Genomic DNA, 70,017 nt, shown 5'->3' with positions numbered 1-70,017 from the left:
AAGAGCAAAGGTTGGCACTAGGTTAATGCTGAGAATAGTATTGGGAAATTAAAAAACAGAGGGCAAGCTGAAGCACACCATTTTGTACACAAGTTGTCAGCTATTAGTGCTGTTATTTCCAGTCATAAATAAGACAACAAATTAAAAGATGGGGCTGCGTCGCCTGTAGTTGGTTGCCTCTAGCCAGAAAGCCAAATTTATCCTCATGTATTTCTGTTGGCATAAAATAAATAATGGAACAAAATAATAACCTTTTATGTTATGAACTGTTTTTTATAGTAGGGAAACAGATTGGGTTGGAAATGTAGGCGATTTCAAAGTTTCAATTGTTTCTCTCTGGCTGTGCTGTGTGGTGTAAATGAAGAAAAGGTTAAGTTTACCCATGGTAATTCCCTCTCACATTTACATTATCAATCAGCCTTTGTAGCTTTTTGTGCTTTTATCTATTGTGTTTCCATTGTAATCTTTACATATGAAGTTCTCAATTCTACAAACTCTTACACTGAAATTTATTCACAAATGGCTCTGACAGATGTGCTCTGGAAGCCTTAGATGCTGTGGTTTAAGATGCTGCCAGCTGGTCGCTTTCCCCACCCTTCAGACTGCAGTCTGTGGGGAAGAGCCAGCAATACCTGCACCTCAGTTCCCTCACCTGAACTCACATTTCTTTTTGGGTGGCTTGTGCTGATGCAGAGGCTGAGAATGGCGTCTTGGGGGCAGAGCATAACCCCTTTCTTAGAGGCTGCTTACCCCTGGCAGAGAGGCGATTAAGCACCCAGGTTAGCAACATCCCGAAGTCTCTCAGACACCCAAAGCTTGTTTATGAGATTCCCCTGTAGTTTTAAGTTTAACATGTTTAAACCCTTCTCTTTTAAATTGCCTATGTTTTCAATTTATTACTGTACTAAGTCAGTGTGGGACATTTCTGTGCTTGGCTTTACCATATGAGCTTTACTTAAACTCTTACCCCATGGTTTTGTCTGCTCTGAAAAGTGATCATGCCTAAAAGCTTATATTAAAAACCATAGAGCTTTCTTTTGTGTAATATGTATGCCACAGAAATTGTTCAGTAGGCAGTTTTAGTGTTGCTCCCATTGTGTGTGGAGCTGATTACACTGCCTCCAATTAAGATTACATCACTTACTGCTAGACCAGTTTTGTATTACTTATGGTCTTGCCAAAAGGAAACAGTTAACCTGAAGCTGTGTATTACTTGTTTTGTTTTTGTGTCTCGGCTGTCAAACTGAAAGTACACTATTTATATAGCTAACATTTAAATTTGATTAGGTGCTTGATTTACTGTTACTCAACTAAAATTAATTTCAAAATTAAGACTGTACAGTAACAGTAAAATGGATAAAGAGCTGGTGAGCTGCCAGCACTCAGAAGTAATGGCTGGAGGCCACTGTCAACAGATGAGAGCTTGTAGGGACTTTCCCCACAAGTGTGGTGCATCAGGTGTGGTGTGCTTTGCAGTTTTAGTCAATTGTGTGTGTGTAAACATAAAAGCAATAATGCAAACGTTGGATAGTTCAGTGATTACTGGATTGATGATGGAAATATGAATTTTAAAGCATGGCTGAGATCATGGTAACATGGGTCTGTTAAAATGCATTTTGTCTGCATGTGTCGAGGAAGGAATGCTGGATGTGTGTGCCGAATGGAAGATTTTTTTCTTACAAAGCTGTGACTGAAGGAAGACTTCACAGTTTGTGAGGAAGCTCCAAGCCAAAGGAATTCAAGTGCAGGAGTGGTGTCCAGAAGGGCTGCTTCTGCATAGTAGAGGTGGGGGGAGAGGTAGGAGTGTGGTTTAAATACCTTCAATAAGACCAGTGCTGGAATATTGCATTTAGTTTTATTTCTATGCAAAACATGTCCTGAAAATTTTGAAAGCATGATGAAGGTCGTGAAAGACAGATTTAGTTTTGTTAATATTACTACCTCTGGTAGGTGGGCTTGAGAGTGCGTTCAAGTTTGCTGTGATGTTTCTGACCATGCGTCTGCCTTACCTCACTCACTCTGGACCTCAGCAAGCTCTGTTAGCTCTCTCTCCCACCTGATTGCCACAGAGTCCCTCCTACATCCATAGTGTTGAGTGTCCTATGCTGTGTGAATTTGTCATTTATTCTCTTTACAGAGGGCATGAACAGCATTATTTCTGTTTTGTTGTATATCTATAGGCAGCATGGAAAGTTTTCTAGAATATGTTTTTTCAACAGATTTAAGAATGATTTTATGAAACCACCAAGAATTGCAGCAGCTAATAATTTGGTGAGTCTTTTGATTCTGCAGTCATGAAATGGTCAGAGCAAGGATGGATGTTGCTTTCTTTGCAATTTTCTGACATGCTATTTAATTTGTGTATGAATCTCTGCAATTTGGAGTGAAAAGGTTAATAAAGTATCCTTAGATTGTTGCTTACTTTTTTTTTGTTCTGAATGATAGGATAATTTAAAAGCCTGGACTTTTTGAGTATATTTCTAGGTATATAATGCTAGAGATTAACAGGCTAAATAGGAAAAGTGTGTTCTGGAAAAATTATTCTTATAGAGACAAAACCTATTGAAAAAAGCTTCAAGCTATTTTAATATGAAGTACACCAGTGGGGTTAAATATTATTAGTAACTTCTCTTAGAGAAACAGATCATAATAAATTAATACGAAAGTTCACAGTACACTTGCAAATATCCTTTATGGCTTCAGTAAAATACATCAGGAATGATTTACAAAGCAAAGCTTCTGGATGAATTTTTCCAGTTCTGCATGGGAAGAGTGCCTGTTTATCTTCATGCATGTTTATATAGACCCATGGAAATTATGATCTAAATGTGGGTACCATACTAAAACATAGCCATATATGCAGAGTAAAGAATTCAAAGCACTTGCATTCTGTCATTTATTGCACACAAGTAATGTATATTGTATAGGCTTGGTTCAATTCTGTATCCTGACCATAGAAGGACTCTATAGAATATGTGCTGCACCTTGAAGAGACCTTCAAGGGGAGGGAATGGTGTGTGTAGGAAGAAGCTCAGGGCAATGGCTCTCCGACCAAACTTGTCTGGTTTTGAGCCTTCAGACTTAAGCACTATCGTTGCTGGAAATAGTGAAGAATAGAAAGATGTTTCCCCTGTATTATATTGGTATATATTTTCATTTACTCCCCTTATTGAAGTAACTAAATAGATCAGTATGGAAACAACTGGGATGGCTGTAAAGCTGAGTGTATGGGATAAAGTATTTGGAAAGGTAAAAGCAAAAGCAACTTAGCTAAAGTCCTTTTCAGGGTTGATCCAGCTCTCCTTAAACTTCTTAAGCTTGGTTACAGAGCTGTACAGCTGTTGATACAGTAGTGGCCAGACCGAACAGTTCTAGCAGGAGGAGAACAGACCTGCAGTTTCTTGTGATGTTGATGTTGAATCTTGTGAAAACCAAACTGAACTCGTTTCACTGTGTGCTCTAAATTTATTTTTGTTGTTGTGGTGGTATGCAATCTACAAGGCTAGATTTCAGGCACTATATCCCCTTTCTCCTAGTAAAATATGTGCAAACCCCTAGTGCTTAGAGAGATGCACTCAGGAGATCAGAGTGAATGGAGTGGGTTGTCATCTGCTCATTTATCTCAGGCCAGGGTTCCTGAAGAAGAACTCTCATGCTGTTCATCAAGTGATCTCTTTTAGGAGTCTCATAACTATTCAATTCCTTTCATAACTGGTTTGAGGTATAGGAATCTCTCATCAGAGGTATCTGTTAGGCTGGAGAAGGCCAACCTTTCACGTGTCAGAATCCTAGATCTTAAAAAATGTCCCATCTCTTAAAGCAGCAACCCATCAAAAAGTGTTCAGTTTTGTATTTCACCAATATTTTTATAATAAATAGAATTCATATGTGCTACATGGCTCAAAACATCCAAAGGAATACTTTTTTCAATGTGTTAGTCTCAGGTGGTGTCATCCTTTCCTTTGGCATTCTTCTGGACAGTGAACCCAACAACAAAATTTCTTCCTTGTGACACATGCAGACTGCTCAGGAGTGGAGGGAATTGATAGAGACACAGTCTCCTCCAGTCCTGTTCTGTTAGTGGGAAAAGCCATAAAAAGAGCCCAAGCAGATACTTGCACAAATGGTTGAATCGAGTACCTTCAGACATTCCCACGATGTTCTGCTATTTCAGCTGATACTTTTCTGCTGGTTGATGGTTTGATTTTTTTTTTTTTTTGCTGCCATTCTTCCCAGCTGCACTCCACACTTTGCCTTAAAATGAGGCAAATAAACAGTGCATCATATTTTCTGATGGCTAGCAAAGCTTATTTTTTTCATTTGGTGCATATAAAGGTTTTAGCCTGATTTTGATCTGTTCCTTTAATTCAATTTTTGTTCAAGATTCAGATTTTCAATAGATAGCAATGATCTTATATTCCCCTCTTTGCCCAAACAGAACATAAAGCTCCTGTGGAGATTGTATCATGCATTCTATTACTTTATTCTTTATCTTAAAAATTGTTGCCTTTAGTGGGATCTCTGTGTAGGTTTCAGGAGAGCCAAGTCTTGATCAATTTAGATATAATCTGCAGAGAGTGTGTTTGGCCTATTGTTTTGAACTACTTTGGAAACTACTGAGCTGATGTTATTTAAGCCATATTAAACTCTTCACCCAATTATGGTCTAATCCTTCAAAACCAATAGAGTAGGACTTGGTGTTGAAAATGCTGCTGTTAACATCTCTGGGTCCATTCACTATACCTGATTCTTAAGCTCGTTGCCAAGTGCTGTAGAGCTGAACTTTACATTTTATATATTAACATTAAATTAACTGCTGATTTATCTACTGGTTTTGCCTCAGTTTTAAAGAAAAAGTTTAAACAAATGATGTGTTAAGACTAAGGAAATGCATGTCAGCTTTATCTTCTGATCTTTATGGGGAAGATTAACAGGTTGCTCTACCTTTAATCAGTTATTGAAAAAGAGAGGAAAACATAAATACCAAACCCACCAAATTAAAACTATTTACACTTAATGTTTCTTTTGCCTGGTGACTCGAACAGATTTATATTTTCTTCAGCTGAATTACTTTCCTTGTAAAATGACATAAAGCTATTTTTCTTCATTCGTAGGTCAGTCTATTACTTACTGAGCTGCAGTAGTTTCAGAGAAAAGGGAGAAAAAGCACATTCATTCTGAATGCTGGATGGAAGAATTACTTTTTAAGTCCTTTCAAACACCAGGTTTAGTAATGGAACTAATAATTCAGCTTTGCTGAAGTGTTACAATTAGGTCTACGTGGACTGAAGTGTTATTTGCTGCTGTCGTTTGTTGTGTGCCTTCAACTTTTGCAGGCTTCCTCAAGGTAAGAAGTGAAGCAATCATTAAGCTGTAAACATGGTGACCAGCTTTAGCTGTTACTATGACTTGAAGTCATGTGATGGTACATCATGTTATACCACAGTGAAATCTGTCACAGAAGGGCACATTTATCTGCTTGGCTTTGTGCCCGTGTGGCTTGTTTGTGGCTGTTTTCTTCTGGTTTTCAGTTAATAGACTGATCATCAAGCAGGGACAGACTCTTTACTGAGAGTTGGTTTTCTTCTGGAATGGTAGACAAATTAAATGAAAAAGAAGTCCAAATAAATGGGGTATCGATATTGGAATTAATGGAGGGAAAGATTAAGCTGAAACTTAGCCTAACATACTTTAAACACCATTTTTTAAAAACACTTTTTAATAACAGCATGAGGGCTTGAGAGGAAATTCCAGCAGTTTCAAACTGTCTTGTTTTGATATATCACTTTAAAAAAATATTTCACTTTCTAAATAATTTACTCAGAAATCTTGTATTTTTAATAGTCCAAGATAATACAAGTGACAAGAAAGGCACAAGAGAAATAAAAAGCATGATCAATATGAAATTATTTATGGCTCCCTTTTTTTGTGTGTGTGTAAATAACTTCAAAAGTTACAAGATTTATTCTCACTGAAGGTTTTTATCTCATTTTGCAATATTGAAAACTTTGTGAAACAGTCTTTCTGTCCTCTGGATGGTTGTGAACTGTGGTTTAGGATGGATATACTAATGAGAAGGATAATTATTCCCTAAATATTTCTTCTCACTTAAGGAAGAAATTAGAATTTCATTTCCATCAAAAATGAGCCTAAGCTTAAAAATCATCCAATGAGCAATTAACAAGTGTATATAAGTAAAGGACTTAGGCTTATAGCAAGCTATGACCCAGGAAGGGAGTCAGTTCCCAAAACTAAAGAGAGGGGAGAAGAGAGGTTATTTTCTCATTTAAAGAAAGGAAAGAAGTCACTCTTCCCATGCTGTAACACCTAGCAGAGCAAAATTAAGTTTGAGGTTTTGGAATAAGACCTCAGGAAAACCATATGGCACTCTACTGAATTCAAGAATGGCAACTTCAAAACATATTAGAAGTGAAGTGCTTAGGTTGACTTAGCTGATTTTGAAATTTAAGGTCTATGACCTCTGGCTTTATACCTGTTATTTAAATTATTCCCTACTTCATCAAAGGAAATGAGTGCTGAAGGGGTGTGTGGTGGGGATCAAAGGGGGAGTAAAACTGCCTGGATTTAACTGAACTGTTCGCTGCTGATGCTTCAGTTACTGGGATGGAGCAAATAATTGTTTCTCGTTTTTGCTCTTGACTCGAATGAACTTTTACCTCTCAAGGCAGAGAGCATGTGCTTCATTTCTTTCTTGTGCAGTCTTGGTGGTGCTGATGTCTTCCATACTTCCCCTCATACCACAGAGGTGGCTGTACAGCATGTGCAGTCGCTCCCATGAAAACTCTCCATCATTGCAGCTGTGCCTCTGGGCATTGGGGTGGTCTGGATGTCCATTCTATTTCCACTCTTTTTAGCTCAGGTTTCTACCATAGTGTCCTTACCCACCAGAAAAAAAACCAAACCCAAACCACCACACCTTCAGACAGATTCTGTTATTTTGATAATGTTATTCTGAAATGCTGCATATGGTATCATTTATTGTGTAATTTTTGCTTTAGCAGAGATTACTCTTTCCTTTGGAAAGTACTACTTTTGAACTGTCTGGCAAGGCAGAATTGAACCACATGTATGAATTTTTCCTACATGAACTTTTTTAAGAATATTTTCTTGACACATCAGTGCCATCATAGATTCATAAAAATGGAAAAAAAAGTTAATCTTTGAATATTTGGAATTTTAAATTTGTTCAGATGAAGATCTGTCTTCATATTAAAATGAATATATGTTTCACAGATGGTATGGCTCTTCTCATCTTTGAAGTGAGTAGGGGATTTTGTTCTGAAGACAAATAACATCCTAATAATGAAAAGTAAATGTAAGGTGCATGGAATTGCTACAAATAGGAATATTCTTCTGGAAAATGTCATATGTTTTTATAACAAATATAACACAAATTGCTTAATTGATATCTTCTGTGTAAGTAATGTTTTTATGAGTGGGTTTTGGCCTAGTACATTATATTTTTCCCGTAGAGACTGTGACAAACTGTACTCTGTTGGGAATAGAAGGAACCTTTTGACATTTTTAACAACCTATTTTTGCTTAAGAAAGCAGAAGTCTTTAAAGAAAAACATATCCATGTTTTGCAACCCTTGAATTTTTCACTTTTTTTCCTGGCTGTGAGTATATTTAATGATAATCTTTTCAACTCTTCAGGTGTTTAAAAAACTTTTTCATTTAGCAAAAGTATGTAGACTTTTCGATAAAGGAGCAAATACAAATATTTGGGCCTAAATGATCTCACCAAATTTCAGGTACTCCAAGGAGGTTTGGGAGCACAAGAAAGCCAGATTGCCAGAGGTGATTTGGATTCCTTATCATTGCATCTCTACCTTCATCCCTTTTAAAGGGAGCAGACATGGCCTCCTGTCTCACTTGTGTGTCTCACATTCGTCTAATTTTGTGGAACCAATCTGGGCTGTTGATGAAATTTATTTTTCATAATATAATTTTGAAACGTTCAGGAGAATATGCTGAAAATTCATGTGAACTGTAACCCATGTATTACTTTTGTTAAATAAATGCAGAGCTAATTTAGTGGGTCTTGTAAGTACTGTATAGCTAGCAAACAACAGAGCAGCTCCTCTCCCTAGAGTGCAAAGGGCACTTGGTGGAAGTAACAATGTGTGTTTTGTTCCTACTGCTTACATGAAGCTATGAAACAGCTTGATATATGTCAGTAGTATGTAGTTCCTATATGGTTTTAGTGTTGGGATATGGTAGTGCTTGTTCTCCTTGTGTAGAAAGTTAATATTATTTTAATGCCTGTTTGAACTGGAGCTATGGATCCCGTTTTTTTGGCTAATTTTCCCACGTTTAACTGAATTTAAATCACCTCTGCTGCTTTCAGTGTTCAATTAAGTAAAGAAATGCTAAATTCCTTTTATTAAATGACAAATAAGTAAATTGCCAAGTAAAGCAGAGGTAGATTCTGCAAGAAGCACCATGGGCAGGGTACACTTTCATTTGAAATAATAGTCAAATCCTTTGAGAGAGACTTTCTGGAGGAATGGTGAAGAGTACTGTAAGACTTGCCAATAGAACATGAATGTATTTTGTTTTCCAATTTTTTTGTTTGTGTAAGTTTTTTTATAAGTAGTAGTAGTAAAGGTTTTTACATTCTCTTGGCTAAAGTATGGTTAAAGAATTCAGCTGCATTATTCTTGCAGTTTTGTCTGCAGGCGACTTCTGCTGCTGTACAGACAGACCTTAGTTATTGTAGTTCAGCAGTGCACCGAAAAAAAGCCATTTAACCTCCTGAAAGGAGGCTGTACTGAGGTGTGGGCTTGGGGGCTGGTCCTTCTATCATGCCTGCAGTGAGAGGCCTGGAGGAAATGACCTCAAGCTGAGACAGAGGAGATTCAGATTAGATACTAGAAAACAAATTTTCACTGTTAGGGTGGTCAAGCATTGGAATAGGTTGCCCAGGAAGGTGGAGGTATTTAGGAGGCATCTGGATCTGGTGCTGGGCAATGTGGTTAAATGGTTTAGGGGTTATAGTGGTAGTGCTGGGTTAGATGGTTGGACTGGATGATCTTAAAGGTCTCTTTCAACCTTGATGATTCTGTGATTCTAAACCAACAGCAATGATTTCCAAAATACCTTCATGCAGACAGCTTCTCACTTTATAAGCACTGCTACCAGTTCTTTGAAATAACTTGATTTTCGCAAAGGATCTGATGTGCTTCTTGGATTTTACCAGAGATGAATAAAAGACTATTTTTTCTCTCTTGTAACTTGTAAGGGTTTAAATATCCATTATGTATTAAACTGTGAGCTTTGGAGTTAACTGGTAAAAGACTAGTTCCTTCACTGATATCAGTAAGCTTTCATAGAATCTTTGAGTCATGTTAAAAACTATTTGGGCTGTGAGTTCAAATTATCAACCTGCATTGCATCCAACAAGACAAACAAAAAAAGAATTATTTTTAAGGTAGATACCTATTTGCAATTAAGGATAAGGTACTTCTGCATATATACAGATGCTCAAAGCTTGATCCAGCAGTTTTAGATTCTGTAGTGGTTCTTTTCTATCCTGAAGTTTTACTTGGTTTTCTGTCAGCTGACCAGCTATATTTCAGCTACAGAACCAGTTATTTCATTGATTATTTCTTTAATGTGTTCTCTGTTAATATTTAGGCAACTTACTGTTGAAGAATACAAATACACTACCAAATATCACAGCTAAAAAAGTTTGTACACCTCCATATAGGTACATCTTCAAGTGATCACTGGTTCACATTTTAAGCCTTATCGCTGTTATTCATCATTTCTATTGCACCATTAGTGCACAAAGTGCAGTGTTTCTGCTGCATAGTCCCTATTCTTATTTTTTATTGGTATTTCTGAAGTCATTCACGGTATGTTTCTATTTCTTTAAAGTAATTGCTTCAATTTTTTGGGGGTTGATACAATAGTGGGTTGGGATTTAAACACTCCTGTAGCCATACCTTGAGTAGACATTCAGAACTGAATTTTATCTCACAAAATGCTATTGACAGTTGGAGGTGATAATAGACAATTTATTGTGTGTTTTAATTATTATCAGTCAGTGCTTAGGAATAAAATGTGAAAAATAAAATCTTGTGTTATTCTGAGGGTGTAAACATTCAAAGGTGAATTACTAGATGGGAAATGAAAGGGGGTGAAAAACCAGTGAAGGGTGGCACAAAAACAAGGATGTGTTTTAATCTTGTAGTATCTCCAAAGTAGAAATAAATGAAAAATCATTCGTTTGGGACTTGGTTTGTTTTCTTAAAGCCATCTTATATAAAAGCTTGAAAGTTGAGGACAGCTCACGTTGCCTTCAAATTATCTGAAATTACTCTCTAAGTATTTTTAGTAACCTGTAAAAGGAGCAGTGACAAGTTCCTTTACATGTTTTTTTTAAAATGGTTATGTAGTCATTAAAATTCCAGGGACTTGAAGGCTGCTCGGGGTGCACGCAGCATGGCATGCTGCCTCTCCTTTTGGTTTGGCAAAGAAATATAGGAGAAGCCAGATCCTCCACTGTGGAGTGACCAGAGACCTGATTGCAAATTTACTTTGCAGTAAAGTTAAGATGACCTATTATTCTAGCATGACCATTGCTATTTAAAAGGGAGAGAATTCATTTTGTAACTCATAAAGGTTTCAGGCTTTTCCTTTATGGAAATACAGTCAGAAAGTTACATTGAAAACCACTCCTACAGTGAGGCTCATAAATAATAAATATTACCTCTTATTAATCCATATTTTAGTTTAAGTCTGGCTCATGGCAAGTTGCTTCCTCAGGGAATGCAAGATTCTTTACAAGAGAAGGTGATGAGCCATAATCCCCAAGGAATTAAATTGTGAAAACAATCTCGGTTTCGTACGTGCTAATATAGATCTGTTATTCCCTTTCCACATTTATCACAACACATTCTAAATTGTGGCTGATCTTTTATGCAAATAGCTGTCTTATTAGACATCGCGGCTGTGTGTGCCAATGTCTCCATGGGTTTCCTGGGTGTTTGCTATCTAACCATCAAAGCAGTGGAAATGAATGATGATTACTGCATCCCTTTGAAGAACAAAGAGGAGTCGAGGTTCTAGATGTGGGAGTCAGTGACACCAAGCCATGTGAGCAAATGCAAGTGTCTCTGTGGCTCATATTAAGTCAGGAAATAATTTTTGCCTGTGTTTTCTTCTTCTGTTTTATTGGCACTGCTAAAACTGAAAACATCTTTCACAGCTGATGTTTTGTTACAAAACATTAGTAGACTATTGAAATTGCAAAAGGCAAGTCAAAACAGTCTCTAACAGTGGCATAAAAAAGCCAAGAACTAGTTTTGCAGTGTAAAAATGTATCTGTTATCTCCTCAATTAGCTGAAAGTTCAAGTGGTACTTTTATTTTCCACTCTAATTATTATGTGAATGTTATGTGAGAAATACAACTCAGTCTAGAGAATTCGTGAGAAGCGTAATACAGAGGAAAAAAACCCCAAAACCCACTAGATTACAGTTTACTGCTTATGTGTTTTACATAAAATAGGGAGTAGTCTGTGAATTAAACCAATGTATGGACACATTAGAACACTATAATTGAATGTTCAGGTCAGATAAAAAGTAGTGGCAGTCTTCTATACCTCGTTATTATTCCTGAAAAAGTTTTAAAAAGGTTGTTGACACTGGCGGATTTTAAGTTCCTTTTATACTATGTCCCACACATGAAATTGAGGAGCCTGGATTTGTCACTTAACATCACATTTCAATAATTGTTATAGAGGAGGTAAATACAAGATAATAAACTCTGTGGTTTTAAAATGCACAAATAACTGGTGGGATCATTCCTGCCGCTGTATTTTAAACATTGATTGAAGCTATGAAGGAAATAATGCTGAATGGTGTTTAAGCTTGGGATGCTAACAGTAGCCCATTCAGCAGTGCTGTGGCATGGTTTTTGGCTCATGGTTTGGCATCTTAGTGCCTTCAGGGCCTGCGCTTCCCAGACAGTGTGCTTTGGCAGAGACCGGGGAAGCTTGTCTTGCTGCAACACAGCTGGTTATGCCTAGCAGAAAAGTACAACTCTTGCAGATACTCCAAGGCCATATGTGCACAATCTGCAGACAGTTTGTGGCTACCCAGGATGATTCAGCCAAAGTTTGCCCTTGGCACTGTGCTCGCCAAGGCCAGTTGGGAAAAGGCAAGGGTTGGCTGCTGTGAGTGTTCTGTGCTTGAACAGTAAATCTGACACTTCTGGAAAATGTCAGTCCTCTCATGAGTGTGGGTTTTGATGTTGGTACTCTGTTGTAGAGGCAATCAGATGGTGGGGCTTATGTGACGTTCCACCCTTAAGGGGAAGGGAGTGTAAATTCCAAGCCAAGATTGGTAAATGCTCATGGTTGAAAGGAATGACAAAAGTCAGAGGGTCCACAGAAACTCACAAAGTTTTATTAGTAAATTACACACTTGGCGTGGAAAATGGTATGTTAGTCCCTGACCTACTATGTAAGCATGTGATGATGGGTTTTGGATAAAGTGGTAAGATAAAAAAGGAAAAAAGAAGGGAAGAGAAAGAGAGAAAGAAAGAAAGAGAAAAAGAGGTCACCAGTCCTGGTTCCAGTGTAGGTCTGGCTGATGGGATGTCCAGGGTCCTTCCCTATATTCCATGCCCCCTTGTTGGCCTCATTCCTGTGCTTGTGCTGGCTGTATTGTGTTGTGCTTATCTCCAGGAACTAAAACAAGGATTTTTGTCCCAGAAGAGTGCTGCCCTACCTCCACATGGACCCCTTCTCTAGTCACATCTTGTTTTTTCCCCCAGCATGTTATTACCAACAATCCTTGGTTATTACCTGCAATTCTTGTCTCTTATTACTTGCAATCCTTGGTTGGCTCCACAGCCATCCAGCTATTGGTGTTTGCGACATACACATTAGCCCCTTATCTTCTGGGATTCTACAGTGTATCATCACTGTGTTGAGTGACATCTTCAGCCCAGCCAGAATGGTTCAAACCCAGTGTTATATTCAACAAGGGCAAGTGCAGGGTCCTGCATCTGGGCAAGAATAACCACAGGCACCAGTACAGGAAGGATGCTGACCTCTTGGGAAGCAGCTCTGTGTAGTATGACCTGGGGGTCCAGGTAGGCAACAAGTTGTCCATGAGCCAGGAGTGCCCTTGTGGCCAAGAAGGCCAGTGATATCCTCAGGTGCAGTAGGAAGAGCACTGCCAGCAGATTGAGGGAGCTGATCTTGTCACTCTGCTCACTCTGCTCAGTCGTGGAGATGCCACATCTTGGAGCACTGTCTCCAGTGCTGGGCTCTTCAGTACAAGGGAAACATGGAGCTCCTGGAGCAGGTCCAGCAGAGAGCAAAAAGGATGGTTAGGTGACTGGAGCATTTCTCTTACAAGGAAAGGCTGAGGGAGCTGGGCCTCATCAGGCTGAAGAAGAGACATCTTGTCAATGTCTGTAAGTATGTGAAGAAAGGGTGTCAAGAGATTAGAGCCAGGCTGTTCTCAGTGGTGACAAGCAATAGGACAGCATAGAAGGGGCAGAAACTGATATACAGGAAGTTCTGCCTGAGCATGAGAATTTCTTTATTGTGCAGGTGATCTCACACTGGAACAGATTGCCCAGATAGGTCTTAGATTCTCCCTCACTGGAGATATTGAAGAACTATCTGGATGTAGTTCAGTGCAGTGTGCTCTAGGATGACCCTGCTTGGGCAGGGAGGTTAAACCAGTTAACCCACTGGCGTCCCTTCCATCTTTACCCATTCTGTGATTCCGTTTTGAGCAATAAGCACGGCTGTAAAAGCCAGTTATTTCTTGGCTAAGGAAAAAGAGGTGAAATGAGCATGTTTGTAGAATCTTACTGTATAATTTTAGTGGCAGCCCTGTGAGGGGATGAATATGAGACTATAAGGTTTTGCACATTAAAATGTATATTGGGAACTTTCTAGAACACTACTCAGATGACACTTGTTCAGTTACATGGATGGTGTGGGAGCATCAAAGTACCAAAAAGAGCATCTTTGGATGAAATGATAGTGCCGTTCCCTGTGCAATCCTAGTGTCACCTGCATGCGCTGTGCAACATGAGAAACCCATTCAAGAGTCAGGATGGTTTTTACCTAAATCAATTGAAGGTGATTTAAAGTATGAATAACTTGGATGAGAGGTGTAAAATGGACACAGCCCCAGCTCTCAATTTTTGTTCTTCACTTTCTTTTCATTCACAGATCTCTAGAGCCCGTGACAGGAAGGTAGGAGTGTGTGGAGTTGATGTGTTTTAGGTATCTGTTCCTCTCTTTTGCTCAAGGTGTCTGGAGGGCTGTGTCTGGGGTTGGGTTTCCCGAGCAATTACACCTGTGTGTAGGACATGCCTAGTCTTGCCTGCGACTCCTGTGTGCAATGCAAATGTGTTTGCCAATAATGGAAGCAGCTCACAATGCTCTGTTCACTCCCTGGTTTACTAAAGAAACAGATTATGTAGGAATGTAATTCAGTGGTACCAAATGCTGAATTGCAGTGCAGTCAGTTTAAATCCTTCCTTTTTTCTGTATCTTTATTCAAACTAATAGGCATTCTGTAATGTTAAAACCCCATGCAATGGGGAAAAGGGTGTGTTTAGAATGTATCTAATAGTTTTCAGAATAGTGATGATTAGCTCCAGTGTCTCATTCTACTCTGGAAAGGCTCATCTCTGTGTATAGTCATGTAAATGTTGCTTGTTACTGTTTTTTTCTGCTAAATAATTGATTTCCTTAGTAACTTATTAGGAATAATGTTGGTTTTGGTTTTTTTTTCCCCATATTGGCAGTGATTTTTGGATTGAAAACGATGGGTAGAAAAGATGCCTCTACATCAAGGACTCCTGTTGACCAGTACAGGAAACAAATAGGTAAGAGTTCAAAAGGAAAGTTTGTGTGCTTAAAAAAGAAAAAATCTCTTTTTTTTCAGGTAGACCAACTAGTGTAACAAAATGTGTTATTCCTCTTCAAAAACTTTGTTTTGCTTATGCTGGTAATGAATTCATTCAGCAAAACGTTTTATGAAGACATTGTTTTGAGTAACTTGATAAAGTCTGTGCTCTGTGTTTGGAAATACTAGTGAAGTACTGCAGTGAAGTGGCTTCACAATATTTCTGAACCATTGAACTTTCCTGATTTTCCTGTGTGTCTCTAAATTAAAATATGGGCATTTCTAACAAAATACTCTTCCTCACCTGTAACAATTTTTGATACACTGAATGATACTGACCTTTACGTTGTATAACTGTGTTTATTCTCACACTGATGGAATACTTTAAACATAACAATTTCTTTTCTTAGGTCTTTTTTTCGCTCTTGCCTGTTGCATATGTAGGTAATATTTATACACAGTATGCACATGCACACAGATACATAGCAGACTCAAAACCCTATTTCTTTGCTTAAATGGCAAAGATAAGTGGCTTATTGTTGAAAGCAATAAATAAGGATTTTGTCTCTATGAGTTCAATAATATTATAAAATAGACACAATATTTTAAAAGTACGTAAATAAAATGAATTACCTTAATCTATACTCAGTTATTTAAGTAAATGACATTGTTTTACAGTTGCTAAGCACCCACACCTGTGTTTAAATATGCAGAAAATAGTAAGTGTCTGGTAAAAAAAGGTTGTTTACGATGTACATTCTCATGGTGAAAAAGCTGGGGGTATATGAACAGTCTTGTTTTTATAATGTCTAAATTTGTTTGTGTTTTCAAGTTCTCCTAAAGGTGAAAGTAAGGGATTATTGTGTATTTTATTTGGTTTAGATAGCTGTGGAATGGTCTATGTTTTGTAATCCTGGACAGTTTGTGTGGCTGGCTTCACTCTCTGAGATGGTTAGAACCATGGCTGAAAGCTTTGAGTACCTTTATGGATAGGAGACAGATACAGTGGAAACATGTTTAAACGGATATCTCTCTGCTTTTTGTGCTATCTAAGTTTTGTGTAGAAAACCTTGCTAGTAAACTATTACCCAATAGAAGATGACACCAGAAATTTTTCACCCAAATGGGTTTGGTGAGAAGTGGGAGCCTTGCAGCTCGTCTTCAGGACAACTCTGATCCGTGTTAACTGAGTATTTGGATAGAGGATGTTTGCATCAAATTTCTGGCATTTTCCCCACATGTTTTTCTTTACAATCACTTCTTTGTCAGCCATCTCCTTTAGGATTACCTTTCTTCTTTTTTTTTAACTCTTCGGGGTGGCTGTGGTTGGAGTTGTTATTTGAAGTCCACTTCAGGGTGAAAGAGTCTGGTGATCAGTGAGATCCCTGGAGAGGACCAGGGGTTGTTAAGCTGCATCTTACACTCAAATAATTATCTCCTGCTCTTCCACACTTGGCCTATTTCTTACGTGTTACTACTGCACGGCACAGGGATTGCACATCTCACTCCAGTGAGATGCCAGGACTGATCAGCTGTGCCTTGAGCCGGGGAGAGGACACTGCTATAGCAAGGAATTAAGAGTGTTTGTATTGAGGCCCAGCACTCAGAGGGACTCTGTTATGTTGCTGACTCACCGGTTTTGGCGTGGTGTGTTGTCTGAACAATTTGGCACCTTCCCTGTTACACAATGCAGCATTATGCTCCATTGGGTACTACAGAATGCAGAGGGGGCTCATAACAAGCTCATTTTCTTTAGGTGTGACACATTGCTCTTAACTTGGCAAAAGCAAGCTTTAAAAATTAGCGTAGAGAAGAATCTCACACCGGCAGGCAAATAAACTATATAACCTAGGCAGTGTTTCTGTGATTGTAGTATTCCCTAGAGGACAGAGAACAAGAACTAAAACAGACTATGTGCTGCCTTTAGCTCTGATGATTGTTGTTTCAGGTCCCACTGTGGTCATTCACTGATACAGCTATAGAGTTTGCCAGTGGAAATTAGTTCTCTGAACTTAATGAATTTGAGAGGAGGAGTTTAAAATCTATGGATACACTTTTATACTTTAATGTTGCAGGTGTGTTTGAGTTTATATATAAGCATTTGGGGCTAACTTTAGGCCTGGTGGCTGGGCTTGGCGGAGCAATTCCTCTAGTCTCATGCCTTTAGGTGTATTATAGGACAAATAGGTGTATTATTGACAAATATTGTGCAATAATGCCCTAATTAATATGAAATATTTTTTTCCTGTTACTTCTTCATTTTTTTTCTTATATAATTTTACATAATTGGCAGTAATTCATCTGTTTATCATGGGATGGTTAAGGTTGGCAGGGACCAATGGAAATCATCTGGTCCAACTACCCTGCTAAAGCAAGGCCACTGAGAGCTGGCTGCCCAGAACAGTGTCCAGATGGCTTTTCAATATCTCCAAGGAGAGGAACTCTACAATCTCTCTTCCTTTGTTTGATTACCCTCAAAGTAAAATGTTTTTTTCTTATGTGCTTCTGTGTGTGCCCATTGCCTTGTCAGAAAGGGACTTGGGAGTGCTGGTGAACAGTGGCTCAATATGAGCCAACAGTGTGCACAGGTGGCCAATGGCATCTTGTCCAGTATCAAGAATAGTGTAGCCAGCAGGACTAGGGAAGCCATCATCCCCCTGTTCTTGGAATTGTTGAGGTCACACCTTGAGTACTGTGTTCAGTTTTGGGCCTCTCACTTTAAAATGGACATTGAGGTGCTGGAGTGAGTCCAGTGAAGGGCCATGAAGCTCATAAAAGGTCTAAAAAATATGTTGTTTGAGGAACTGCTGAGGGAATTGAATTTGTTTAGCCTTGAGAAGAGGCAGTTCAAGGGTGACCTCATTGCTCTCTACAATTACCTGAAAGGGAGTTGTAGAGAGGTGGGGGGAATGGTCTCTTCTGCCATGCCTACAGTGAGGGAACTAGAGGGAACCGTCATAAGCTGAGACAGGGGAGATTCAGACTAGATGAGTGGAAAAAGTTTTCCACTTCAGGCACTGGAATAGGTTGCCCAGGGAGGTGGTGAAGTTACCATCCCTGGAAGTGTTTAAGAGGCATCTGGATCTGGCACTGGAGGATATGGTTTACCTTTCAGGGGTTACAGCAGAGTGGCAGGTTAATGGTTGGACTTGATGATCTTAGAGGTCTCCTCCAACCTTTATGATTCTATGGTTCTAGTCCTGTGACAGGGCACCACTGCGAAGAACCTGTCTCTGTCCTCTTTGCACACTTCCTTCAGGTATTTATATACATTGATGAGATTTCCCTTGAGCCTCCTCTTTTCCTGGGTAAACAGTCCCAGATCTCTCAGCCTTTCTTCATAGGAGAGTTGCTCTAGATTTTTCATTTTAACTCCTCTTGATCCAATTCTTCTTGATCTGATTTCATTGTGATACTTAGTAGAAATTATGCATAAATAATTATTTTTTTTCTTACAATATATTAACCCTAGATGTGACAGCTTAGGTACTTTTGCAGGGATGCTATAGTGTGAGGCTGTTCAACAGATGGCCCCTCTGAATACAGAATGCCCTAATGCTCCAGGCTCATTCGTTTTGGAGATGGACATTTCATCACCTTTTTCCACATAGGTTATATCTAGAAACAGTGAACAAAGCAATGCTGCACAGGGCCTGGCTTAAAAAAAATTCATTTAGCAAATGCATATAAAGTTCTAAATACATTCTTGGAATGATTGCTGTCCTTCCTTTCCAGGCATTCAGTATCTATGAATTGTTGAAAATACTATGATAGATGTTGGCTAAACAGCTATCTCTTGCTGACTAATGGTGTGATATTATTTTTTAGCTCACAGTTTAATGTTTTCTAGCCTTGCTGGATAGAAGGTAACCAGATTGATACTTTTTCATACCTTTTTTTTTTGATGGAAAATGGCAGCCTTCAAGGAAAAACATGTCACAAAGTCATATCAACTTCAACACAATTTTCAGTTAGATGTTTAGTTGAGTAATTTGAAATAAAAGCAGATTTTTAATTTCATTTTGTTCCAAGCTTTCTGTTTTGTTCTGAGTTTCCATACGGCATGCCACATGTTTGCCCTGTGCCATGGTTCAAGTTCATGTTGATCACTTCAGTTCAGCCGTTTGCCTTTTTCTCTCCTCCATGAGAGCAGGATCACTTGTGTCTTGTTTGCCACTGTGCCGCTAGCGATTGCTGTTTGCTTCAGTAGCTTTTTCAGAGGATTCCCCCGGCATAGAGATTGATACTGCTCTTCTCTGTCAGCTGGCTTTCAGCCATCTCTCCTGCCACCAGCCAAAATTTGTCTGTAGTGCCACTTCAGCAAGTGCTCTGGTATCTGACAGTGGCACTGCCTTTTCAGTGGGGAGCAGAGACAGTCTCTCAGTTACCAGACCAAACTGGCACTGGATTTGTGAAGCCTGTCCCCAGGTGGGACAGGGAACACATGCAGCAATCTTTCCAAACTGGCTTAGGCTGTGTCTGGAGGAGGGAGGAAGGCACTGAGGGAATCTCTCCCCATTCAGATCTCCATGAGCAGCCAAGGCTCTGGAGGAGACATGAGGAAAAGTAATTTTAACACCTTTTTTTTTTGTCTCTCATTCACATACCCAAACATATACCTGTAGTGCAGCAGCAAGTGGGGCAGCTCTTCTTCAGTGTTTCCTTCTTCCTGCTGCTGTTTGTGCTGCTGTGCTTAATTTGCTGGAATTGGAGGAAAGGTGTGAGGCAGTATGCATCCTTCTGCATTTATGCAGCTTTGCTCCACAAATGCTGTGAAAATAGCAACAGGTTTTGCACCATATTTGCTTTGTTTACTGTTATGTGTGCTTTAAGTTCCCAGAACAATTCCACATGTATATTTTCCATCTTTCTTCATCTGGTGTGTCGCTTGCTCGGCATGGAAGCCGCAGGATTTGTGGGTAGTGTTCATGACTCGTGTGATTGTGGGATCCTAAGCAGGCATACTGAGAGGATTATAGCATAACTAAAACCTGGTCTACAAATCAAGAATAGACATACTTTTGGCTCCCGTTACTATTGTGTTGCTGTAGCATAATTTTTCATGAGGAGAGGTTGTTTGCCAATCATTCAACCTTCAATTTGTAGACTTAAAGGTCTGCCTATTGTTTGCTCTGTATCTCCTGACTTGTCAACTTGATCCTTTAGGGATTGGAGCTTATACAGGCATAGCCCAGGGGTTCTCTAGAGTAAACAAGGCTCCTCACATCCCCTGGGAAGGAGTAAAAGTTACGAATGAAAATAAATTTTCATTATGTTTTGGAAAGCACAAGGTGGTAGGCTGTGTGTGATGACTTGGTGATGGAGGTGGTTGCTCGTTGGCATCACACATGTGGAGCACTGGGGTGGTGAAGGGAACTGGGTGGGAGTCCTGAGACCCCATCCATAGCAGTGCAGGAGGAGAGAGAGAACTGCCCACCTGAACTAACAGATAAAATTCTGGATAAAATCCACCCTTTTTTAAAGCTCCTTGGTGTGGAGACTGGTGACTTGTCCAGAAGAAAGGCACCTCATCCTGGTGCCGAGGATTATGGTCCCACTGGAGCCATGATGAGATGGAGAAGAGCTTGGTAACTAGTGGCTGCAAGAACATCTCTGCAGTTCTCACCTTTGGCTACCAACTGGATCGTGGACCTATTGCCTCCCTGTCTCCAGAGGGAAGCCCTTCTTGTGGCAGATTGCCATCTCCACCTGCCCTACATCTAAAGGAATTGTCTTTACTCTCTACCACCTCACCTCTTCTCTGTTTTCTGTTATTGTTCACCTTCCCTGTGTTTTGACAGAGTCAGTGTGCTTCCACCTTCCTTATCCTGAGTGGTGCTATTACATACTCAAAACTGGCCACTAACAGCCTTCCTTTTCAGTTTAAAAAAATGGAAAGTGTTACATTCTTCTGAAATTGCATACTTTGAAGTGAAATGTAGTTGTTTTGTTTTGGATCAGGAGATGTTTGTAATCAGCATTAAAATTTTTGGTTTCTGAAACAACAGCAGCAACAGCAAAAGCAAAAAATGTTTGGACTGAATTTGTGCTGATAATTTCAAAATCACACCATTTGTCACAAGACAGGAATACTGTATCTTTTGTCTGTTATGAAAAGGCACAGGACCAGAGGGCAACGTTTCCATCATTGTGACTGCTCTCCATTCTCACAAGCAAAGGTGTAGCTGGACTGATGTAAATGGAATAAAAATTCTCACAATCCATTTTTTTTACTTAGTCATCTTTTTTTCCCCGCCCATATTTGGTGTCACTCACCTATGTACTGTGGGAAAGGAAGGGAAAAGTACAGAAATGCATACTGGCTACTCTTAAGTTGAGGCAAAAAGGGAAGAGACCTCTCCTGCTATTTATTTAGACTGTTAAAAAAAAAACCCACCAAGAAATAGGCAGTTCCAGTGTACAGTTTTTTTGCATATGGAACATTGCATTTACTCTCTAGACTTTTTCTAATAAAAATCTATTAGGTTCACAATAAAGAGAAGTAGGGGGAAAAGCCCTTGTTTTTCTATTATGTGTGACTGTTGGCAACTTCTGGAGTCTTTTCCTATGCTGAGTTTTGTACTTCACAGTGATATGCCACTGATACCATGTGTAGTCCCTTTTCTTGTTTTTAGGAGGAGGTTTTATGAAGAATGAATTTTGGTGTCATAAAAAGTGAACTAGATCCTTTGGTCAGTGATTGCTGTTTCAATTTCAGTTTTATGCCAGTGGAATCACTGCTTGGAAACTAAAGCAGGAGCAGCTGAGGAAAACACTGTTGTAAAGTGAAGCCTAGTCTGGATATACTAATTTAATCCACATTTCATGACGATTGGGATGTTTTTAAATATGTTCTGTGAAGACTGATGATGGATTTTAAGCACATACAGTTTGTGATCACATATTTTTTAAGTCCAAAGCAGTAAAGCTGTATTTTATTGCCTTGGCTTAGAACATTAAAGGCAATGGTAGATCTGGATATGTACTCACCATTGCATGGATATTATTTAGTTTTCATTTGCTGGGCAGACTTAGCTCCAGCCTGAGCAAGGAGGGGAGGGCTGGCTGCAGAGCCAGGGGGCTGTGGGAGTGTGTACACACACCTGGCAGAGAAGCTAAGGAGAAAGGTGATGTATTTAACCCTTGGCTCCCATCTCCTCTCCACAGCAAAAGCCAAGTTTCTTTGAGCTTGTTTGATTATACTGCTTTTACTGTGTGTTCATACTACACTTGTTTAGTACTTTTATACAGATGGAGGTTCATAGTCTGCTCTTATTTTAATCTCATCAACAATATCACCATTTCACTCAGAGGAGTCACTACAAATTTGTTATAGGTGTAAATGAGAGTGCAATTTGACATGTTTCCAGTTGCTAAACTGCATTTCAGCATGGTGTTATTTCAAGCACTTTCAATCCTGTAAGGTATCCAGTGTCTACAGTGCTCTTGCAATGGTACATATTTGTGCTTGTACTTACTCGCAGCTTCTGATCCATTCTTCAATGAATTAATTTCTGCAGTCAAAAAAAAAAATCAGCCTAGACAAACCTCTTATAATCCTTTCCAAAATACCTAAAATTTTCACTGTAGACACATAAGCATGTATATATTACATTCAGAGGCAGAGCAGTTTAACATTTTTAGAAATTCTTTCACCAGGCTTTGAAAATCTTAGCTCATGTGTGAAGGTTGGACTTCAAAGTGCTCACATCTCAATGTGAATATGTAAATCTAACTTTAGACACTCATTTCAAAAAATCTTAGACATAATTTTTCTATGTATGCAGCTTTTATATATATGCATTATCTATGTGTGGTGCCTGTGCTTACGTTTGTAGGTAACATTGCATCAATATAAATGCAAGGAGAGTTCGGCAGTGAACTACAAATTCCTCACATTTCATCAAAACAAAGCAGTGGAGTAGGCCTAAGAATGAAATGCCCAGCACAGATGCATCTCTCAAGATGTACTTAATAGATGTTTAAGGTGAACATTATTAATAGTTGTAGCTGCATTTTGTTAGTTACAATGCTATGAGATGTAGTGCTGGATTTATGGAGTGCAGTTAGGTTTTCTCGAGCCATTGTCCTGCTGTGAAAGGTGGCAATATGTTAAATCTCTGCTGCTCCTCCACTGTCTGGGCGAGGAGGAATGAAGGCAGCAAGGACTCTGGCAGGCATTGCAGGGGCAGTGGTCTGAGGAGAAAGACATAGACCCGCCTTGTCTCAATTCAAGGGGTTTAACTGAAGGGACTTCTGTATTTCTTGCTTCAGGATGTGACCATGTGTATTATGTAGTTTGTCAGGAATTGTACCTATTTATGGCCTTAAAAGAATGTGTTAGATGTCCATGTTAAGGCTTTTGTAATGAATTTGTTCACATTGGTGATTGCTATCATGCAGTCCATTAATTGCATGTCAAGGATTTCTGTAACTTATTTTGTATTAAAAATATTTGTTTACAGTGGAAGCTTTTGCTTGTATTATACCGTATTTTGGAAGAAAGCTAGGAACTGGATACATTGTGGTTTTCAAGGTCTTGAACTATTTATGGGAATATCTGCTAGGATCTACATACTACTTGTGAGCTTCAAGTGTTGGATGAGAAATGAAGTTACAGGGCAGAAGGAGAACGATCTTAGGAAGCTCAAACTGCTAGAATGAAAATACGAAAAGGCAGTTGCTTGATTTCAATTACAGTTACAGAAATCTCAAACATCATGTGAACAGCTTTTGCTTTTACTTGATGGTAAAGGCTGATTAAAATAAGCACTGTTGAAAGTATTTGCACATTCAAAGTTACTTTGAGATTTTTCATTCGTGTAGCAGTTGAATCAGTACAGAAAAGCACCGTGAACAAAGAGCTCTACAGTAAGTGGAATGTGGGAAAACAAATAATTTGTTCTGATTGAGTGCTCTGGTTTCAGTTAATAGATTTGCAGGTAGTGTAAGGAAAATCTGTCGCTTGATCTCTGGAATACTTTACTTGAAATCTGGTCCTTGTCATTATCCCAGCTACATAGATACCCTATTTACCATGGGACCAGCTGAGTGAATTTTACTCTGCTAAGCTATCGATACTGTTCTAGAATAACTCAGGTATTAATTATTATTTATTACATTAATATAATATTAATATTAAATATTTCATATAGTAAATACTAGTATTTTCAAGAATTTTGACTGCCTGTTATGTGGGAAAGGTGGAGAAAGCCTGCTTTTCCCTTGGTTTATTTTCTGTGAATATATTATCAGCATCACCATATCTGCATTAGTGCTTTAAGATTTGTAGCAATACTGATATCCTTGATTGCAATTTTTCATGAACAAAGTAGCAGTCAATTTATAATGCATGGGGGTTTTCTTAGAATTAGTTTTCCTGTGATGTTTTTACCAAATACCTATGGGCTTTCTTGCTCGTAAGAATTGGGGTTTGGATGATCTAGGGTATGATAGGTAAGAGGATGTGACACAGCTTGTCAGTAAATCACTTGCTCAGGTTCATCCTAGGTGATAGTCATGGGAAGATGGTAACTGCCTGGCAGATGTTGGGTGGCATTTATGATGCGATGTTTGTGCATTCAGTTCCTAGCGGAGAAGTGTTGAAAAACATCATTATTTGTTGGCAGTCAAAACAGAAAGGAGCTGGATAATGAACTAGCATATGGAGTGAAACAGTGTCTCAGCATTAGACATGGTCCCTTCAGCTCAAGGTTACAGCATACTGATGAGAATGTGGCCCAGATTCAGTGAAGCTTTTTTGAGCAAGGCTGAGCTCACAGGGTGTGAGCTTTGGGCCTCTAGAGCACAGTGCTTGTGTTGACCTGCCTCTTAACAGCACTAATTAACTCAGTCAGGATGTTGTGTATTTTGGCAGTGCATCTCTTGCTTGCACCTTACCAGTTCACATTGTAGGCAGAATGAGTTTGCAACTGTCAGCTGAGACCTGGCCTGAAGGACCTTCAGTCACTGTGAACTGAAGAGCTGGGAGAAGTTTTAAGTTAAAGTACAAGGCAAGTGGGCCTCCTAGGAGTTTTGCAGGCATTGAGTAGGGATGTGTAAGGATAATCTCTATAGCCTCTGTTCCAGCAGGTGAAAGGTCTGAGTCTGAGCTGATGATTCAGGTCTGCACTTGTAGGTTAAGCAGGCATGGTACTGCTTCTGGCACAGAGGCCAGCTGGCATCGAATAACCCTACTGTACTGTGAAACTATTTTATCCCTAAAACAGAGCAGCTGCTTGCAAACTTCTTATGGAAAATTGATCCAGGCCTGTGTTCACCCTTGAGCCACGTGTAGGAATTGTTTGGGAGACAGCTACTCTAGGCACAAACTGTGACAGGGACTGTTGTAACAATTGGAGTGAGTGTACCATTGAATTCTAGTTCCTATTGGCATTGTCTAATATATTGGTACACCTGCCACCAGATATCCAGAGAGTACAGTTTGACCTTACAAAGTGATCTTTAGCAACACTAACCTCTCTCTACTGTTCGTGTCGCCATGTCACAGTGTGTACTATACAATCCTCTGCAGTGCCATTTTGATCCAGCTTGAAGTAAAAGATATACTGGGTGGTTTATCAGCTGAATGAACTCCCTGATCTGCTTCATCATCAGGCTGCATGCACAAGCTGAGGTAATACACATCAAACAACAGAACAGCACAATGCAGGGTCTGGAGTGTGTGGCAAAGCTCACACCAAGTGCCTTAAGCCAGTATTGCTGTTGGACACATTGCAAAGCCAAGTCGCACCTCAACTGAGCCTAGGAAAAGTCATTATTCCATATAACATGCAGATTGAACAGATCAGGAATTTTAAAAAGTATTTGCTTCCTGTGTAGGTTTCCCTCAGCTTCTCAGAATCACTTTTGATTTAAATCAAGTGGCCTCTGTAGGTCAGATCAGGTGTGCAGGCTGAGTTATTTTATGCATAATAAATATGATAGTTTAAATCCATGTATTTTTAGAGGTAATTTACACTGTCTGCAGTGAGCAATGATGGTTGCTTTCCATACTTGTGGAAGGCACAACAAAACTTGAATGCACTTCTTTTTTTTGGCACAGCCTTTTCCATAATGTTCAGGTATAGTACAGTGTATTTTATTTACTGAACAGTGGAAAGAAATGGAGTGAAATGACTGGTGGGGTTATGTCTGAAGAAATACTTTTCCAGAAAAGATAGGCTGCAGTCTGCTGTGTCTTTTCTGGAATAGATGAGGGCTGTGCAAACTAGAATGAACTGCTCAGGGAGAAACATTGAATAAATTGCAAATCAAATAGAACTGAAGGTACAATCCTTAACATACTTCATAGTGTGAAGTGTCTCAGAAAATCAACCTGTTAAGTACAATACCAGATGGAAACGATTGGTAGAGTTACAAGAAAATCAGACTCATGTCTGTAACACAGGAGGCTTCGTGTATCTTGATAGGCAGCTTGGAAAACCACAGACCTTATAGCATATATATCCCATGGAAGAGCTTCTGTCCAAATGGCTTAATGGAAAAAGGAAATATGACCTGTTGTATTTGTGTAGAGGAAACCATCAAATTCTGATGAGTAATCGGCATGAAAAGGACAAAGAGGGAAGAGCTTTCATGTAATCTTCGTAGATACAGAATAAAACATTTTGACTATGACAAAAGCAGAAAAAATGTACCCCACAGGATTGTCTTCCCCATCTTATTTCTGTCACTGATGCAAAAAGAGAAATTAAAAAGCATAGTTCAGCATTAAGCTTTATTCAGCTAGCTTTCAGGTAATTTTTAGTCTGAAAAGAGACACTTCCTACAGTCAAGAGACCATGAGTAGGAAGTTTGGATTTTACAGTGGTGGGGGTTTGGGACAGGTATCACATTACTGAATTTAGCAGTTATTTCAGGTGCTTATCCTTGTAACTGGGAGCAAGATCCAACCTGTAACTGTGAAGATAAAATGAATAACATTTAGATAGTGGAAAAGCTGATTATGTTTCTTCACAATTTGTTTGCTGTCTGTCAAAATAGTATCAAAGAACTACATGTGTTGACCAGCTAGCTTCCTACGATGATGTCAATTCATCAACTGGAAATCTTAGAAAGCAGGTCCCCTTGTTTCCGATGATCACTCATGGTCATGAACAAAGTGTGCTTTATCCATGTATATATTTAAGGTTGAGATAAGAAATTTTAAAGCATTAAATAGGGCACTGGCGACAGTGAGTTTAAAGTACTGAGTATTGCTTTGCTCATCCATATTTAAGAAAGATGAATTGAAAATGAAAGAAATGTGGAAAGAACTACTAGGGTGACTAAGAGCCTTGTTTAGCACAGCTGAACATGAATTAGGACAAATACGGTTCCTCTCAGTTAATGTTTTGGGAGTAAACACTTGGAAAAGACAAGTGTCCATATATATTTAGTCTGTAAGTGTGCATAAATTGTCCATAAAGAAACATAACTGGAAATAGAAGGCAGTTTCTTACCAATGGGAGTTTGAGCTTCTTGAGTGATGTCCTACTGGTAGAGTTAAAGACAAAAAACCCCAACAAACAAACCCAAAGCTCTAACTTGTTTTCCAACTGATCGTTTTCTATGATCAGTTTTGAACAAAACAGAATGATATGGGTGCCTTCACTAACAGAGTACTGGATTTCAGTAGTTCACCAAGTCCTTCCTAGTCATATGTTCCATATGGACAAAGTTTCACTGTGAAGTGGAGCAGCTTTCTGAGATATTTATAGCTAGAAAATGAATTTGGAAGGATTACCATAACTTTCTAACTGAAGTTTTACTTGTGGAAAAATTAATACTGAGTATTTTTACCAAAATCAAGATTTCAGGAGAACTGACAACATAATCTTGAATTTCACAGGCTTTTTCCTTTTTGTTGGAGAGAATATGAAATTCATGCTGAATATCCATGCTGAAAGGAGAGAGAGATGAGGGAAAAGGGACACATTTTGATCATAACATTAAACTTTGTTTTTCACTGCCTGCGCTCTCAACACAGTGTAGTGAAACTATCAAAACATTTCCACAGCATCATCTTTTTCTGGTTGTTTTGGGGATTTTTTTTAATAAACTGTTGAGTGTACATTTGGTGTTGCTGCTCTTTTTGTTCATTGTGTTATAGAAGTGCAGTACTTAACAGTCTAGCAGTAGTACAGTGTGTGCAGTTTCTCAGAGGATCCTCAGTTGTACATATTTGACAGGACTTTCCTGTTACCCCTTGGCCCTAGCTGTTGCAACATGTGCCACTGGTAGGAACAGGATGTGACTCAGGCATTCTTGTCATCAAAAATCTCAATAGGAATCTAAAAAATGGTTTATACCAAATACTTCTAGCAATTAGCTCATCTCCAGGGAGGGACAGAAAAGAGAAACACGTAGTGTCTTTAGGTTGACAAGGAACCTGGGAACATATTTCATTCAGTAAGTAAATAGGAAGAGTTGGGAAACACAGCAGGTACCAAAGGTGGTGGAGTAAGGGTATGGTAGTATAGTCTTATCTCCACTGCACACATCACTGACTGAAGTGCTTTCTTTAGGTGCTTTCCTTCTCCACGCCATTGGGTTTTGCACCAAAAGAATTTAATGAAAATTTTCATTGTGTTAGTTTCACTCAAATGTGAGTTGTAGTAATACTGTTTTAATAATTTAGTGTCCTCTGTTCTGCATGTGCAGAATCTGTTTGCTAAATTCTTAGAACTTTGCATAATGAGATTCACTGGCTTTTTCTTGGATCTGGGAAAAGCATGTCTGTCGCAAGGACCGTGTTGTTACTGAAAGTGAAGTTGTGTCTCTTCTGAGGAATGGAACTGTTGAAAAACAGGCCATAGGGAGGGTGTGGGGTTTTTTTTTTCTGTTCTGTGTTTCTATATCTAGCTATCTATGAAATGAGACAGCAGAAAACTGTTTCACTACAAATATGAGACAAACCTCTAGGTTGTGAGGAACTTAAAAATTACTCCAGAAAAATGTATTGACTGTTTTTCACTGTGAATGTTACACATAATAAAAGTGTCCTTTCTAATATGTTTAAAGAGCAGAATCAATGAGATTGAGATATATCAATAGAGGACCATTCAGAAAGTTTACAAATCAACTCTCTCATCTGTGCTGAGCAATGCCTGTCCTGGCTGCTGGGAGCTCACCAGCATGGGACATGGGGGGTTCTCTCAGATGATGCTTTGCATTGGAACTCTCCTGCAGGAGATGAAATTAAACGAAGACCAAGTCACTGGTCACCTAATGGTGCATGGTTGAAGTTCCATGTCCTGTGTCACATGCTGGACTACAGTAGGGGACTCCAGACAAAAGGCCTTCATGAAGGGAAGGGAGGAGTGGTATATAGGAACTTCATAATCAGAGCAGTGTCCACATGAACAGTTTGTGAGGAACCAAGCATAACTAAAAGTAAGGTTTTTGTTTAATTCTGTTTAATTTTGTATGCTTTTAATTCCTGAAACTGGAATTGCGTTGTTCGTGGGTTTATAAATATTTAACATACATTTTTCATGAATAAGAAATTGACTTTAAGGGCCACTAGCAGATTTGGTTACTTTTTCAGGTACTTTTAAAAATTGTTTCTCATTATATTTGTAAATGTAATTTTAAAATCTTTGAAAAGAAATTAATGTAGGCCATCAGCAAATCATCTCTAATAGATAACATTTATGAGTGGTTTTCACTTCTATTATACCATTAAACTAGGATGTCAGAGTTTTTGATGATTACCAAAGTCTTGCAAGGAAAAGAGATTTCCCAAGGTCATACAGTAATTTATGGAAGATTCAGGAATAGAAAACAGCTCCATGCTTTATCTGATCTAATCTAATAGTTTTCTAGATGGTAGACTATTTTCCTCAGCATTCTCTTCAGCTTTTGTATGTATACTTAAAAGATCATCCTGTGGAATAAAGTTTTGGAAAAAATTATGTTGGGAGCACCCCTCCTTTCTTTGAATAAACTGCCCTAATACATGTCTTTCACTGTTTAAATTATTTATAATATAGTGATGTTCAAACTAAGACTATTACTGAAACCGACTGACTTTGTTCATTAAAACTTCAACAGAACACTGATGCTCATGCAAATGGTGAAATAAAATCAAAGGGTCTCAGATAAACTCATTACCATCACTGTGATGGCACTTAATTGGAAAAATACAGCATTTAAGTTACTTGACAAATGTATATGCCTAAAGACAAGGTGTGAAGTAAAGCATAGCTATTCTTCACTTTATATTTTAAATTGCAATATTTATGAAGGATACCAGACATTCACCTGTAAGGCAACAAGTCTAGTCCTGAAGTGAGGAGTAAGATGCCATTATTTTATGTGTTTTAATAACTACATGTACATACTTGTAGTTCCTTTTCTATGACCCTTCAAAAAGAGAAAAGGATGGAGTGGTATGCCTGGAAAATTAAAGATAAATTTAAAAGTTAGCCAGGCTCCTCTATCCTGCTATCTTAACACCGATCTCATCACTGACTGTAGCTGAGTTTGGCTTTTGAAGGTAAAATTATGTCTCCTAATATGCCTTCAAGACATTATTACACCTTTAGTTCTGAGGTCCATAAACCATTACTCTGGGTGCTCATAAATATGCATTTCTTTTACACTTTTAAGTAAGCTGCTATTGCTGTCATTCACTTTTAGTTAAGACCTGTCAGGTGGTGTTTCTGTTGAAGGAAAGAAGTTTAAATTATGGGTGAACTGAAGATATGTAGTTCTTAGCTGTGCTAAAATTATGAGTGAGTTGGAGAGATTATTCCTCACAAGTAATTTTAGGATCCCATGGGATAATGTTGATGTGTACAAGAGATGTTCCCTTCTCGGCTAATTCCATTAAAAGCCTCTGATTTCTGCATTGCTGGAGTGAGACTCCAAAAATCTGCTTTTCCATCTTACATAATCACTTTCACAGTATCCTGTAGCATCCACCTCTGCTAAGACTGTCAGTGCATTGACTTCTGGAGTGACAGTGATATATAGGTCTGACAAAGCATCCTTTTCAATATGCTTCATTGAAGTGAGAACTGCAAATGCTGTCAGTATTACTGGAAACCTTTTACTTAGGCAGAATTAATAAATTACTACTTGTATTTAGGGTTGGTCTTGTTAGATACAGCTGGTCCAGAATGATATGATTTACTAGTAAGGAATTACTGCGTCTTGGCAGACAGCATCCTATTTATTTTCAATTCTGAGAAAAGCATTATCCACTGGGTAAGACATGGGATCAGGAGTTGAGGCATTGAAGATCACAGTCGTGCCATTCTTCTGGTGCCTGACCTCATGCAGGTCTCCTCGCTCAGATATCTTTTTTCCTTCCCTTACCCTTTCCCTTTTAAACATGGCTGTGATCATTCATAGGAGTCCCTCTCAGCTCTTGCAGCTTCTCCTCTCCTAGGTGAACAAGAAGAAATCCATACTTGGACTAAGTCCATAAATTTAGTCTGTTTCCATACAAGTTCTAGCTCCAGTCAAGGCTTTGTTTGGTTCAGACCTGGGAAGCTTTTCTTCAGCAAGTTGTGACCTATGGTGAAGCAAAGAAGGTTTTTAATAATGGCAGCACAGACTCAGGCTAACATTAAAAGGGATTTCAGCTCAACAAGGCAGGTGTTAGAGAGAAGTGACCATGGCTTCTCCTGAGCTGTGCTGTCTCTGAGGCTCTGTCCCTGGTTCATCATGAAACTTTGTTGATGTTCTTTGTTTGCTGCAAGGCTTTGTTAGTTTTTCATAAAATCAGATATATAATTTAATTCTGGGCAATGCTTTAATACTGTTCAGATAGTGCTATACTATTGTGTTTGAGAACAGAAAACTGAAACTAAAAGAAACAGATGCAATGTGTTATCTGTGGTAGAAGTCCTGTACTCTGTTTCATATGGCATCATTTGTTCCCTAGGTTGCTCATGCCACCTCCAAGACCTCTTTGTTCCAGCTGGGAAAAGGAAGCTGTGGGTGATAGGTTGTGTCCTTCTCTTCCTGGACTAGTTGTCTCCATCCCTCCTTTAAGCAAAGTCCCACAGCAGAACAACTGGGGAGGTATGGTTGGGAAACTCTGTGTCTCCTGGGAGAATGCTTGTGGAGAAGCAGGGACATGGGAGAAGGGATGAGTCCAGATTCATGTGGTGCCACAGTCCCACTGTGACACCAGGCCCTAGTGACCTAAGAAGGTTGGACACATCAGGCAGCATGATGTCAGCTAAACAGAGGGAGAGAGATCCTCTTCTCTCCTGAAACACCACTGGCTCTTTATCCAAAAGGTTTCATATTATTGTTACAGTTCTTGTGTTACTTGTGCAGCAGCTGCTGTGGTGACCAAGTTACTGATGTTGTCTGGCAGTAGCATGATACATGTCAGAGTAATTAGATATAAATTTTAAATTGCTGGTATTGAAAACATTTTTCAGGCACTGGTTGGTTTAGCCCTGCTCAAGAGGTTAACCTTAATGCCAGACACATGGTCTGAAGTTTCTTGCTAGTTCAGAAGGGGTTTTCTGCTGCAAGGAAACAGGGAAGGTGGTGTTGCTTTTGTTTTGATCATGGTCCTAGAATCATTTACATATGTGTTGAGTTTTTTCCTAAAAACATACCCAGTAGGATATCTTTGACTTCTGTGATTTCAGTTGCTCATATTCTGTTTAAGGTCAAAAGAAAGGAATTAATGTAAGACAATGGGAGAAATTTCTGGCTATGTAGTTGCAGAGATAAGAATAGAGAAGATGTTTTGTGGAACATCTGTTACATGGATATGCTTTATTATGGCCAACTGAAAGGGATGACCTGGTCATCAGTCTCTATATTTTGCTTTATTGTCTTTAAGTGCTCTCAGTGGAGAAGTATTTTCCTACCTTCCTGCCCAAGCACAGGCCAGCTTTTATTGAAGCTAACCTCTGGTAATTATAAAGCCAACATCACAATAACAAGCAAACAGATGGGACATATAATATTCATAAATTATGGAATGCAGTTTCCTCATCCTTCACAGTAAGCTCTTCAGGACAGGGACAGTGTCTTGTAAGCACCTACAGTACTTACTATAAGGAGGTAAGCAACAGCAACATGGTTTGTCAAATCAATTTTCATCTCTGACAGAGTAGCAAACTTTCCATCGACGGAGCAGAGGAGGAAGTGCCATACACCTTAACCTTGTCAAGGCTTTTTGACTATGTGTTCTGTTAAACAAACTAGAGTTGCATGAATATGAAGCTACTGCAAGATAGGTACCAAGCTGGTATGAAAGCTGTTCTTGGTCGTTATTAATGAATCCACAGTGACCTATCCTGGACCCAATATTTTAAGTACCAGTGGGATGATGAATTTAGTTTGCAAATTATACCAGTATGAGAGCCAGTAAAGAGATAAGAGTTTAAAAATCAAACTGAAGTTGAGAAATCAGTGAAATGGCTTGGAAAGATAGAATATAACCCAACAGGAAAAGGGCAGGATTCTTAACCTTGGTATGAATAATCAACCTACAAACTGAATATGGGTAAGAAATGCTTAGCCAATAATCTTGGAGAAAGGGTCTGCAACAGTGAGTAGAGTCACAGGCAGACTGTGATTGAATGTGCAAGAAAATTATGTACATAAAAGATACCAATAAGGCCTCAGATGAAGTACTGTGTTCAAATTTGTTCAAAGATCAGAAAAAAGTCCAGAGGAGGCGAAATCAGAAAACAAAAACTGGAGGACTGAGACTGAGGGGCTCATTCAGTGTAGAGAGTAGAAGACTTGTGCAGTGGCAGTTATTGTACAAAGAAGAACAGAATAAATCAACTGTCCTCCATATCTGTGGTGGACATGACAAAAAATAATGTGCTAAGAGTTCAGTACAGAAGATTTGAGTTTATTGGACATAAGGAAAGCTTTTCTGATAAACCTTGTGAAGCACCAGGGGAAATCTAGTGAGGCTGTTCCATGTCCATTTTTAAGGACCTGTTTTTTTGTGTTTGTAGTTCCTGTCTGGAACATGGTTGCTGGGTGTGCCCCCCAGATCAGTATCTGTGACAACAAAGTGATCATCTGTCTTTCTCTTGCCTTTGCTACTCAGCTTCTATCTGCCGCTCCTGTTCAGCTTTTTCTGCTATTAAGTGAGTTGTGAGTACACCTTCAGACAGGATATGTTAAAAACAGTCTGAGGTCTCTAGGAACAGAGACCAGAAGACATTGCTCAGGACTTGCGCAGCTCTGGAACAATGGTGCGGTGTGCTCCCTTCATCTTCCTAGAAAGCTCTGATCTTAAGTCTGTTTCCACTTTTTGGGGGTATATTACATTTTCCCCTATTTGCAGCCAACTGTTAATAAAATCAATGTAAGCCGAATTGCAGCTGGGTGCAGCCTGTCTCAGAGAGGCAAAGACTCTTTGTGTGCTGTGTGTCCCCCTTACTGTACTTTATGCTGCCTTTTTCACACCTCTTATTATCAAAGAAATAGTATAAGTTCCTGTTGTCAAGAAATTATCTAATGAAATATGTGATAAAAATATGTCTTTTAATTGCATTAATAGTAGGTAATTCATAGTATCACAGAATGGTGTGGGTTGGAAGGGGTTATCTAGTTCCAACCCCCTTGCTATGGGCAGGGACACCTCTCACCAGAACAGGTTACTCAGAGCTTGATCCAACCTAGCCTTGAACACTCCCAGGTACAGGGCATGCACAATGGCTCTGGCCAACCTGTTCCATTGCCTCACCATCCTCACAGTAATTAATTTTTTTCTAATATCTGATCTAAACCTATTCTCTTTCAGTTTTAAGCCATTCCTCCTTGTCCTGTAACCACATGCTCTTGTAAATAGTCTCTCCCTTTTTTGCAGTAGTGGGTTTTGTTTGCTTTTCTCATTTTCAGAATTTATACTAAAATATAGTTGTTTATAAGAAAGTGTAACTGTTTGTAGTTGTTCCATACCAAAGTAAGAAAAGCATCCTCAAAACTACATGTGCACATCAATATATGTATATGTTATGTAAGTGGGGAAGAAAGAAGCAAAACACCCACCCAGTGATCTGTTTCAAACTAATTGTGTTAATTTATTTTTGATAAAAGTATTTAATGTTTTCATAGTTGTCTGCTTGAGTAGGAAATGTTAAGGAGGTTGTTGGAGAGGTTAATTGAAGAGCTACCATCGTGTGTGGAAGCTACTCCTTTTACTGGAGCTATACTTTTTAATGGCTGTAGGCATGCACCTGTTGCAAAAACTCTCAGAGAAGGAGGGCTTTTGCCCAGGAACTAATGATATTCATTGGTAGGGCTTTAAACTAGATATGATGAGGGAGGCTTGTCCCTGGCAGACCGTAGGAAAGTATAGATAAGTTAGAGGGACAGGGTACTTGTGAGGGCCCTCAGCAGTCTATTCTGAGATACACCAGCCACACTGGAGCACAACTGCAGTCTTGCAGAGATCACCCAGCGAGTGCTGAAATAATAAAAGCCAACAGAGACACTTCAGAGAACTACGCTAGTATCAAAAGAAGTATTAAGAGGGAATACCTCAATCAAACAGCTGAAGATGCAACCATTTGACAGGATTATAGGACACCTCATTGCACCCCTATGGGATATTATCATCATCGAACCTATTAGGTGCCTGGACAGCAATGCACACAGTATGGGGAACAAACATGAAGAACTAGACATCCATGTGTATTCACAGGCCCTTGATCTCATTGTGATTACAGAGACTTGTTTGGATAGCTTGCATGACTGGAGTGTTGTCATGAAGGGCTACACACTGTTTAAAAGAGGCACACCAAGAAGATGTGGTGGTGGAGTTGCCCTCTATGTGGCACAGCACTTAGAATGTATTGAGCTCTGCTTTGGTGTGGGTGATGAGAGAGTTGAGAACTTATGGGTTAGGATAAAAGGGCTAAACATTAAGGGTGATTTTGTTGTGGGTGTGTACTACAGGCCACCAGATCGAGAGGAGGAAGTTGATGAGGCCTTCTACAGGCAGCTAGAAGTAGTCTCCAAGTCACAGGCCCTGGTTCTTGTGGGGGACTACTACCCTGACATCTTCTGGAAAAGCCGTGCAGCAAAGCACAAACAGTCCAGGAGGTTCCTGGAAAGCATTGAGGATCATTTCTTGTCACAGGTAGTGGAGGTTCCCACAAGAAATGGTGTGTTGCTTGACCTTATACTAACTAACAAGGAAGGCTTTGTTGATGACATGAAGGCTGGGGACAGCCTTGTCTGTAGCAATCATGAGATTATAGAATTCAGTTTCAAACAAAGAGGTAACAGGACAGCAACTAAAACTACAACTATGCATGTCAGGAAAGCTAACTTTAACCTGTTCAGGGTTGGACAAATCCAATGGGAGCAGACCCTGCAGGGAAGAAGGGTCCAAGAGAGGTGATTGTTATTCAAGGCTCACTTCCTCCAGGACCAATAACGATGCATCCCAGTGAGAAAGAATTTGTACAAGGGCACATGAAACCTCTGTGGGTGAACCAAGAACTCCTGCCATTGCTGAAACATAGCAAGAAATGCACAGGAGGTGGAAGCAGACTCAGGCCACTTGGAGCGAATATAGAGAGGTGGCCAGAGCAGGTAGATATGAGACAAGGGAGGCCAAGGCCAACCTAGAATTGAGTCTGGCCAAGGATATTAAGGATAACAAAAAAGACTTTTTAAAATACATAAATACCAAAAGGAAAACAAAGGAGAACATGGGCCCACTAGTTAATGGAGAGGGGACACATAACAGAGAATGCAGAGAAGGCAGAGTTATTGAATGCTTTCTTCACATAGATAAGATCAGCCTGCAGGGATCTCTGACCCAGGACACCAGGGTAAATGAAGGTGGGGAAAAAGACCTTCCCTTAGTCAAAGATGGCCCTGCTTGGGCAGGGAGGTTGGACCAGATGACTCACTGTGGTCTCTTCCAACCTAGCTCATTCTGATTCTGTTGGGTTTGAGCACAAGATTGCAACAGATAGTTTAGCACTGAAAGACGTGAAAAGTGGCTGCCCATCAAATAGTACCTAGTAAGCAGCAATATTTTAGTGCTGTTCTCCAGATCTTTTATTATGCTAATACAGTTGAGTGCATTCTACAGGTATTGAAAACAACTAAATTACCTTAATAATTAACTGGTTTGAAGTGTTGATGTTATTTTTTTTGTTGTGTACATTATTGAGAACCAGCTTCCTGAATTTCTTTTCTTAAATGCTTATATAGATTTAAAAAATATTCCTTAAAAGAAGTATCAGAAAAGGTGCTAATTTAAATATGTTCTTAATTACTCATTAAAATCAATCAATGTCAAATGCAAATTTTAAATGCAAAATATTTTTTTATGAAATGTTGCATTTCATGGCAACTCATAGTAAATTCTGAGGCATTTTCCAAGGGTTGCTGTTTCCAGTCAGAATATTATATTTAACAAATATTACAGACTTCTGGTTTGGAATCAGGAAAAGATAGCAATAATTAAATGGGTATATTTTGGCATATTTAAGAATGCTTTATATTTTGGGGTTTTTTAAATCTTGCATGCAGCATAAAAGCAACTTAGTCATTTTAATGCATCCTTCTTGTTGGCTTAAAGCTGAAATATAGTTGCTTGAAAATTAATTTACCCCTCATGAATGACTAGTTGGATTATCTTTGTAGCATTAAATGTCAACTCTGAGCTCAAAGCACATTGTGTCTACAGTAAAAAGTTGTCCCTGAGCACTTAATGTTGTGTTAAATGATGATGTGTCCTCTGCAAATGTATTATTAGTGTCAAGCTGTTCCGTCTCTCAAGATTGAAAAATGGTCAGTGATTTGAGCTGCCATTAAATCTGAATAAAATAGAGGGGCTGTGGGGGGTTTTCATGCCTTTTCTGAGTTCAGACATACTTTTATGTAGGTATAAGACATATCAAAATCTTTCTGTTAACCTAAGACTCCAAAAACTCCCTTTGGAATCACAGCAATTAAAAATAAGAAAATCTCACTTCTGCTTCTTGGGGAAAAGAATGGTTATTGAATGCATCTGTGTGACACTAGTTGCACAAAACCCAATAATAAATACTTGAGAGCTTGGTCTTGTTTCTGTAGATGTGAGCTAGGGCAGTGTTGGGGATTCGCAGACATAGGTTGTATTACTGTTATTGATGTGTGATTTGCTGACAGATTTTAACTGAAGTTGGACCTGAAATTCCTGTGGAATTTTGTTTTTCTGAGGTTCTTCAACACCCTAAATAAATAGTTATTTCCAGTTTTAGAGTTAGAGCATTCGGGTGAGGCATGCATGTTTAAGTTATGTTGTATGTGAGTAGAGTTTCATAGAGTTCCACTGGATTGAAGTTCTGTTGCTCAATGCTAGTATTCCCTCCTATTAAAAAACAAACTACTGTAAAGTTACAGATTTGTTGATAGTACAAATGGATTTGAACTTTTTAGTCCACTGAAAGTTTACAGACCCTACTGAAATCCTTTGGTACACTTTAGTTCCATTGCAATAGTTACATTAACAATGTGATTTTATGGCTAAATTCTCCCTTAGTTGTCAGTCATTTAGCTGGTTCAAGGTTAAGTGGTTCCCTGATGATTTGACAAAGACAAATACCATACTCATCTTCAAGAAACTAGGAGGACATGGATATACTAGAGTGAGTCCAGTGAAGGGTCAAGATCTCCATCTGGAGCACAAGATGTACAAGGAGAGGCTGAGAGCACTGTCTTTTTCAGCTTCAAGAGGAGTCACAGCTGAGATGTTACTGCTGTGTACAAATATTTAATAGGAGGCTACAGACAGAGTGAAGCCCAGCTTTTCTCAAAGGTGCACAGTGTTAGACAAGAGACAAGTTTGAACATGGAAATTCCCATTAGGTAGGTGTCAAATATTTTTATCAGAAGGATGCTCAAATGTTGAAAAAGGTTGTTCAGAGAGGCCATGGAATCTCTATCTCTACCTTTGGAAACACTAAAAACTTGGCTAGATAAGCTCAGCTAGACTAGCTCCCAGAGTAACTGGGGCGAACTTTCAGGTTGAATCCAGTTTAGAAGTTCGCTCTGTTGTGAGTGGATGGTTGGTTGGACCAGATGACCCCAGAAATCTCTTCTAACCTAACCTAAATTAACCTATGAGACTGTAGTTTAAAGGCACAGGGACCATAGCTGGTACACAGAGATGGTTCTGAAGAAGCAGTGTGATAATCATGGTACATCTTCACCAGAGTGGCTCTGTAGTGCAGACATAGCTAACTGGCTTGGGAACCACCACAACATAACCGACCAAGAGTGAAATTCAAGCAGTGATTTTAGATGCCTTTTACAATCCCATTGTGGATCTGTGCTTTTCTCTCTGTAGTACTAGTATTAGTCAAGGTAATTACTTCAAAGGTAATTGCCATGTCTGCAAACATCCCAAATCAAAATAAATCATGTAGGATCTGGTTCTCCTCCTCCACTTGTTCTTTAGAGCTAGATTCCTTGGCTCAGATTCATTCTGCTTAACCTTAGAGGTGAAACCAACTCACCTGACTTGGATGCTGAACATCTCTAGGCACCTTCTGTTGCTGATGACAGTAAAACAGGCACCACCATGGAGCAATTTAGGCTGTCCTAGAACGCTGTCACTCACTCTTTGGAGAAGTCTCTCGATGTGGAGCAGAGAGACCTAAACGAGCAATCACCTAAAACTGAAGTTGGATGCAATGAGTGTGACCTTCTGTCTTGTATATACAAAGGTTGGAGGGGGCAGTGTGACTGAACCTTCCTCCATCTTGGACCTTCACCCTGCCTGCAAGATCTAACTTTTCCCTTCCACGTGTTGCTGCAGGAAGAAGGAAGGGGTGCTTGATGTCAGACTGTGGAAACCCTGAAAAGACCAGGGGGCCATTTTCTTGTTCTGTGGGATTTTGTGAATGGTTCCTGGAATTTTCACTGATTCATATCAATAATCGCAATAAATGTGTTGATTTCAGCTTAACTAGGTGTGTGATTTCACACTTCCAGTTTGACAATAAAGCTTGCCACAGTCTGTCTGTAGTTTCTAATTAGCTATGTATACAGTTTAGTATGGGCTTCAGCTTCAGATACATTCATGTACTTTAATTAAACTACTGCTGGTAACTAAAATCTACCCAGTAGTTTTATTACACTTTAAACAATACTTTAACATATGAAATGGATTGCTACTGTGTGGAAAATGTCTTACTAGTGTTTTGATTATGACTGTAATGCCAGCACAGAAAGATTCAGGGCAGCAGTTTGTTGGTTGTTACAAATTATAGTGAAACTGTTGAAAAGAATTTTAAATCTGTAATGTTGATTAGCAAATTTTACTATCTGTCAGGTTTTTTGGCACGCTGTAAATAACTCATCTTCAAATTATTTGTCTGAGTAATTGAATTTAGATTGCACATTTCTCATTTCAAATATTTTTACTCTTATCTATTTGGTTTTCCATTGTGGCTTAATTGGTGTGGTCTATATAAACGGACAATAAATTTATATACCTTTGTTATAAAGATCAGTCAGTGCATAGAATTTGGTATTCATCCCAGACAGAATTATGATTGAATGTATTTGTAAGATTAAAGCACTGAATTTACTTTTTTCTAATTAAAGGCAATTAAAGATTTGCAGACACAAATAAAAGACAATGAATTGAGGAATAAGTGTAGGAGCAAGTCCATTTGCAGGTGAAAAGAAGTGCCTTTGAAGCAGAACCAGCTGTATTTTCATTGAAAGAATAACAGTTTAGGAAGCTTTTCTGCATGTGCTTGCTTGATAGCATAATGTACTCATAAGCAGCTTACGCAGTACAGTATTCAGAAAATAGCAGTGCATTAATTTTTAAAGTAGCAAATGCAGGCAAAGAGCAATGCTGCCACATGATGATAATGAAGGTGGATATTGTAGCGTCTACTGAGAGAAAAGAAAGCAGGGAGCTACCAAAATGTGAACATTTATAAAACAATAACTAGATATTCATATGATAATAAGCTTGGACAGCAGCATCAACAAAGGCCAAAGATGCAGTCCTGTTTCTGCTTAAGCCTGATGAATTGAAAAGCAGAGAGGCAGTCTTTAGTCTGTTATTCAAATTCAATAATGAGCTATTGTTAGAATAAAAGAGTCAATATCTTGAAGGGTTGGAAATCTAATTTTGTTTTCTCATGATGTTATTCTACAGATTTGTTTAGGTTGTGTCTTAAAGAGCAGCATCTTTAAACACAAGCTTAAATGTAGTCAGTTTTCTTAAATATAGTGCTCAGCTTGCTGCATTCTCAGTTACATGTATAACAGAGCTTGGTATGTATGAAAAAGTACAGTGTTATGCTTACTACCTGGCAATGTCACAGTATTTCTGTAGACTAAAAAAAAATAACCCAGAACTAATGAACTTGTCTAGCACATGCATATTATTTAGTTTAAGTTTTGCATTTATCACTGTGCCATTGGAGGTTTAATTGAAAAGAATACTGAATATACAAGATGAGGTCATCTCTAATATTAAAATTATCGAATCCCTAATACTCACTGTGCAGGAGACACTTTACTGTTTTTCACAATACAACTGTGTTTAGTAGTTAAAATACTCCCTGTATTTCACCCTTAGCTTTGCCCTTTTCTAATCCTACAGCTAGTAGAATAGTGTGCTGGTTTGAAAGCAAACCAGTGAGAGACTCCAAATCAGAAATACAATTTAATAGAAAAAACAAAACAATAAATGCAACAGTACAAAAAGAAACCACTGGCAGAGTCAGAAAGCAACCTGGCACCCTGTCAGTCAGGGTGTTGGTAAAATGGTGCTGCAGTCCTCCTGGAGTGATGGGTCTGTTGGAGCAGTGATCCTGTAGATCTGGTCTTCACCTGCAGGTCCAGTGGTAGCTCTTGTCCTCTGGGAATCCTGTGCCTGCAGGTTGCTTTCTGACTGCAAGAAGGATGGAAGGAAGGGGTGAGGTGCAAGGCGAGTTCTGGAGAGCTGCTGAAGAGTAAAGGCTACTTCAAGCACTGAATGGAAAGGTGGATGATCTTGCACCTGGTCTTTGGAGGGACTGGCAGGAGGCAGGACAAGCAGAGAAAGACGATAGCAGTAGTCAGTAAGGAAAGTTGTTTTATCATAGAATACTTCTTTGGCTGTAAAAATGGAAAGGAAGTGACAGCATCTGGATCTGGCACTGGGTGATGCAGTTTAGTGGTTTAGGTGTTACAGTGCTAGTGCTGAGTTGATGGTTGGACTTGATGATCTTAAAGGTCTCTTCCAACCTTGATGATTCTGTGATTCTATTCTATGATTCTATGACTTGGAAAATAAAGAAGTGGTACTTTTGTTAAAAAAATAATAAATTAGGGTAGTTATAAAAAAGTTAAGGAAAGCTGGCACTGGAGTTTGGAGTTTGAGAGAATAGATGAGATTACAAATTGATAACAATAATGAGAAGTAGAAGAGGAAAGTATTTTGCTTAAGTAATATAAAAAGGAAAATTTGGTCTGGAAATTTTCCAATTCTGTCTTTTTGGCTTCTTCTTCTTCCCTTCATATATTCCCCCAGGAAAACTCAGTGTCTTGAATAGGCATTGGGTAAAGCAGACAAATGGGGTTTTGTCTGATGAGTCTGTCTTAACTGGCTTTGACGATCACTTCCTGGGAAGAAGAAATAGCTTAAGCTGATGACTCTGACAGATAAATGTACAGAAAAGCTTGCAGGATAAGAGATAAAACTAGAAGACATTGAGAGTGTGAATATACATATTCCAACTGGTTGAATTTGCAAGCCTAAAAGAAGGGTGGCTGTAGGCAGCCTGTATTATTTGTTTCTGCTTGTTTTCCAGGTGGTAATGATCAATATTCACATGCAGGGGCTTTGCATTTCATAGTTCTTTACAGTCCTATAGTGCAGATGTCTTTCCCAAGGCCTCAGAAAGTTCACATGTTTTAAGAGTATTTTAGTACAATTGCTGAGTCTGGTTTTCATTACAAAAAAGTCCACAGATGCCCTTTTTAAACTTTTGCACTTGGTAGACTCAGACTACTTCCCTAACATTTTTTTTTTCCTTTTGGCTATCACATTTAGTAAGGAGAATGGTAAATTAATGGCAGGTGTGTAGATTTGGATAACTACCAGATCTAGAGTCATCACTGAAATAGCTTATTTTTTATATAGGGAGGTTAGTTGTTCATAGCAGACTTAATATAAATCCGGAAGTATTCTCTAGAAAAGTAGAATGCTATCTTAACTGTAGCCATGGTTCTGGAATAAACAGTAGCAGGGTGCCTGAAACCAAGAGAAAGAGCACCAATAAACTCTCCCTTTTCAATGAGTAGTCACAGTCCTGCCAGTAGATGTAGTTCACAGACTAGGTCTCCTGTGCAATATTTCCCCCTGCTTGTGTCACCTTCATATTTGAGCTTTGGAGAAGAGGAGGGAGAATGGGCAATGAGAGGAAGCAGAGGTGTGTTTCACTAGCTGACTTTTTTCCCATTCCTATTGGACCTTACAAAGCTTTCTAGTTTTCATTATCTAATGCCACTGTGTCACTGGAAGGGAAACCTCTGACTGTCCTGCTTCATTTACCCCAGATGGGAGAGAAGCAAACCTGAATTATGAGAACTGAGATTAAAATTAGCCCTTGTCAGTTACATACTTCTAAATGAAGATATTTTTTCATGCTTAAAACATCTCAGATTGATAAATTTCTGTAGTTTGTTCACAAGTAAGTAAGAACAGCTGCATCACTTAGGAAAGTTGGCTCTCAACAAACAAACAAAAAAATTCAAGTCTGGGGTATATCTATGCCAAATTTCAGCCTGGAGTGTATTTTTATGAGTTATAAACTCCTGCCATTTATAATGGAAATTCTGACAGGTCTTTAACTGTTTCATAGCAGAAGTATGACTGCAGTACTTTAGAGAGAAGAAGCATGTTGTCTCTCTGGCTGGCTTATTCTCATGATTTACAAACAAACAAAAAAATTCAAGTCTGGGGTATATCTATGCCAAATTTCAGCCTGGAGTGTATTTTTATGAGTTATAAACTCCTGCCATTTATAATGGAAATTCTGACAGGTCTTTAACTGTTTCATAGCAGAAGTATGACTGCAGTACTTTAGAGAGAAGAAGCATGTTGTCTCTCTGGCTGGCTTATTCTCATGATTTAGCCATTTTTGTGGTTTATTCTTTTCCTTTTCCCTAACTGTTCAAAAAAATTACTGTACTCTTGATGCATCCTATTTATCAGATATCATTGACTTCTGAAGAATAATGCTGCAGTGGTCCTGTCTCACTAATAAGATGCATTGATTGGATGAATGTATTGGAGCATCAGACATAAATTGTCATTCTGTCATTTCTTCACTCCGTCCTCTAAGAAGATTCCTTGGATATATGCTGCCTTTTCTTTTCTGTTACACATGGTTTCAGTTATTTTTCATTTTGTCATTGAGTATTTTTGAAGTTATTTCAAGTCTTTTGTGAATAATATCTGACCAAAGAATAATACAGAGACCTTCACAATATATAATCCCTAGGGCTGAGGAGAGATTATATAATGAAAGCAAATTTGTAATATGAGTTTAGCATTCACAATATGCTACAGAGAGGATTTCTCTATTGAATATAAGCAGAGTGATAGAAAGAGGCGACAAAGACAAAAATGTTTTTCCATGCATCCAGTGCATCACTGGAGAAGACCTTTCTTTTCCAATTCATGTTTCAGAATTTCATCACTGTACTATAATATCCCAGTTTTGAAGGTAACCATAAAATGAGAAGATTACATTATTGATTATGAATGTAAGATCACATCTGGTTGGGCAAATGGGATTTTTGTATACACAAAACCACCAGACAGTTTTTCACAGAGGAAAGATTAAATTAGTTGACTGTAACAGTAGCAAAAGCTAATCTACAAATAGGTAAAATTAGTGATTTATAATTGGCAAGAAATTCTGCTTTAAGCCTTTGAGTGCACACACAGTAAATTTGCAGAGCACTCTAAGTTGGGTGGGAGTGTCAATCTGCCTGAGGGCACGAAAGCTCTACAGAGAGACCTGGACCTACTTGATCAATGTGCTGAGAACAACTGCATGAGGTTCAATACGGTGAAGTGCTGGTCCTGCACTTGGGACACAACTACCCCATGCAGTGCTACAGGCTGGGGGAAGAGTGCCTTGAGTGTTGTTCTTCAGAAAGCGAATTGGGAGTGCTGTTGGACAGCGGCTCAATATGAGCACAACATGAGCTCAATATGGAACAGGTGGCCAAAAAGATCAATGGCATCTTGACCAGTATCAAGTGTGGCCAGCAGGACTAGGGAAGGGATCATCTCCCTGTTCTTGGCTTCGGTGAGGCCACACCTTGAGTAATGTGTTCAGTTTTGGGCCCCTCACTTTGAAAAGGACATTGAGGCACTGGAAAGAGTCCAGTGAAGGGCAGTGAGGGTCATAAAAGGTCTAAAATATATGTTGTATGAGGAACTGCTGAAGGAATTGAGTTTATTTAGCGTTGAGAAGAGGCAACTGAGGGGTGACCTCATCACTCTCTACAATTACCTGAATGGGGGTTGTGGACAGGTGGGGATTGGTCTCTTCTGCCATGCCTGCAGGGAGAGGACTAGAGGGAATACTCATAAGCTGAGACAGGGAAGATTCAGATTGGACATCAGGAAAACGTTTTGCCCTGTTAGGCTGGTCAGGCACTGGAATAGATTGCCCAGGGAGGTGGTGGAGTCTCCATCCCTGGAAGTCTTTAAGAGGTGCCCAGATCTGGCGCTGGAGGATATGGTTTAGGGTTTAGGGGTTACAGCAGAGTGGCAGGTTAATCATTGGATTTGATGATATTAGAGGTCTCCTCCAGCCTTGATTCTATGATTCTGTAGGTATTGTAGCTCAGCTTTGGAAATAGGCAAAAAAAGACAGAAAGGTATATAAGCATTGTAGGGAAGAAATGGAAAACACTTTTAAAAACCAGTGTGGTTGTACTGAGGCTGTACTCCTCTGAGCAGTTTTGTAACAGGTTCCTCTTTTCCTTCTTGTTTTGTGAATGTATCTGAACCTTGACTTTTGGTACCTTAAAGAAGCTGTGGTTAATAGTACAGTGTGCAGCAGGAACAGGCCTTTCAGACAGGAGAAATATCCCTGAGAGATATCAAGTGTTTTATGCTTCATTATTAAGTTGAGATAAATGATTTTTGCCATTTCTAAATACTTGAATGTTATCCTCTGAACTCAGTTCATATGGACTCACAGTAATCAAGAACCTGGGTCTGCTCTTTGTGGCTGCATGAGGTAGTCCCTGTAACTTCGAAGAAGTCCATTTGTGTAACATGTTTCTAGAAGCACATGGTGGTGAGCAATGGTTTTATTAGCCTTTACTTGGATTGACCTGCGTATCTGTGAGTTCTGATACCTGCAAATAATGTTCCAGTTCAGGATGATGAAACATTTACCCTCCCCATAATGTCCTGTATTGCACATTTATATATGCATCAGAGATGACTAACCAACAAAAATTCTAATGAAAATTTTTAGTTTGATTTCAATGAGAGGGAAAACCGTCCACCTTTAATCTACTTATTTGCTGTCTGATGCTTACTGAACAATTTAATAAACATAGTACTAGTGGATATCTAGCCATACATATATTTTCGACATTGTTCTAGTGTAATAGGTTTTATGCTGATCTCTCAGCTCTTGATTGTTGCTGTCACTGTCTGTGTAAAGGATTGTTGTTCCATAGGCCAAGTCCCTATGTTACAGAACAGCTCCTGTTTAAAATGCTTGACTGTGAGATGTTTTCAAAATGTTAGATCTAACTTTTCAACTGAAATAAATGCTGACATTCTTTATATTCCTTTTGCATCATTTTCATTAAATGCGCTTTTCTACTCTAGGAAAACAAGATTATAAGAAAACCAGGCCTATGTTAAGAGCTACAAGATTAAAAGCAGAGGCCAAGAGAACTGCACTAGGCGTAAAGGTAGAGATCTCTTTGATAGCTTAAATCACCTTTGTGTATATGTTGTTTCTTTTCCCCATAGATGTACTGCGTGAATATTGATTTCTTAGGCATATTGTTTATGACACTTCAAAATCTAAGTAGAATGCCAGAATCTAAAATATTTATGATAAATTGCTTTTACTTAAACCGAAAATAACTTGAATATTTGAAATGCCAAAAGAATTCTAGTCCGTGTCCATGTCATGACGCATACTTTAAGGTGAATGAAGTACTGTGTGCTTTGAAAATTGATCTTTTTGAGCAGCCTGTCTAAACACAGAACAAGATTTTTAACAATTTCATATAGTTAAAAAAAATTACAGTAAGTATCTTTCTTCTTCCTCTTTGTATCCTATTCCCAGTAGATATAAAGTCTGAGTTTTTAAGTGTTGGTAATTCTCAGCATTATCATCTCATCCTTGTGTACTGCCTCTGACTTGGAAAAAGAAGGCTTAACTAATAGCAAAACATATGGAAAGGTACTAAACTTTATTTTAAAAATGTCCTTTTTCAGGCAGGTATGAAGTGTAATAATGACTGATCATGGCTGTTAATATGAGCAAGGAGGGTAATTATGATTATTTTCTGCTATGTGCTACCCCGTGTATCATCAAAATGGGGTTTATCTGAATGCACATTGTTTATTTACCTTTCCTCCAGTGTTTTTCCCTCAAACCTATTTTTTTTAATCAGATTGATATACAATTAGCTTAGCAGCAAGGGTAAAACCTGAGCAAAATAAAAAAGTGGATCAATTACCTGGGTATTCTCATGAAAGAAACTTCAGAAATGTTAAAAGGAGAACATTTTCTTGTTTCTGGCAGATGAGAAATCAATTTTTTCAAGTTATAGCTTATAGCAAATGCCAAGGTATTACTACCAAGCTGTAACAGCTGTTTAGCTGCCAGATGATGTATTTGGTTGTCTTCCAGAATTTGCTATTATAATCACGAAACAGCGCTTTCTTTTTGCTCCTGATTGCTGATCTCGATCAAGCATTACCGTGCGATGCAGTATGTTTTCACAACATAATCTCCTCAGTTAGTGCCGTGTGTCAGGTTTTAATGAGAAAAAGGAGATTGCCTTTTTTGTTTAAAGGATAGATTATTAACCTATTGAGTTCCTTTTCCTTCCTTTTTTATTAAATTTTACTTTTTTTTTCCATTTTACTTTCAATGATCTGACCTTTTAAAAGTGATGTTGCATTTGGAGACTTACTGGACAGCCTTGTTCTTTTAAAATGTGCATGTTTTTTGCATGTCTTTCACAAGTGAGAAAAATATGAACCTTGGTACTTCAAAACCTGTTTAGTTTCCTTATTTTCTTAAGTAATTCTTCCTTAAAAAGAGGGAGAATAGGAAAGCATATGTGTAACCATGTATGTAATGAAGAATCAAGTATTAGTGAGTAAAGAAATCAGGAACAGTTTATTTTGTGTAAATATGTTCCTGCATATTAAAGCAGAACACTAGCTGACTTCTAGGTAAGAATGAGTTTTGCCACCAGAGGTACACACATGCTCTTCAGGTCGTGGGATGCTGTGTTTCTGGAGTTCTGCAGGTTGCATTGTATGATGTCTCAGGTTTACAATTCTGCCTCTGCCATATATATATTCCTTCAAATATTGTATTCTGGCTGTAATATTTTTTGCTCTCCTGGACCTTAAAATATGACACTGGATCATCCCCAAATAGATCACAGTCATTTGCTTTGCTTCCTAATTGCTGAGAAAAGCTGGCAGTGCTGAAGCAAAAAGGAAGGTAAGTTGGGCACCTTTCCCTTCAGGGATATGCTTGTGGGGGAAGGAAAGCAGGGCCTTGATTGTGTTCTTCTCACTGAGCCTGCTTAATGCCAACAACCTCAGGCTTACTAAATGTTACAATACTTCTACCAGAATCTGGGCAATCCCTGTAGAATAAAACTCTGCACTTCTGCTGACAGACCCTGCAGTGCTCAGCAGGGAAGCAAGGCATATGTAATGTCTTGGGGTAAGCATGCACCTCTTCCCATCTCGCAGTGACAGCTCTTCACCTTGCTCTATGCTTCCAGTTCAGCAAAGCTTCACCATGGGCAGTAGATGTGCCTGGAGTGTTTGCAGGGAAATTGCCCTCCCTACCCCTGGACAGGGTGCTTAGTTTTGAAGCCTCTATACCCCTCTCTTGGGCAGGACTTGTTTTGCTCAGTCCAGCATTAGGATCCTTCAGCTGTTCAAGTGCCATCTTTTGCATTCATCCACCACACTTACTCCAGATATTCCTCTCTTGTCTTCTGGATAAATTGTGAAATAAGAATTTCTTGACAACTCCTCCTTAGAGTGACAGGAGGGTATTAAACCACTCTTCATGTCTATGGCTGTCAGAAGAATCAGGAGAGTTGAGGTCCTATTAGGGCATGTACACTTGTGAAACAATGTTGAGGGTTGAGTGTGCCTTTAACTGTGTCCTAATATTCACAGCTTTTGAGTATGCCTGAGCACTTCCTTTGGGAAGATATCATCACAGTTGTCACTTCATATTAACAAAGTTTTCTTATCATGCAATCACAGAATGGATACAATTGGAATGGACCACAGTGTGTCATCTAGTCCGGCCTCCCTGCTCAAGCGGGGTCATCCTAGAGCACATAGCATGGGATTGCATCCGGATGGTTCTTGAGTATCTCCAGTGAGGGAGAATCCACAACATCTCTGGACAATCTGTTCCAATGCATGGTCAGCTCCACAGTAAAGGAAGTTCTTCCTCATGTCCAGGTGGAACTTCCTGTGCATCAGCTTCTGCCCATTGCCTCTTGTCCTATTGCTTGGCACCACTGAGAAGAGACTTGCTGCATCCTCTTGATACCCTCCCTTCAAATACTTATAGACATTATTGGGGTCCCTTCTCAGTTACCTCTTCTCAAGGCTGACCCAGGTCTCTCAACCTTTCCTCATAAGAGAGATGCTCCAGTCACTTGATCCACTTTGTAGCTTCCATTGAACCTGCTCCAGGAACTCCATGTCTCTCTTGTACTGAAGAGCCCCACACTGGACATGATACTCCAGATGTGGCCTCGCCAGGGCTGAGAGGGGTGGGATCACCTCCCTCAATCTGCTAGCAACACTTAATGCACCCCAGGATTCCATTGGCCACCTTGGCCACAAAGGCACACTGCTGACTCATGAACAGCTTGTTGTTCACCAAAACCTTCAGGTCCTTGTCTGCAGAGCTGCTTCCCAGGAGGTCAGCTCCCAGCCTGTACTGGTGCTTGGGGTTATTTCTCCTCAGGTGCAGGACCCTGCACTTGCCTTTGTTATGTTTCAGTCAGTTCCTCTCTGCCCATCTCTCCAATCTGTCAAGGTCCTTCTGAAAGGCTGCACAAAACTCTGGTGTATTGGCCACTCCTCCCAGCTTTGTGTTGTCAGTGAGCTTGCTGAGAAAGCATCTGCCCCTTCATCCAAGTCACTGAGGAATAAGTTAAACCATACTGGGCCCAGTATTGAACCTTGAGGTCTGCCACTAGTAACAGGCCTTCAACTAGACCCTGTGCCACTGATTATGACCCTCTGGGATCTGCCATTCATCCAGTTCTCAATCCACCTCACCGTCGACTCATCCAGTTCACAGTTCCTGATTTTGCCTATGAGGATGTTGTGACAGACAGTATCAAAAGCCTTGCTGAAGTCAAAGTAGGCAGTATCCACTGCTCTTCCCTTATCCATCCTGGTAGTTGTTGGGCAATTAGGTTGGTCACACATGATTTACCTTTATTGAATCCATGCTGATTACTCCTGATCAGCTTCTAGTCATCCAAATGGATAGACATGGCCTCCAGAATGAGGCGCTCCTTCACCTTTCTAGGGATTGAGGGGAGGCTGACTGGCCACTAGTTTCCTGGATCCTTCTTCTTGTCCTTTCTGGAGACTGGGGTGACATTTGCTTTCTTACAGTCCTCAAGCACCTCCCCTGATCACCACAGCCTTTCAAAGATGATGAACAGCCTTGCTGTGGTGTCTGGCAGCTCTCCCAGCACTCGTGGATGCATCTCGTCAGGGCCTGTGGACTTGTAGGTGTTAGGTTTGCCTAGGAGTTCTCTAACATAGTCCTCCTTGACCAAGGGAAAGTCTTCCTTCCAACATTCTTTTACCCTAATCTCCTGGGTCAGAGATTCCTGAGGGCTGGTCATGTCAGTGAAGACTGATGCAAAGATGTTTAGTAACTCTGCCTTCTCTGTGTCCTCTGTTACCAGGGTCCCCTCTCCATTTAGTAATGGGCCCACATTATCTTTTGGGTTTTTTTTTTTGTTACTGACATATTTGAACAAACCCTTTTTCTTGTCTTTGACATCCTTGTCAAGATTTAATTCCAGTTGGGCCTTGGCCTCCCTTGTCTCATTTCTGCTTACTCTAACAGCCTCTCTATATTCATTCCAAGTTGCCTGACCTTGACTCCATCTCCTGTGTATTTCTTACTTGCGCTTGAGTGATGACAGTTCTTTATTCATCCACACAGGCCTCTTGCCCCCTTTGCTTGATTTCTTGCTTATCAGGATACACGGTTACTGAGCCTGAAGGAAGTGATCCTTAAATATCAACCAACTCTCTTGGACCCCTCTTCCCTGTAGGACCTATTCCCATGGGATTCTTCAAAGAAGATCCCTGAAGGAGCTGAAGTTAGCTTTCCTGAAGTCCATGGTTACAATCTTACTTGCTGACTTGCTTCTTTCTTGCCCTGATACTGAGCTATACAATCTCACGATCACTACAGCCAAGGCTGCTCCCAACCTTCACATCTCCAACAAGGCCTTCTCTGTTTGCTAGTATGGGGTCATGGAGCACACCATTCCTTGTGAGAACCTCCACTGCCTGTGAGAGGAAGTTGTCATCAGTGCTTTCCAGGAACCTCTTAGACTGTTTATGATTTGCTGTGCTGTTTCTCCAGCAGATGTCAGGGCAGTTAAAGTCCCCCACAAGAACCAGTGCCTCTGAGGCTGCTTCAAGCTGCTCATAGAATGCCTCATGCATTTGCTCCTCCTGATCAGGCAACCTGTAGCAAACACCCACAGTGTCACTCTTACTAGTCTGTCCTTTTATCCTAACCCATAAGCTCTCAAATCTCTTGTCATCCACCCCAAGACAGAGCTTGATATGTTCCAAGTGTTGCCTCACATAGAGGGCAACTCCACCACCGCATCTTCCTGGTCTGTCTTTCCTAAAAAGCATGTAGCCCTTCATGACAACATTCCAGTCATGCAAGTTATCCTACCATAGCTCATGACCAATGACCATTGACACCATCAGGTCAAAGCCCTGTGACTGCACACAGATCTCTAGTTCCTCTTGTTCATTCCCCATACTATGTGTGTTGGTGCACAGACACTTTATAGAAGCATTTGACTGCATCAACGTCCCAGTGAGGGTGCACTGGGTGCATAGTCCTGTCTTGTGGTTATGCCTTTGGTTGCTTGTACTTGCTGGAGATATCTCCTCTTAAGCCTCCTTTTGCTACTTAGGTGATCACTATAGTTCTCCCGTTCCCATACCTTATCTCTGTCAAGCCTGGTGATGTCCCCATCCCCCTTCAAATCTAGTGTAAAGCTCTTTCAACAAGCCCTGCTAACTCCTGAGCTAAGATACTTTTTCCCCTTTGAGACAGGTGGACCCTGTTTGTTGCCAGCAGGCTTAGTGTCTTATAAACCAACCCATCATCAAACCCCCCAAAATTCTGCTGCTAACACTAGTCTGAAGACAGGTATTCATCTGCATGATTTTCTTCTTTCTTGCCCCATCATTTCATGCAACTGGCAGGACAGAAGACAGCACAACTTGTGCTCCAGATCCCTTGACCAGTTGTCCCAAGGCCCTAAGGTTCCTCTTGATTGTCTGTAGCATTGTTGGGATTTTGTCAGTACCCACCTGGAAAACCAGTAGTGGGCAACAGTCAGTGGACTATACCAGGCTGGGAAGTTTCTTGGTCATATCCTCTACCCAGGCCACAGATTGGGTCCAGTTGCAGTACTGAGCCCTCCATTCCTTTCAAAAGGGATTCACCAATGACTACTACCTTTCTTTTTTTCTTAATTGAGGAGTTTGTGGTAAGGGACTAGGTTATCCTGCCCTAGATGACCCCTCCAACCTCAATGGATTCTCATCCATATTCTCATTTCCCTAGTCCTCAGATTCCAGAGCCTCATCCCTATTGTTTAAGGGCATGTGGAGAGGTGAGGTAGGTCAGAAGGGGATCCATCTGCCACCCTGAGCAGAAACCCATTTCCACTCCCCTCTGTGTCTAAGGTCTCCTCCTTCTGCCCGGTGATATGTGATAGTGATAAGCAACGTGATTCACCTTCCAAAGGCTGGAATTTTAGTCTTTTTTTTTTTTTTTATTACATAGGCCCCAATTCTGTGCTGTGACAGCTGATTAACTTCAGTCTGTGTTGAGGAAAAGAAAGTGATGTAACTACAGTGCAATGTAATAAGTAGGCACTTTAAATAGAAATGTCCAAAGTTTCTGTAAAACTTTGAGAAAACATACACATACGTGAATTTACCATGTATTTTTTTAATTTAGATTTCAGTATATGATGCAATATGCAACATTTCAAAATACATTAACATTTTCTTATTAAAAGCTAAGTTGAAGTTAATAAAAATATTATAGGGGAAGGATATCCTTATCATAAATGTAAAACTACAAGCTCCCTGGGAAAGAGGAATTTTTTACGGTTCTGTGAAATGCCTAATGTAATAAACACCATAATTACACTTAAAACAATAGGATTTTTAGCATCACTGATAACTCTAGAGTTGTTTTGCATTAGTGTTCTGAAGAACTTAAATGCCTGGCTATAAAGTAAGGCTTGGTGTAGTAGTTAGGTGGGGAAAAAAAGAGGACTAGAAGACAGTCAAGGGATTTTAGTCCTTAATTTCTATGTAGATAATGAAATTCAGCTGTTGTGTATTTCACCATGAGAGCTGACAATATTATCTTAAAAAAAGGGCCCTATAAATGACATAAAAGTTTTCAGAACCAATCCCCTGGAGATCCTTCACATTTCATCGCTGGCATACTAATTAGCTTGCCTTGTCAAACTTTGATTGCCTTGTCATTTTAATGCAAGGTTTAAAGTAACAAAGTTTCTTTCAGTCACTGGCATTTAGTACTTTATAATTTCCCCAATGAGAGATTTTATCTGTGTTGATAATGTCAGAGAAGCAGCTGAACACTAATAACTATCTAAAGTTAGTTCAAGCAGGGTGACCATGTTAGTATTTGGCATGTAATATTTGCTCTTTAAACATGTTTAAAGGTTAAATGTTGTAGCAGAGCTATTGTACTGGCTTTGTATATGTGACACTAATGTAGATAGTGCCAAAATATATGGCGTCTCTTGGAAAAGCAGGACCCCTGTCTTGAGAAAGAACTCCAGAAGAAAGCAGTATGCTGTATGTGTTTGGATAAGACAAAATTCTTTGTAGCAGTACCAAAAAGGGAGCCTCTGAACTTTCTCTGTCGTTGTTTTGTTGTCCCCCCGTCGGGGGGCTCATGCTGGTGGAAGCCTATCTGCCCATCCTTACCAGGTGGAACAGCAAAGGCTTTGCACCATTAGTGCTAACTCTGCTTTTAGTAGATGAGAAAGAGGTGGCAGCAGAAGGGTGAAAAGAAGAAAGAGATTTGAGAAATGTGGTAGTTCAGCCCCCAGATAGTTATACTCCAGATACCAGGAGTTTGGTATGCAGAGCCTGAAAGTAATGGGAGTTCTTGGGGAGAGATTTTTTTCACAGGCTGCAAGAACAAATCAGTGGTCCACGGGACAGGTGATGAAGTTTTCATGTTGAAAGTGGACACAAATCTGAACAGTAGTATTTGCAAAGTACTTGTAAAGGCATAATTGACTGCAGAATACCACTCCATAGAGAATTATTAGGAACACTGTACGTCAATTGAGCTAAGGAAAATATGTTTCCAAAAGTGAGAGCTAACTGTCTGTCATTCTTTTGCATATCTAGCTAATCTATTGTGTAGCTAGCTGCCTCACTATGAAGAGTTTATCTCATCTGGAACAAGTTATGTATGAATAGATAACAAGACATTTCTAGTGTATTTTGGCAAGGGATATGCTCTGATTTCACGCTGTTCATGATCTGCTACGTTAGTGAACTACATTTGCCAAGATACAGTTTCATAGTTTTGCAGAAATTAAGGCCACAAGAGTCTATTAGATCATTTGATCTGGACTTCTATAGGTTACAGATCATAAAATTTCATCCAAATACTTTCTACAAAGGCCAGGCATTTTGTAACATCTAAATTACTGGGTCTTCAAACCATCTTATGTGCCTCACAAAGTGCAGAGCAGCTTAATGTGTCACCAGTGAATAAAGTGTGATATTCCCAGTGATCACAGTAGTCAGGCTTTGATCCCTGGCCTTGAAATGAAAGGGAGGGGAAACAACATGTACAATGACAAATCAGCCCCTGGCATGACCTGTACACTTAAGTACAGTAGTAGTCATGGTGGTTTGAGCTTGTGAGCAAGATGCACCAAGCAGGAGCTTAGGAGGATTTTCTGTACCATTTCAGAGCAGTAGTCCATCTTCCTCAGACTTTGGTCTCTATGACTAGTCTCTAACACTTTTAACAAGCTGATACTTCAGGGATTTAGAATATAGCAATGACCATGTATGTAATCCCAGTTTTTCCAGGGCCCTGAAGGAGGGAAGCAGCCTGGAGGGCTGAGTTTGCCAACTCCAAGTCTGGTAACCATGACTTCCTTTTCACATAAGACCAAGTTGAACTATTCTTCCCAATAGTTGCATAAAAATGTACTTTTTTTGAGAGAGAGATCTGATGATAAAAGATTTACAGCCACAGAAGTCCATATTTTCCCCAAGAGGGAACTGGAATGTTCAGTCATTCTTGTTCCTAGGAAATAGCGTCTTTTTTCAAGACTGAGCTTATCTAACTGCAGCTGAACCTTGAGAGGTTCTTGTAAACAGGATAGAAGGACCCCACACTGTGAAGTGCCTTGTTTAAATACAGGTGTATATAGTTATATGCTGTAACCAAACTATTTTTCCTTCTTCTCTATGATAAAATAAATACCCATCATCTCCCTACTGGAAATCCCTCTGCCTTTGCACATCCAGAGATCACACTGAGGGAGTAGTTACCCCTGAAATCCAAAGACCTTTTTTAGAGTCATGGTTTTTCCACTTTGTAAGTACTATCTACATCTTTGATACCTGTACATATTATTTTTCATTTAGCTATATTAAAACAAGTCTTGTTGCTTGGTGGTCATATACCCAGGCTGTTTAGATGACTCTGCAATATAGTGCCTTATTCTCATAAGTAGTACAGATAAAAGTTAATTAATTGCTTTTGTTGCCTTGTTTTAGATGTAGTGTGTCCTGCATTAAGGAAGTAAGCATACATTTTTAAATATGATTTTGTTGAAACTCTTAAAAAATGGTCACCATGAATGTCCAGGTAAAGTCTTCCAGTTAAAAATTGTATGGGATAAAATGGTGATTGTCAAGTTCATGTATGTTTGGTTCATTTCTACAGGTATCCTTGGTCACCATGATTTTCTTTTCATCTCTTTTCAGAAATAGCTAGGGGTAGTTTAGTATTTCAAGGAGAGCAATTTGTGGTACTCGTTCACCTAGTTTTAAGCTGGTTTCAGGCAAAAAAAGGTATAATTCACCTTGGAGGACAATAAAAAAGTATGTAACCCTCCCCTGAAATTTCATGAAAGTATGCTATTTCTATGTATGTGTAGGATATGATGCTGCCATACACAGTGTCCAAATTTGTGTTATTATAGGCCAACATTTTTTCCTCACCCCATATCCTAATTAATCTTGTTTAGATTCCAGCTCTGCCACTTGCTCCACCAGGGTGAAACTGAGGACATTATCCAAGTATTTTGGCATGAGAGACATAAAACTGACAAAAAGTGATAGGAGAATTAAATCTACATTATGCTGTAATGGCATGCGTTTCTTTTATGGAAAAGTTTCTGAAAAACTTAACCAAGCTGAAATCAGTAGGGTTCTACAGACATTATTCTAAATATAAGAGAATATAATAGAAAATTCTGTTCCTTTTTAAAGGCTTCTTTGACTGTACTTTGGGATTTGAGAACAGGGATGTTGTTTCCTAGTGTTCTGTAACATGATATAAAAGAAAAAAAGGAGGAAAAGCCCTCTGATCATTTTAAGTTTATTTCTATAGGACCTTTTCTCTATTCTTTAATTATTCATGGTGAAATCCTCTGAGTAAATGGATTTCGTAGAGGGATGATGGGGATGATCCATAAAGAGCAAGAGAACGGGAGCTATATATGCCAAGCAGGGAGTATTTTAACATTTCATTTCTATGCATGACTTAAAATACAAATAGCAAAGCCTGATAAGTATAAAACAAATTAAAATGACAATATATACTGTTGTTGCAAATACAGTATAGTGGTGTAGCATCTCGTTTGCTATTTACATTGCAAAATTTATGTGTATAAAATTTGTAAACTGGATTCAGTGCTTAAGAGACTGCATATCCCTAGCTGAGAGCCAGGTGTCTTTGCTAGGCCATTCATTTTAGGTTTTTGTTACGCTGCTTTTTTTCCCTAACTCAAAATTAAGGTTCTTGCGTAATTCTCAAACCTGGAATTTCAATACAGCTTTTCATTCCCAGGGTTAATAAATACTGATCCAGCTATGAAGTTCCTAATGGCTGTGTAAGGAAAGTAGCACTGTTACCACTGTCTTATTCATTGTAAAATTAAGGCAGAGAAATTAAGGAACAGCTCCCATCAAGCAGTTACTGGGCAGCCTGAGAATAAAAATCAAGATTTTCCCTATTCCACTTCCTTTGAAACAAGTCTTTAAAGCAAAGATTCCTCAAAATTTTGCTGCTGCTACCACAGCATTTCAGAAGGGAGAGTGGGGAGTAGGAAGGGGAAAGGTGAGCTCATTGTAAAGCAAAAAGCGTGGCAAGCGTGGCATCCAAACAAGGGAAAAAACTTTCTAATACTGGAATGAATTTGCTCTCTGTGTCAAGTGTGAACGGTGCCTGCATTGTATGGTTTTGTTGTCCACTCTCCTGAGCAGATGGAGCTTGCAGTTGTATGTCACTTGTTTATTACATCCTCTTAAGATTAGTAGCTGTGTGGCCAGATGGGTCTGGGAGCACAGCTGTGGATACAAGGAAATAAATGAAACCTGTCTGATGCTGCCATGCCCTTTTGTGAGATACTGACGTGTTGCAACTGCAACAAAGCAAAAATCACTTTGCTTTAATATATTAGTGAATTAGATGTACTGTCTTTTTTTTTTTAATAAAATCATACAAAATCAGTAGGGTGAAGTTCAGAGGATGACATAATTCTAAGAGGAAAATGTAGATGAAATCTGTAGACAACAGCCTCAGCAAATTTCGAGGAGCAATTTTAATGTGGTAAAACAAATTTAAAGTACATCTCAATTAATCATCCATATAAAGTGTAAAGCAAAGGTTTCTATAGAACAAAGAATATGTTCCTATAGAGCATATGCCAACTAGGCAGTAGTATTTCAAAATTTATTAGATGGCATATGTTGAATTATTGATCCAACATTCTGATAAACTATATAATGCATTCATGTAAATGCAAATGAAATGCTGTTCTATAGAAGAATGCCAGATTATGGGCTAGACTTTAAAAAATGAAACACAGTTTTAACTCCTTCATGGCAGTGGATACACAAAGCCGGTCACAAAGCCACCACCAACTGGAGGTACTGGATAGGATTCGTCCTACAGTGCCATCTACATTCCCCTTCTAGTCTAATGGGAGAAATGTGCATTTTGGGGAAGAATTCACCAGGCCTTTCTTAGAGGATACAGTGAATCTTAGACCAAAGAGGGTCAGATTCTGTCCTTGTATGACAAAGAGTGTCTTGTTGTCTGAGTGTGGTGTAGTCATCTCCTTTCAGTCCCACTGGCAGAGAGGGTTTGATGTGGCATCTCCTGTACCAATTCTGAATTGGTTATTCTTCTTTCAGCCTTTCTTCTTTCATTGTCTAGCAAAATGAGAGTCAACATTATAGGAAGTTTGCTGTGTCTTACAGAAAAATAAGAACTTTAAAATGTGAACTACAGTGACTTTGAAAGAAGTAGTGTTATAGAGGATGATCATCCTATGATTTATTATATCAGAGATCTAAAGTCAGAGCTTAACAGAGTCCAGCCTTAGGATGATAGGCAGTCACATAATGAGTATGACGTGTAGTACAAAAACATTTTTCTGCTTCTGAAAGCTGCTATAAATCATGTATACTTTGGAAGACTCTTTTATGTTAATTAAGGAAGATGCAGCAAGTTGCAATATTTTATGGGAAGAGAGTCAAGTGCAAGTGCAAATTGTTGTGCTTTTTGCCTTATTGCATAGGGGAAAAAAGAAAAGTTTCATCCAATTCTGAAGGATTTTGTAGCTCCATATTGTGATGCATGCCAGGAGGTTGGGAGGTAGAGGTAGCAATTTTCATTGACTTCCACCATACTGTGTTTGCTTCATTAAAAAATTACAAATTTGTTGGCAAAAAGCAGTAACATATTGCTAGAAAACATCAAAATTCACAGTGTAAATTCATAACTTAAATTTGTGTTCAAAACTGTGGTTTGTGAATTCTGTCTTTACTTTTAAAAAAGAATGGATAGCATAATGAAGGGATATAAAGCTCCTATTTCTAGGTCAGACCAAAGAATTTTAAGCCAAATATCCTTTTCCTGACAGTATATCAGAATATTTATGAAGTGAATGGATTTGCAACATTTGAAATGGTAATCACTAAAAAGAAATCATTAAAGCATCAATGCTTTCTGCAATTATATACATTTGATGCTGTTTTGAGATGCATTATAGAAGGGAAATAATATTTATTCCTGATGGTATTTCTAACAGGTTTTGGTTTGTTGTTTTTTTCTCTTATTTCTACAGGAAGTTGCCCTTGTCCTTGCAGCTATACTGGTATTTTTGTTGGCTTTCTATGCTTTCTTTTATCTTAACATTTCCAATGAAGTTGACCTTGATCTGGATCCAGAGGAAAACTAGCAGATGCAATGAATCTATCATCAAGATTTCTTCAGCTTCAACAAGACTACGTAGGAATACACAGTCCCTTTACTTGAGACCGTAAATGATGCCATTTCTTGCAGTCCAAATTAATAAGAAAGTTTTGCAATACGTCAGTCACTTTTACATTCCAGATCTCCAGAATAACACTCATGCCTGGCCAAGTATATTTGATTAACACCAAAGCCAGGAGCATCAGTACAATACATGAAGTTTATTGTTTACATTATTTTTTTCTCAGCCAGAGAACTTTGATGTCAAAGGCAGGTGCTGTTATTGTCATGGGTATTGATGCTGACTTCACAGGAGGAGTGTCTCCCTTGACCAAATTTAGGAATCAAAGCTTACTAACAACCAAATTAGTTTCCTTTTCCTTTCCCAAAATAAAGCAGAAATACCAAATAAAAAGCCTTTTCTTCATTTGTATTTAAAATATATCAAACCCCCCTCATCTTTTCTCTTCCTTTTAATCTTTCTTGTGCATGTGTGCACACACGCATGCATGAAGATGGAAGAAATTGTAGGAAAAAAATATCATTTTAGAAGCAGTCTGTCACCTCCTATATGGACTTAATTTTATGTCATCCCAGATTCTGTGTGCCCATATATCTGCAGTAATCTTTTTCATTCTTTTGCCAACTGTTCAGCACACATGTGTTCTGTTAGAAATGGCACCTGGATGACAGAAGCTCTAACATTCGCATATGCTTCTGAAACACAGTTCTTTGCCTCCTGTGCTGTCTGAACTAGTGTAAATAGAAAGTTCAGTCAATGTTGTGTTTAATTAGTGTATTGGTCTATTATTAATATAAACTCAAAATTGTATTTTAATTATACTCTTCCTCCTGGTTGCAGTATCAACTTTCTCTACCTGTTAGGGGGATGTTGTAAAAAGGCATTCCTTTCCAAGCTATACAATCATTTTAATCATCAAACTAATGTCAGAAGTTGTAAGTAATAAGAAACCTTTCTTTTTTTCAGGCATACTGATAATTGGGTAAATCTTGGCTCCATGACATCCTTCAGTTCTTGCAAAGTACCTTTCAGAATATGCACTGTAGATAACGTTTCTGATCCTTTTGATAGCCACAAACCACTTGAAGAAGTTGGTATGCCAGAGCAGCTGCAGGGAGCTTTAAAATTCTGGCTTTATCCTACTCTGCTTGAAGTTTGGCATATAACTGAGCTTGTGGTTGTAAAGGTTCAGTTTTGATCCTTTTAAAAATATGGTCAGTCTTTCTCTAGGTTGGATTCACTCTGATATTAAGACAAGCATAGAGCCACTGATGCTGAATGTGGTAAGGAAGTCAGGCAGACTGACTTCCAGAAAGGTTTTCATATTCTATTAGCAAACTAGTTTGACTTTACCTTTGATACCAATTTCAGGGCTGAATGTTAGGTTTAATTGCTAATGCAGTTAAATTTACTCTCTTGTTCCAGAGGTGTCTATGATTTCTTATAGTGATTTTGAAGACAAAAGGATACAAATCACAGCAAATATTATAATGGGAAATAAATGTATTTTAAATTGACACAGTCCCATTATCACCACTTTACGAAACTTGGATCAATACAGTTAATTTTTAAACCATAAAGTAGCTATGACCATATACATTATGAGCCTCTAAGGATCCACTTCTTATCTGTCATGCTCCTCATTCACTTTATGCAATGCTAAACTACTCCTCTAGAAATTGAGTGCAACAGTCTTCCAAGAACATGAAAGAGAAACATATATGTGCAAATATTTCTCATTTTCTAGTTATGACTGTTACAGACAAAAAATCCTAACATTTATGCATGCATATGACTTAACAGGCCACTACTATTCACACACATGACCAAACACTTAGCAACATGTTGAATTTATGATGAAGCATTATCTGACACGTGGCCCAACTTTCAGTGGGGGGAAAAGCATATCACAAGCTGTGTCCTTGGATGTGACATGCCTTTCACTTCACCAGTGCCCCACTACATGTCACAGAAGCTGCAGACCTCTCCTGTTACTTTGCATGAGCAATTGTTTTGCTCTAGAAGATGCTGGAAAGATTGCTTCCTTACAATCTGCATGTAGCTGTCTGGGTAATGTGTTGCCTGACAAAGATGGGTAGTTACTCCCTTCATGCAGGTTGTCTCGTAACCTGCTTCTTGAGTTGGTTACATTAAAAAGCAATCAATTCTTACTGTCAAACTGATGAAGTTCCTAGAACAGGAAGATTGCATTTCCCATAATTAGGAGCTGGGCAAAATCCGAAGTGTGTGTATGTGTGATTCTAGCAGCTTCCCTAATGTATGGCTTATGAGACCGTCTTGCCAACAAGTGCCATAGTTTGCACTTTGTTTGTTGGCTCTGTTTAGATTAGGCCTTTTCATTTACATGAAAGATCATAGAATCATAGAGTGGTTTGGGTTGGAAGGGACCACAAAGATCTTCTGGTTCCAACCACCCTGCTATGGGCAGGGACACCTTTCACTAAATGACATTGCTCAGAGCTCTGTCCAGCCTGGCCTTGAACACATCCAGGGATGGGGCAGCCACAGCTCCTCTGGGAAACCTGTTCCAGTGCATCACCACCCTCACACTAAAGAATTTCTTGCTAATATCTGATCTAAACTTACTCTCTTTGAATATATTCCCCCTTGTTCTGTCACTACATGCTCTTGTAAAATGTGCTTCTCCATCTTTCTTGTAGGCCCCCTTCAGGTATTGGAAGTATATTCTTATGTAACAAGAAAATTTCTTTTTGCTTAGATAGACTGAATAGACTTCTGTTCAGTGTAAGTAGAAATAGCTGGTAAATATTGCAGCAAATACACTTTTTCTTTTATCAGTGCAATAATTTCTAATTGGACATATGTCTTATTTTGCCTTTAATTATATCTGGCATTGGAATATGCCTCTGGGGTTTTGGACCACCTATCTTGTATGAGTTGCTCGGTGTCTATTTTATTAATAAATGATTTTTTACTATATTGGTTCTCTTATTAATGTTGAACACACTGAATTATATATACAGTTGAAAGGACATTAAAGCAATCTAGACAGCACAATGTTCAAATGTGAGCAGTTTTAGATTATCTGGATTTTTCTAGGCAGTTCTAGCCCCTAGGCTCATATTAAAATTAAGTGTGGCTTGTGGCCTATGAATACTTAAATACAATGGAGAGAACTTCCTTTGGCATCCTACCCAATACCAATAGAGCAGAGCTCTCTTTGCCGACAGAGTTGTTCCATGTAGCTCTATCACTTCAGACAAATGGACTTTATTATAAAAGTAATACTTTTATATGTTTGTTTCAAAGAAGAATTGCTGATCAAGTCATTTACATAGCAAACCTGGCTTAATGAGACAGGTTTACTCAAGGATCTTCATCTCTGGGGAAAGGGTAGACAGCAGTAGTGTCATTGCCCTCTGCCTGTGGGGTAACTGAATTTCTGTCCAGCAGAGGTTGTGGAGAGGATGCCTATACTGAGTCCTTGTGCTGTGGGTGGGAGCAGATGTCCTGTCTGGAAGAGTCTTTGGCTAGGAAGGCACAACAGTCTTCCAGCACTGATTTTGCTCAGTAAATCTTTCCTCAGCAGTTTTGCTTTTCTCTTTGATCCTACAAAAGCAGAACCAGCATGTAGACCATCTCAGGACAGAAGCCTCAGTGTAGTAGTTTTACTAGGGCTCCTAGTGAACATTGCCAAGGAAGGGCTTTAACTCTACTACCTAGAGTCCATAAATACATTTTACTGGAAGCTTAGGAGGCATGTTAAGAATTTCTCTAAGAGACCCTAGAGATACATTTAAGCTTTTCTTGAAGAATGCTTTAGTTAAAGTTCACTGTTGCATATCATATAGACATCATGTGATTCAGGATTGGTCATAGCTCCTTCCATGCATCGGACCAGCTGTAGCAGAGACAACATGTAGACTGCGAGATCGTGCCTCAACACATAACTGCAGATAGCCACAACATGATCAGAGTCATCTGTTTGCTCGGGTGTCCTCTAGAGCAGTTAACTGAAAAGTTGTGTTTCCAAGTCAAGAGTTTTGAAACAACCCTACTAAACTATCCTAAAGGAAAGCAAAGTGAAAGCCCTGCAAAACTGCTCATACCATTTCCATGAAAATTGCTATCATGGAAGAGGCTTATCTGTTGACTTAGGGCCAAGTTTTTAGTGCTGCCCTTTCAAGAAGGAAAATGTTGCTAGCAGCTCCCAGTAGAGTGATGATTGATATGGGATTGTGCCTGTAAGGCACAACTGAACAAGTTGGTGAAGGTCAAACACATTCAGGACAATTCTCTGTAAAGGACTGTACTTGAAAAGCATAGTAGGCAAGTTATACTGCCAACAAGCAGGATACTGCAGATCTTGATTGCATTTCAAGTTTTACTTAAGTAGCATAATAATTAGTGGTGGTTATGACTAAGAAAATAACAATATGGCACATCAATAAGACAGCAAAAATGTGATGTTGGAATTGCTTCTTAAAAGATTTTATAGTGGATTATGCCTGCACTTTGGGAAAATGAAGCCATGAGATGAATAAACTGGCAAAGATTGTCTGTGATCTTATGCTTACAATATTTTTCTCTGAAAGAGCTGATGGAGATATTTTGCAACACTTTTCCCCATCATCCTCTTAGTTTGCTGTAATGCATTTTTGTATATGTATTTCTACACATTTCCAAGAATGAAAAAATATTTTTTGTAGTTCATCAATGCATTCGATTGACAGAATCCTCTACTCATCCCTTTATCCCCCCTCAATCACAATCAAATTGATGGGGAGACAGCCAAAATGTTAGGTACCAGTGTCTCTCAAACAGATGTCACACAACTAATTTTTAGCTCATTTAAATGAATAAACATGTTAAACTGTGAAGTATTACATTTTAGATTTTTTCATTTAAAAAAATAGGACAATCTGTTTACTGTCCTTAATTGAGACAACAATCCTGCTGGTTGCCAGTTTTGGCAGTTGTAATGATGAACTATAAATATTGGGACAAATCAACTAACTGGTGATTGTGGAGGATAGTTCAAGTACAAGTCTCATTCTGCATGAATACTTTTTTCAGTGCTATATTTTTTCTAAATTCCATAATTGTTATACTGGTTTTGCATGTTAAAACCACAAATAAATACCTGACTGATCAATCAATAGGCTTGATGCTGTTATTTTATTCTTGATAACTAAAAAGAGCAGATAAAGTCTGACTACCCTGGACCACAGTTCATGCCTTGCCCAGATTCTCCTAGAAAGTGTGTGTCCAGGTCAATTATAAATGTGAGCTGTGAAGAGCTTCATTTTGCTTAACTGTGGGAAAACTGAGCAACATATAGATCTTCGTGACTTTGCCATTTCACAGAGGGATTATAGGAATATAATAGAGCACAGCCACAAGAGGTGAGTATAGATTTTGGAGTTTGGTGACAAACTGATGTCATTCTACTATCACAGTTCCTCTGGAAACAAGAGTGGGAGAAAATCAAAGTAAAATGGCCATTTCCTCCAGGAGACAACCACCTCACAACTCACCATATTGCTTAAGGAGAGCTAGTTCTGATACCAAATCAGATCTGCCACAACTTCTTATTTCATAGGACAAAGAAAAAGGGCCAGGAGGTGATAAAGGTGTCTGTAATGAAGCAGCTTCTCCTTGGATCAATGGTTCATTTATTTAAGTAAGAAATAAACAGTGTTTGGGGGATTTACACAAAGCATAAGTCAGGCTGCTGCCTTCTTGTATAAAAATGTCACATTATGCCAAGCTAGAATAGCTTTGTGTGTCTGTTACACAGTTAAATGTACATGCACTGATATTGACAATGTCTGCATTTCTTTAGAGGCACCTTCTTCTGTGATACTATCAGCAGAGAGAAGGGACAGGGAGGGAAATGGCAGGGGAGCCCTTTTGCTGATTGTGCACTCCTAAAGCATCACCCCTGCTCAATGGGGAGCTGATGGTGTTTAGAGTAGGACTGCAGTCCTGGATTGCTTTGGACAAGCTACAAAAAGAACAGAGGCAGAGCTTAACCTACAGGGTGAGTCTCCTACCATCACTGGTGCCTCATTTGTTACCACAAATAAATAGAAGCTGAGGCGTTCAGCCTTTTTACTTTTATTTATTAGGTTCTCGGGTAGGTGCCAGAAAAATCATCTTTTGTTGTCCTCTTGGAACTTGTTTTTACATAGTTGTTTCCCTTATAGTCTGTGTGACTCCTTTCCAGTCAAAGAATGCCATGCTCATGCCTACTGCTTTTTGGTAGTATCATGCCTACTGCATTATCCTTTTGCAAGGGCAGGCTGGGAAGTGACCCGCTGTCTCCCCTGCTCTCACCTGGCTGAAGTTGAAGAGGCCTCAAGTAGCTATTACTGTATGATATAGTAAGACTTGCTCTGGTTTGGCAAGAGCAGAAAATTCTGAATCCAGGGCAGCTTTATTTAGCCTTTCCTGCCTGAGGAACCTTCAGACCAGTAAGCATGGCGAAAGTCAGGTTCTTGCCTACTTCCTTATTGGTGGCTTCCTTCAGCTTCTCATTTAAAAGATGAGCTAAGGTGCTATGCTTGTCTATTTACAGCAGGGCTGTTTTAACAACAGTATCATGGGGTTTTGCTGTCCTATTATGCTTCTGACTGTTCCTTCTTAAAAGGCAGGTGACCGTATTTGTGTTTGTCTGTGCATTAATCATAACCTTTCTTGAGCTGCTCTTCTCAGGCAGTACTTTACCTTTGTTCCACTCTGCTGCTTCAGTAATAACAGGATGTGCTAAACAGAGAAGAGAGTAGAGCAGCTTCTACAGATCATTGTGAAAGCCACAAATTAATTTAAAGATAGTCAATATACATGGGGAATTTTCCCAGTGCACGGTATAGATTTTTATTTTGAAGAGCAGCCATTTAAAACCTGCGCTGTTCATGTGAATTATATTTGACAGTCCTTGCCCTCATACATGAAAGCTTGTGAGTTCACATTAAAATAAGACAAGTTATAAATATGATTGTGTTATTCATGAGAATATGTCTGAATTTTTTATTTTCTCATAAACTGGTAATCAACTGCCTTTAATTAATAGAAAATTGGCCTTTGTTTCTGGGTGATAGGGTTTGGTCAAATGCAGCTTCTCATCTGAAATGTTACAGAATGATAATTACTTCCCTTTGGTTAAGGGTTGCCTCAAAATAGGAATTACATGCAATATGTATGACTTTTTCAGACACTGGAATTTGGTAATTTTTCCATAGAAATATAAGATATATGTCTCTAACAAGAGCAATGGTTTTGAAATTTTTCCTTGTCATTGAGTTTTACCTTCTGTATTAGGAAATTTTCAAGTTGATATCATGATGGAGTGGGAAATGCCTAAAGGACAAATGAAAGGAGTGAAATAAATGCTCAAGAGACTGTTCACATGCATTATTCAACCTCTCATGTATACACTACTGTGACTGGACTATGTCAGAGTTATGGGGTGAGGGAGAGGCACATCTGAGATGACCTGCTTTGCTTGTGATCATTGTGCCCTCAAACCCACAGCAGCAAATGTTTCTTCTACACTATACACATAAGAGATGTCTCTTACTAAATTCCTATCTACAGAAGGTAGGTTCTGTTTTAAACATCTTCACAGATAGAAGAAAGAAAAAGTGTTCCCCATGAGCAAGGGCATTTAGATATAAGAATCATTCCTGCAGCAGTTGTGCTGCATAAAACATGTTCAATTTAAAAGATAATACAAATACAGAAAGGAAGTTTACACTGATCCACCATTCTCTAGCATAGCTTCTGTGAAGCCATTATTGCTTCTATTCCACCACTATTTGGGGGATCATCATTGCCAACTCAGAATGAAAAATGATCTTGTATTTCCCAGAACTTAAAGAAAATTAAAGTATCCATGTTAAACCTTGAGATATTCAGTTGCTTTGAAAGGGTCTACCAGAGGGTATTTACAATAATGTATAACTCAAAGTGATGTAGAATAGCAGAAAAGAATTATAACTGACTTTCAACCGAGCAGCTAACTATGGAGCTGGCCTGGGGACCTTCAACACTTCCTTGCTGCTTCCTTCCTTGCCTTGAGGAACAGATCTGTCACATCCACTTATCAACATTTATCTCAGTTACCATCTTAGTATTCCTGTCCTTTGTAAAGAATTAATACTTCAGGGTTGTTGTTCTAGAGAAGGCTGGATTTGATCTTTGCACCTTGATCAGGCCTTCCAGCTTGCTCAGATCAAGCGTCTTCAGCAAATTCCTTCCAGAGTGCCATAAGCAGTTTGAAAGAGTCTGCGTACTCTTCCTTCAGGTTAGCAATGAGATAACACAAGATGAAGACAATGAAAAGCTGACACAGCCTCCCTTAGAGAGAGAAGTATTTGCTGAGGTTGTCTGGCAGTGGGGTACCAGATATGTTAAGCTCCATACAAAGGGAGGCATGAGCCTGGGCAGACATATCTCAGGATTTCAGCAGGGACTTGATGCAGATGTTCTGCCAGATGCTGTTTCTTATGGACTCCCTCCTCCAATGGCACAAACCCAAGAAAACTTATGACAGGACCCTGATGTAATCTTTTCAGGCGTGAGAGTCAAGATCATGAGAAGTCTGTCTCATGCTAAGGATGATGAAAAGTTTCTCAGTTCATTGATGCTGGTTTAGTGTCTGTAATGAGGATATTGATGCAGCTGGATATGAGAGGTAAAAAAATGAAAAAAACCTCCCAAAACAAAACAGAAAGTCCACATTTCAATAAGAAATATGTTAATTATGTTCCAGAGGAACTACAGAGGCCCTAGCACTGATGGGGTCTGAGGAACGAGTTATGTACACTAATGATGTCTCCTTTCATCATGTGCTAGTAACAAGGTAACACATCTTTGCACCCAGCCAACAGGAATACTTTAATTAAGTAAAACAGGATTACAAAACACCAGGCTACCTAACTGCCCCAGTTTAAGGAGCTGCAGAAATAAAGGTCTCGGTTCATTAAATTATAGCTTATATAGATACCCCACTATTACATGCCTCACAGCCAAATATCAAAAACATATCCACCAGCAACATGTTCACACTCTGTCAAGTTCTCCTGTGTCTCAGAAGTCTTGAGGAATACAGAGACTGTCATATGTGTGAGAGATTTTGTATTATGTTGCTCCTCTCACAAGGTGTTCCTTGACCTTAGTATGGGCTGAGAGACGAAGTTGGCAGGCTAATGAGGAGGAAAAGGAGGATATTCTGTTAAACCTCTACTTTATGCTAGTCATAATTATTTAGAAGCAGACATCACGGCTGTCCTTGGAGGTGGAACTAGGATAAAGTACTCCAGGAACGACACTGTTGTGCCTCTTTGGAAAGCACAGTGAAAAAAAGCTTTGGGCCATCTATGTCTCAATGAAGGAATAATCAGTGATGTGGAAGTCTGAATAGATGGTACTGAAATGAGGACAGCAACCAGCAGCCCCTTCTTCCAGAGCCTCAAATCCACAGTAGTGTAATGGCCCAAAGGAGCAGCACTGCTTTTCCATCCAAAGCCCAAGCCTTTGGTCTGCTGACTCTGCTTGGGAGCTCGGGAAAAACAAACCTTGTGTGACCCTTCAACAGCAATTATGCAGGAGGTCTGTGCAAGAATGAAAATTTGCTCACATGGGAGAAAAGATCTTGAAATCTCTGTAATACTCCCACCCACAAACACCAACTATTTGTGAATTGTATCACTGGCTTTCATCCCTCTGAAAAACAAAGTTGATTGACTAATTCTGTTATGCTTCTAATGATTTATTATTTTGATATATGGCAGCTGCATTAAAGAAAAAAAAAAGCCCACACTGGTAGTGGCTTCATTCAGTGTGTCTGGCACAGATCATTCTTGCTTACAGAGATGGGTGCAGTCTCTCTGGCAGGGCAGCTTGTTTTGGAGAAACCAGGAGTCTGTTCCTGGTTATGCCCTTATAATGCACTTCTCCCAGTGGTATTGTCTGCTCTGAGAGTCCCTGCAGGGCCAGTGCAGCTGATGTGCTCCCTGATGCTGCATTAGCCTTCCGAGCAGTTTTAGTATTGACAGGGCTTCTCTCTGCAGTAGACCTGA

General features: G+C 39.2%; 1 protein-coding gene across 1 annotated transcript; it reads left to right on the top strand.

Annotated features, from left to right (window-relative positions):
• Window positions 1-14,810: 14,810 nt before the first annotated feature.
• On the top strand, window positions 14,811-60,335 carry TRIQK (triple QxxK/R motif containing). Its single transcript, XM_009078245.1, has 3 exons — window positions 14,811-14,888; window positions 46,737-46,822; window positions 59,801-60,335. Exons 1-3 carry the CDS (start codon window positions 14,828-14,830, stop codon window positions 59,912-59,914), a joined length of 261 nt encoding a protein of 86 aa, XP_009076493.1. The 5' UTR covers window positions 14,811-14,827; the 3' UTR covers window positions 59,915-60,335.
• Window positions 60,336-70,017: the final 9,682 nt, after the last annotated feature.

The sequence above is a fragment of the Acanthisitta chloris genome, unplaced genomic scaffold, assembly GCF_000695815.1.
Source record: "Acanthisitta chloris isolate BGI_N310 unplaced genomic scaffold, ASM69581v1 scaffold827, whole genome shotgun sequence".
Taxonomy (NCBI): Eukaryota; Metazoa; Chordata; class Aves; order Passeriformes; family Acanthisittidae; genus Acanthisitta; species Acanthisitta chloris.
This window is presented reverse-complemented; position numbering and strand designations above follow the sequence as displayed.

Bases quoted from the DNA above. Each gene is read 5' to 3' on its own strand.
- TRIQK (XM_009078245.1), top strand. From the start codon at position 14,828: ATGGGTAGAAAAGATGCCTCTACATCAAGGACTCCTGTTGACCAGTAC. The intron at 14,889-46,736 runs GTAAGAGTTCAA...TTTCTACTCTAG, and splicing joins CCAGTACAGGAAACAAATAG to GAAAACAAGATTATAAGAAA. The intron at 46,823-59,800 runs GTAGAGATCTCT...TTATTTCTACAG, and splicing joins GAACTGCACTAGGCGTAAAG to GAAGTTGCCCTTGTCCTTGC.